The following is a 72,089-nucleotide window of genomic DNA, read 5'->3' as shown; positions in this document are numbered from 1 at the left end:
CTTAATAACCATCAAGGAAGAATGAAGTGGATTCTTGATCTTAGATGGTAACATTCATATAATTGAATTACTCATTTAGAATTTATCTTCTTGTCACCTATATATATTATATATAAGTATTTTTATTTTATAAAAAGATTGAAAATCAACCTCAAATGACTAAACCTTCCGATTAAAGTAAAACGAAGATTCATTATTAGAAACATTTGTGTCCATGGATCGATACTTGGTTCTTACCAATACTATTCTACATATACGATAGGTACACTTGCCTATTTTGTGTGTTTAGTTTTAGTAGAAATTACTTTTATAAACTTAAAACACGATCTTGTGCAAAAGCTAAATCCCCATCCATAATATATTTTATAAGCACTCACGCAGCACACATCAGGCAATCGTTCTACCTAAAACTTGAGAAATGTAGCGATTCGAGTTTGAACGAAGCAATGAGTGCTTCTTCCATCTAATAAAACCTGAACCGGCTTGCCTTGTACCATGCCCACGAAGCGCAACGTAGAGGAAGAGCAACCACCTGACAATGCATTGTAAGAAATAGCTAATTGAGTTTGAACTTCCTCTAATTGGAGTTTATCAGCCAATGATGCGTCTGATTGGTTGGCGAAAGGAGATAGTAGTTGTCATCAGATTTAGAAGAATCATCTTGAACAAGAGTAATTGAGAGGAATTTTTTCACTTGTGTTCCCATGTATATTTCTCATTGCAACGAAAACATAGCCCTTGCGATCGTTTAATGGCTATTTCGATCGGGGTGAGGCGACGAAAACCTATTTTTCCATCAGAGTTCGAATTTGTTGCAGGTTTAGGGGAAAACACTGGGTTGAAACCTATTGTTGGTGTAGGGTTATGAGTGGGTAGTAAGTAATGGTTTACTAGAGCCCAATTGGACGCGGCCTAAACCCTTTTCGAGCAGGATTCGTTGTTCGTGCATCTTGGCCAGAGTCATAGCCTCGTCCAAGGTAGATGGTTTGTGGATAATTACAGATTGCTTGATATCCAAACGAAGGCCGGAGATGAAGCATTGAACTAGGAATCGTTCCAGAAGGAGAGTTGAACGATTAGAAATGGCCTCAAAGCGGGTGCGATAGTCGGCGACGCCGGTAGTTTGCTGTAATTTGGCCTATAACTCTTCAGGTTCTTCTAGATCTTGAGGATAGAAACGGGAAATTATAGCTTGAGTAAAATTAGGCCAATCAGATAACAGTGACCGTTGCATTCAATCATACCAATCGACGGCGTCATCATCAAGATAAAACGAAGAAATTATTAACCTGTCCACTGCAGAAATAGAGTAAAACTCGAAGTAGCGAGTGGCTTGGGCGATCGTTCAGGATTCGCACTGGAAAATCAAGCTAAATAGACTGGTGCGGGTTTATGACGAGCCAGTCAACCAACACACTGACTCCATCTTTGACCACACCCGAGCCAGGAGATGAAAATTTGTCGGAATCAACATCTTTCAACGGAAGCTTTGCTAACTAGCGCAACACCTCAACTAGCATGCATAGTCTCATGTTTGGCTTAGGAGGGATCTGATCGGATTGAAGGTTTTTGAAATTGTTATCGAGAAGTTTCAGGCGAGTTCCATCAGCCATCTATGTTTAAGGTCAGTGACAATCAAGAGAAACAATAATAAAGTAAAATAAGGTAGATTTATTATTCAAAATAAGAAAGACTCAATTCATTACAATTTTTATTACCAACTCATATTACCCTACCCACTATAAACTCATGCCCTTACACTGCTGACATGGCATTCTCAGTATAATCTTTCCATGCTTTTGGTGTATTCCGGATTCGACGGGCTCGGGTCTTGATTCACAACATTCCTACTAACCTCGTCCCAAGGCAGGAATTCGGAACACACGGTACGATCTCCCATGTTTTTGGTATTTTTAGATTGAGTTTTAGAAGTAATTATTCAAATCCAACCATGCAAATGGTTATGTAATTGTAGTTGTGGTTGGAACACTTATTAACATTAGAGTTTATTAGTATTTGTAACATTCGTCAAGTTTGGATTTAAAATCCGAGCCATTTTAAATTCGATTTTTTTATTCTTTTAGATCTTCGCTGTTTAATTAAAAGGAACGAACTATTATTTTGTTTACGAGTTTTGTCTTTATTTCATCTACGCGTCACTCAAATTCGTTTACTACTAGAATTAGTTATAATCACTTTCAATCATGTGCATAAACCACTCCATAACTATGCTATGTCCTAACTTGGCTAACTAAGCAAACACCAGGGACCATTTTGTAATTAAATATAAAGAAAAGAAAAGAAACATTTTCCCTCTCTCCCTCTCTTCCCGTCGGCGTCCAAGACCCCCCCCCCCATTGCTTGTTCCTCAATCTTCGACGAAATTGATCTTTCCAAATCCTTTGCTAACCCAAAACGCGTTGTACCGACACACTAATCATGGTATATGATAGCGATTTGATAGCTAATGTGTTTCATAACAAACTGCGGACAAACTTGATCTTATAACACAATAAATACACTATTCTAGTTCAACCAAGCTCGTCCACACCATCCCTATAACCAGCCGACCCTAAACCCTAACTTAATTTCTCCATTCTTTGCTGTAAGATCAAGAATCGGGATCAAGCCAAAGCCGAAACCCTAGCTCCACGTTCTCTGCTTTTCCATCCTCTAATTCGGAACTTCCGTCGACATATCCCGAGGGCTCTTCCTAACTTCTTATCGCCGTCTCATCTTCGATAATTCACTCGTTAAGGTAAGTTTACATATCCCTATTTTTCGTCTTTTAAATTTTGGGGGTGACATGTATACCCTATTTAAATTATTCATTTTTATTTCCACGTCTATTCAAAAAACAATTCAATATATGTTTATGTGTGATTATTGCATGCTTTATGATAGTGCTCTATGTGCTTAATTGTTTATTTTATGTTTGGTGGTTGGTATCTCAACCTCATTTATCCTCATCTAGTATGATCATACATTTACCCAATTACTTTGATTTCGTATCAATAAGAACGGGTCCACATCTATATAGTTGTTTACATTTTCATAAGAATTGTAATATTCATCATTGACATATGAATTGTGATTTATCTATCTATCTATATATATATATATTACTAAAACTTATGTATTCTCACCAACATTCATGTTGACAACCTCTATTTTCATACATGTTACAGGTACAAGTAGTTGATATTATTCAAGATTGAAGACAATAGTTTGACCTTAGGATATCTATTCATATTACACAAAAGAACAATTTATTTGATTTAATTATTGTAATTGTGTACTTGATTCAATGTTAATGAACTTAAATAATAATTGTCACGTTAGTTAGTGTCTTTTGAGCTACTGTCCAATCAGTACATTACACCCCGGCATGTTCCGCCGCCTTTGATCGGGATGTGACGGTATTGATCCCATGAGCCCAATTGACATCTCTGCATATTGTAATCCCCTATTGAATGAAATGCAATTAGGTCGGTCTTAATCTTACAAGTTCTTGTACATGATATAATTCACAACTAGTAATCGTACTCGCGCGTTGCGGCGGGCCACGTAAATGTCGTGTTGTGAGTATTAGACACGTCACGAGGGAGCGAGTTAAAGGCCATACATGTTCGAATGCACATAAGGTCAAGATGACAAAGTTTTGAATGAAAACATAAAAAGGTGGCAAACATCAATCCAATAGTGCCACCAGCATACCTCCATTCGACTCATTGCATATGGAATTCATACCTACAATTGTTTTTTATTACCATAAGCTCGAATTAGTTGGCATAATTAAAAGCAAAATGTGTTTCATGTCAAACGAACTATATGTATAACTATAAACACTAACCTGTCTAAAAAGTTGCAACGTTTACCCAACTCTTCATATAATCACTAAAAGACATGGGACTGATTTACCCTGCTGCTGAACCGGATGTACCTGCAAAGACACATGGAAATTAATATGGTTATTGCTTATAATTAATTAACTTACAAACACACAAAAAAGGCAAGATAAAGGAACCATTGTAGTTAGGTTGCTATAATTTGCATATTCGAACTGAAATAAGAAGTGCAATTTGGTTAAGTTATCATAAATTCTATTCCAAATAAAATTCAAAATGAGATTATATGAAACTGAACAGACCTTGATAGGTGCAATTCATAATAACATAGGAGTTTCCATTGAGCTTAAGGCGGTATATTATTCAAAAAGTTGTATCCAGATCACATTCAACCAAGAAACAGTGTTTATTGAAAACACCTGCAAATTATAAAACACAAAACACACTTAACATATCCTGATTTTAAAATTAACCTACCATAAAGCGTAACGCAGAGCTAGATCAAAAATCCGAGAGGCCCAACCAAAACTGCAAATCGAAAAGTTAAGACAAATGCAACAATTAGGGAAATGTAAGACCTAATCTGAAACATAAAACAAAATCGATACATAATCTGAAACATAGAGCAGATACCGAGTACATGCCTAGAGCAAACGGAGAACGCACAAATGAAGACATGGGCTATTTGATTTCATAAAAAAGTGAACAACCGGTAGACACGTGCAGCTTCAAAAATGTACCAGCCTATCAATATTCATGGCAGCATATGGATTTAAATATGGGTAAACTAAGCTTATAAATGAGTACCAACAAACATGCATAACCAATAAGTACTAACGGCTTGGTTGGTGTTTTGTGTTCATATTTGTTTTCGTTACAACAGATTTACCTCATATAGTAAATATGTGTTTTAAGCTAACCAAAACACTATGGGAAGTGTCAAGACCTAATAAACATCAAATTACCATTCCATTAACTTAAATTTAGCTCAGTTGGTTCTGATTATACAGTACCCTTCATAGACGCATGCAATTAGAAGATTAATAAGCTAAAAAAGAAAAAAAGAAAAAACTGTGATCGAAGGATAAGGAACAATAACTTAAATAATCGGATAGGTAGGAGGAAGATATAAGGTTTCCGGTGATGATTGAAATTAGCTACTCCTGCTAAATCACAAACTTGGCCAAATTAGGAGTGTCTTTGTTGTACCTGGATTTGGGAAGAAAAGAGTGTAGTATTGAACGTCGATGGCGGTGGCGATTCTTTCTCTCACCATTTCATTCTTTTCCCCTGCTTCTCTTCTTTACCGACAAAAAGATCTTTTTTCTCTCTTATGCGTTTCTTTCAACTTCAAATACATAGCACACGGTTACGAAAAACATCAACACAAACACCAATTTTAACCCACTGGTAATTATATACATGTTAAAAAATGGGAGTTGGTATGCCTTTTTTAATATATGGAGTTAGTATATACTATTAATTTGTTAATATTTTAATAAAAACAGATGTCAGAGTTGTGAAGCATCTGCAACCATCTTTGATTACACAATTCACACTATCAAACAAAGCGACGTACTACAAAGAAAATATAACAAAATCCAAGGGAGAAGATGTTGGCGTGGGGTATGACTGATCACCAACAAACAAACATACAGTCGCAACCTTACCTAGGAGTGTGAATTTCCTACACGACATGGAAGAAATCACAATAAACGGGTTCATGTTAGTTTGAGGTCGAACCTGCGGGTGATGTTTGGGTTTAGCAATAAATGGGTTCACGTTTAACTAAATACGTCGGATTCGGGTGAACATGTTGGATTCATGGGTTGACCGATTTAACAAAATAGGTTGCATTTGGGTCAAATCGTGACAAGCGGGTCGTATTTGGGTTCATGTGTTCACCACGAATTTCTGGTATGGGTCGTGTTGAAAATTTGGGTCATGTCTGTCACACCCTCATCTTGAGGCCTAGGCGTGTGACCCATTAGTTGGTACCATATTTGTATAAATCAGAGTTACGTTTGATTAGCGGAAGTCTTATAAAATATAAGGATCAAAGTTGTAAATATTTACATAAACAAAAGTCGGGATTAAAAACATTTTCCGATCTAAGTTCAAAAGATTACTTTTTTATAGTTTACGAAACCATCATTTATATATTCAAGTTTATTACAAAGGAAAATCCGAGCCATTGGATAAAAATAGCACTTCGACACTCCAAGTGTTAATCTTGTTCACCTGCAAAATGTAAATAAAATACGTCAGCAACGAATGCTGGTGAACACGCTGACGCAAAAATATTTTCTTTTACTTTATTACCCCTCGAGACTACGCCTGCCTCGGCGCAACGTGGCTTAGGAATAACAAAGTTAAATAACACATTTATAAATTCGAGTCTCTACTCTAGGACACCTCAGCAAACACCGCAGCGTTCGACTTAGTTAAGTACCCGTAAATATACACAAAGATCGTACTTCCCGCGGGAAAGCGTCCTGCGATCAGGGTGGTGCGATGTGCCCATCGCGTAGTACCACCTATGAAAGGATCCAGACACACGTATACCACAGCCTGAGGGCTAGGTTTATACTCTTATTTATAACGGTTTTAGGAACACATTGTTCCTTGTAAACAATTTTCATATAACATGTTTGACTCATTTTAAAATAAGTTAATAAAAGTTTGGGGGCGTATTCACCTTTTCTCTTTGGGATCGGCTTCACTCACCGTCCAAGGGTCTTTCCCTTTTTATCTCGCACCTATAGTACGAATATAAACATTTGTTAGTCGGATATACAATCCGGCTTAAGACCTTTAGTCTTATTTTATATCTCTACCTCGATGAACCTTTAGTTCATATATTTCTTTCACTTGAAAACCTTTAGTTTAAAAGTAAATTATAAACCTTTAGTTTATATAAAAACCCGACGTTTCTTCTTCTCAAAGAAACGTATTCTTTTTCTTTTATTATTTAACAATACTCATTATTACTTAAATATTAATTTCATAACAAAGAATATAATCATATATACTTACACACATATATATTTGTCAATTCATATTCTTAATTCCTTTCTTTGTTATGTTTGTATTTCTTTTATCGAGGTATCGAGTATAACCTCGACTTAAGGCTTAAGCCTTTAATATAATATTATATTATATTCATTTGTCGTTACGCCTAACCTTTTTTGGCGTTTTGGAAACCCTAGGAACTCAAGCAGCACTTCGACGCCGCTTCAATTTCTCGATCAACTTGGACACACCAATGACAATACCAATCTTTGACAATTGCCGACATGCCTTTCGAGAACAAACACCTTCCTTGGTCATAGGTGGGTGGAGGGTGGCACGCACTTCGAGGAAACATCGATACACAAACGAGGGAATCGGGCACGCTTATCGAGGTGGATTGAATATATGATTCTTGGGATTTAGAGAGAGGCTATAGAGAGAAAAAGAGACTGAATTTGTGTGTGAAAATATGAAGACTCGAGGCTGCTATTTATATGCAAAATCTGGTGTCCCATCGCGGTACGCGATGGGCTCCTGAACACCCGTTGTGTAGCGCGACGTCGGTCTGCGCAGCCACCATATAGGCCTGCCACGTGTCGCCATGTGGCAAACGGTATGCCACGTGTCGGGACACGTGGCGACCGGTGTGCCACGTGTGGACACGTGGTGAAAATGTGTCAGACGCGTCAGGCCACGTCATCGTGGTACGCGATGACGTAGGCTCAACAGCGATCGCGTATCGCTGTTGACTTCATCCAGAAGCTTTGACCAAGCCCCTCGCGATGGGCTCGTCTTTTGACCTGTCGCATAGCGCGATAGGACAAGAAACCAGAATTTTCATTTTAAACCCTAAGGTTTGGAATTTGGCCAATTTAGTCCCTCTACTTTGGAAAGCTGACATTTTGAACTCAAAATTTTCACGATGTTACAATGTCCAAGATCATGACGGATTAGGCCCACCAACCCGCAAAGAAGGTCCGTTTAACGACAAAGCTAAATTCGTAGGTAGTAAAAGAATACAGACATAAAGCCATCTAAACTATAATCAACATTATACTACAATAAGTTTATAAAGTTGTGATTACTAAGGTACCAATAGCCCAGCCCGTCGCAAAAGCACCTTACCGTCTAGCGCCGTCTAAGATGAAAGAATTGATGTCCCAACTACAAGAACTCCTCGAAAAAGGTTTCATAAGACCAAGTGTTTCTCCTTGGGGCGCGCCAGTGTTGTTCATGAAGAAGAAGGATGGAAGTATGAGAATGTGCATAGACTATCGCGAGTTAAACAAGCTTACGGTAAAGAATAGATATCCTTTGCCAAGGATTGACGATCTGTTTGACCAACTGCAAGGGTTAAGTTGGTTCTCATGAATAGATCTCAGATCAGGCTATCATCAGCTGAAGGTGAAAGAGGCAGACATCCCAAAGACAGCGTTCCGAACGCGGTATGGACACTACGAGTTTCTCGTGATGTCATTCGGTCTAACAAATGCTCCTGCAGCATTTATGGATATGATGAATAGGGTGTTTCGGCCGATGTTGGATAAGTCAGTTATCGTCTTCATCGATGATATACTAATCTATTCAAAGAGAGAATCTGATCATGCCGAGCATCTGAGAGAAGTGTTGGAGACTCTGAAGAAAGAGAAGTTGTATGCTAAGTTTTCGAAGTGCGCATTTTGGTTGCGAGAAGTGCAATTCCTAGGTCACGTGATCAATCCTGAAGGGATTACCATGGACCCAGCTAAGATTGAAGCTATAACGAATTGGAAGACTCCACAGAATCCGACTGATATACGAAGCTTCTTAGGGTTAGCTGGCTACTATAGGAGATTCATCGAAGGTTTCTCCAAGATAGCCACACCGTTGACCGGTATGACCCGAAGGTCGATAGTTTTCAGTTGGGGTAAGTTTCAAGAAAAAGCTTTTCAGGAGTTAAAGAAGAGACTCAAGCAAGCTCCAATCCTTTCTTTGCCCAATGGTGACCAGGATTTGGTTGTTTGTACTGATGCTTCGCATCGTGGGTTAGGTTGCGTGTTGATGCAATAAGGAAAGGTGATAGCTTACGCATCTAGACAGTTGAAAGTCCATGAGAGTACTTATCCGACACATGATTTGGAGCTAGCAGCAGTAGTGCACGCTCTCAAGATATGGAGGCATTATCTGTATGGTACTAAGTGCACCATTTACATGGATCATAAGAGTTTAAAGTACTTCTTCGAGCAGAAGGAATTGAACATGAAGCAGAGAAGATGGTTAAAATTGATAAAGGATTACGACAGCGATACTAAGTACTACCCTGGTAAAGCTAACGTGGTCGCTGATGCACTAAGCCGTAAGAATGAAGAAGTCATTGCAACAGTAAAGTCATATCAGCTAATTATGAGCTCAAGCTTATTTGAAGAAATCATCAAGGTGCAGTCTGAAGTGCAGGTAGATGAAGGGCTAGTAAAGAAAGAAAGGATTTTCGGTCAACAAGACGAGTTGATGGAAAACACGCATGGTGTTAAGACTAGGTTTGACCGTATGTGGATTCCACGCCATGGAGATCTCAGAGGTCGAATCTCAGATGAAGCTCATAAGTCGAGGTATTCGATTCATCCAGGAGATACGAAGATGTACCAAGATTTGAAAAGAGATTATTGGTGGCCGGGAATGAAGAATGATATAGTAGATTATGTCAGTAAGTGCTTAACTTGTTTACAAGTTAAAGCCGAACATCAGAAGCCTTATGGAAAGATGCAACCCTTGGAGATACCTGAATGGAAATGGGAACACATCACCATGGATTTCATAACTAAGCTACCTCGTACAGCTAAGCATCATGATACCATCTGGTTGATTGTGGACCGTTTGACCAAGAGTGCTCACTTTCTGCCTATACGAGAGGCTATCTCATCAGAGACGTTAGCAAGCATGTTCATTAAAGAGGTTGTATCTAAGCATGGAGTGTCGTTATCGATCGTGTCTGATAGAGATACTCGGTTTACTTCGAGGTTTTAGAAGAAGTTCCATGAAGCTATGGGAACAAGATTGAACATCAGTACGGCGTATCATCCTCAAACAGATGGACAGTCTGAAAGGATGATCCAAACCCTTGAGGATATGCTACGTGCTTGTGTTTTAGACTTTGGAGGGAGTTGGGACGATCATCTGCATCTAGCAGAATTCTCCTACAACAACAGCTACCATTTAAGTATTGGTATGCCACCATTCGAGATGTTGTATGGAAGACGTTGTAAAACTCCAGTATGTTGGGGGGAGATTGGTCAGAAGGAGATGGGAAGCCTAGAATTTGGGCAAGAAACCTCTTCAAAGTTCGACCAGATCAAAGCGAGAATGAAAGCTACTCAAGACAGACATAAGTCGTATGCTGATAAGCGGCGATGACCGATTGAGTTTAAAGTTGGTGACAATGTGATGCTCAAGGTCTCGCCTTGGAAAGGAATTATCCGTTTCAGGAAGAGACGGAAGTTAAGTCCGAGGTACATTGGACCGTTTAAGATTATTGATCGTGTAGGTGAAGTGGCCTACCAACTGGAGTTGCCCGAAGAGCTAGAAGGAATTCACCCAACCTTCCAGGTTTCTCATCTGAGAAAATGTATGGTTGATGACACGTCGCACGTGTCATTAATGGACATTGAGGTTGATGAACAGTTGAACTACATTGAACAACCAATCGAGATAGTTGACCGCAAGGAAAAGCAACTACGACACAAGGTTATACCCTTAGTGAAAGTGATATGGAAGCACCGCAAAGGATCTGATGCTACATGGGAAGTTGAAGAAGAGATGCGCAAATTTTATCCAAATTTTTTTATGTAATAGTTAGGTTTCGGGAACGAAACCTCTTTAAGGAGGGAAGACTTGTAACATCCTACTTTTGGTTATAATAATAAAATAATTTCGTCTATTTTATAGTGTGTCGTTATCGGTTTAGATAACTAGAATATGAGTTGGGCTAGTGTTGGATTAAATGGATATGGGATTATGGACTTGGGTATGAAAGAAAGGAGGAAAGACCATGGGCTAAGCTCATGATCCATAAATATATAAACCTTTAATCACCCATTAATCATTTATTTACACATATTCCATACACCACCAAAACACACACTTAGCACTCTCTCATCTTGCTCTCTCTCTCTCTCTCTAGCCGAAAAATAGAAGAGAAAACCGATCCCGACCCAAGGTATGATAGTATTAGGTTGTATGAGCTTAAACCCGTTAGATATGGTCACGAAACGACGAGCCGACATCGTTAGACCGCTTAAGTCACGAGATCCGGGTGGAATCGGGTATAAACCGAACCTAAGATGAGCTTAGGGGTCACCCTAGCTCAGATCTGGATCGAACGGGACGAAAAACGAGTTAAAACTCATTTTTCCGGTGAATCCGCGGTTTTCCGGCGGCAGCGCCGGAAAAGTTAATACGAGGAATGAATGTCAGGGAATGTTCTGCCATTCCCTGACCTAACCCTAGTTCGCTAAGGGGTAACTAACGAATTAGAAGTAATTCGCTAGCTGATTCGTCTAAGGAAATATAACGAACTAGCTTCAGTTCGTTAAGGGAAAAGATAGCGAATTACCCCTGATTCGCTATAGTTAAAAGATAACGAATTGGAAGGTCCAATTCGTTACATAGACTGGTTCGTTATGGACTGATTCGTTAAGGGTCCAATTCGTTAGAGGGTTCAATTCGTTATAAGAACCAGTTCGTCATGACAAGTCAATACGTTAAGCATAAGTGACGAACTAGAAGTTTAACCAAAATACAGAATGGTCCCTGGACTTAAAGAAGAATGATTTAATTACAAATAAGCCCTTGAACTTTTTAGTAGCAAATTAATTAATGATTTAAAATGTTAATGGAAAATGTGTTAAGACAGTTAATGGAAATAAAAATTTTCCAAGCTGACCTGGCAGCTCGACCCCAGCCAGGGGCTCTGCCCCTTGGACCCTGCTAGGGGCCGCCGCCCCTAGACCCCGCTGCCAGGGGCGCTGCCCCCATACCCCCGTCCGTTGAGGGTGATAATTAGACTAGAAACGCGAGATGAATAGTGATAGCTAATTGATGCATGTAATTATTATACAGTTAGCCGTGTCCAACTGAAGAAAGGAATAACTATTAACGCTAAACGTAACCGACTTCAGGTGAGTTTCTAGCCCCACTCCCTTTTTATGTTTTCGGGGCTGTGTGCATACTCGATGTGATAGTTAATACACTTACCTTAAGTGGTAAGTGTAGGCCTTGTATGATTTATGTATGATGATTGCTTGACGATGCGTGAACGATCTTCGGATATTGCATGTACCGTCAGGTGGTAGCTAAAGATGTGATTGATATGTACGAAGTAAGATAAGATGTATGTATGACTATATATGATGTATGCATAATGTATGTATGATATGTTGATGGTACGTGAACGCTTTTCGGAGATTGCACGTATTGTCAAGAAAAGTATGTAAGAACAGGTATGGTATGAAGGTATGGAAGAAAGGGAGACCGGACCCTAATAATATCCGAAGATGAAGGGAGACCGGACCCTAATAATATCCGAGGATGGAGGGTACCGGACCCTAATAATATCCGAGGTATGTAGGGTGAAATGCCCTTTAAACGTAAGGTTAGCTATAAATGTGTATGGATGAATAAAGTACAGGTTATGTATGTAATGCATACCTTCGGGAACGTATATGTGTGTGTAAAGTAAGTTATGTGATTAACTAGAAATCACTCAGCGTAGCTGACTTTTAGTATGCACACAGACAAATAGGTTGAGGCAGCTCGCGTGATTGAAGACACATGGCATGGAATCGAAGATACTGGCGTCTCGAAGAAATGTTGTGATGTTTTAAAGACTATGTTTTGCTTTAAATGACTATGAATATTTTATAAGACAAGATTTGATGGTTATGTAAAATGTTATGGTTGAAGTTTTATTATTCCGCGAAAGTTTTAATTAACTCTGATATTTAAAATTGCGTTTATGAGTAAATTCAACACTAAAGTTAGGCTACCGGTAACGGGGCCTTACAATTAACAAATATCGTCGGAGGATAAGAAACTTTGCTTCAGTTCGTATTAGAGAGGAAGATAAGAAATTGAGATATGTGAAGACCAAGGGGGACACGTATGAGGGAGTTGATTGGTGCCATATGTGTGTGGCTGGTACATATGGCATGTGGGTATGACAGCTTTATGTGTGTAATGTATGTATGTATTGATTGTATGTATGGGTGTGTATTCAAAGTAAGTACTTAGAGCATTCTAAGTTGTACATTGAATGAACAGTGGCAATTGTGAGAGGAGTTGTGAATGTTTTTTAAATATATATAAAATAAGAGTTAGGTTTTGTTGATGTGTAGGTTCTCATAGATGGAAATGAGCATTTGTAGCAGCGCAAATGATCCATCGTGAAGTGATCTTTGTGGCAATAGATCAACTTACTACAGCTTCCTAACTTGATATGTAGATGTAAACAACAAAACGAATAAGAGGTCCAGTGGTTGTTAGTTGCACCACCACCATTGACTGTGGCTGTAGGCGGTGATGGCGGGACAATGGCAGTGTCCAGGTCGGCAGCGGTGTTCATGTTGGCGATGGTACAATGGGTTGGGGGTAGAGGTGCACAAATCGGTTTTTTTTAAAAAACCGGTTCGGTTATTAACCGAATAACCGAACCGGTTTTTTTTTGTCCGGAAAAAAAACCGGTTCGGTTAATAACCGGACCGGTTAATAACCGGTTTTTGTATGTCAAAACCCTAACCGGTCTAACCGGTTAGGACCGGTTTAGAAACCGGTTAGAACCGGTTAATAAACCGGTTTTTTTATTAACCGGTTTTTTAATAACCGGTTTTTTGGTTAACCGGTTTTTTTTTTTTTTTTTTTTTAAATAACCATTATTTTTTCACAGTATAAACAAACCGGTAACTACAAGGCAAACCGGTAACTACAAGGCAAAACGGACTGACCGAAGCCATTCTTTGCTTTCGTTGTTAGGGTTCTTTGCTTGGAAGATTAAAAACACATAACTTTCATTTATAGTTTTTACATTAAAAATACAAACATTAAATCGTTATCGCATATTCGTAACTCAAAAATACAAACATTAAAGAATGCTTAGACACGATTACATGAACAACTTGCTGTTTCTTACTCATTATTTGCCTCTATGTTTGCTGTTTCTTTAACTAATTTTCTTCGCTACCCGATCCCGAGCTATTCCTTAGGTAATCGTCGTACGCGGCTTCTTCATCGGTCATTGGTTGAGTGTGTCCTTGATTGACCTCGTCTTCATACAAGCCCGCCTCATACTCCATTTCCCCCTCGAGTGAGCGTTGATGTTGTGCCCTATCTAAAGAGTCCAAGTAATCCTTGTAGCAAATCGACATCTCTATAGCTGGTGGAGTGAGTCGAGTCCTCCTAATCGATATAACCCTGCCAGAAACAGAAAAAGCAGACTCCGAAGCTACCGTGGAAGCTTGGACCGTTAGTAAATCTTTGGCCATGGCGGCGAGGATCGGAAACTCATCGTCCTTACCTCTCCACCAAGCCAGCAAATCAAGACTTCTAAATTCATCGGGAGTCATGTGTTTAACAAAGTTGGTACCACCATACCTTCCAAGTTCACTGCTTGGGGTGTTTACCTTTTGACGTTTACCGGCGTCTTCCCAAATCATGTAGTACATCCCCATTTCAAGGTCGGTTTGAGATTGGGATTGGGCAACAGCTCTTAACGAGTCATGAATTTGGGAAGACGACCCGTATTTTGTAAGGTAAACATCATATATGTTTGACAAGGTGGTGTTGAAAGCATTCTTTAAAGTTTGGCAATAATAGGGGTTTTGATCGTCGTTTAACTCTAGCTCATCACAAATTTTTTCTATTAAAGCTTCAACACCACCAACATTGATGCAAGGGTTTAACGCAGCAGCACATGTCAAAACAGCTGGTAGTTCTTGAAAATATTTTCTAAATTTTTCTTTTATTTTTACACCCATATCAAAATAAGGTGCACCCCTACAATGAAGTTCACTCAACTTTGTGCACATGACAGCAATTTTTGGTAAAGCAATGGGGCTAGTTGGAGTTGTATAATCGAGTGTGATGTAACCAATACCCAACCTAAACTATATATAGATGTTTGTGGGGGTAAAATGGTAAAAAAAAAAAAAGGTCAAAAAAAAAACAGCTATATAGCCGTTATACAACGGTCTAAACCGGTTTTTAACCGGTTAACCGGTTATAAAGAAACCGGTTAACCGGTTTTTTTCCAACGGTAAAAAACCGGTTTTTTTATAAACCGGTTAACCGGTTTATAAAAACCGGTTTTTTCATTAACCGGTTTGAAAACCGGTTTTGGATCTAAAAGTAGTAACCGAAGTACAAACCGCCGGTTTGTAAACCGGTCAAACCGGTTTTTAAAAAACCGGTTTTTGTAAAAACCGGTTTCCGGTTTAAACCGGCAAATCGGTTCCCGAACCGGTTTTTTTGACCACCTCTAGTTGGGGGCACCAATGAGGTGGTAGGGTGGCGACATCGGTGATGGATGCGACAACAATGAGTGGTAAAAAAAATTCCACTTTGATTGAATTCCAACACATTTTTGGAAGGATTATGGAAGTTCGTTGCATTAAGGAGTTTGAGGGAGTTAAAATTTCAATTCATTTTACAATCAACGCATTAAGAATGAAAGTGTGATTTCAATTTAAACAAATTCTGCTAACCAAATACAATAAAAAATTTATTTCAGATTCCAACTTTATTGCATTATGCAAACTAGACAAAGAATAGGGAGATCATGGTGAAATAATGCATTCAAGAATCAACAAGCCCTTTTAGCATTAATTATGGGAAAATTTATAACTTCACGATGTGAGTTGATCATGCTCTAATGTCACACTTAAAAAAAATATGTGGAGTTTTATGTAGTGGATGGAGCCCTTATGAGTGAGTTTTGCGTCATGTGGTGTCACGTAATATAGAAGTTTTTTTTTTTTTTTTTGCTAAAAGGGTGTAATTGATGGAGCATCTTCCAATCATTACCTCTTTGTTTTTATTTTTTTAATAAATAAAAAAAATTAAATTCCATTAAATAAAATAAAATAAATTAAAAAATTGCATTAAAATTAAAACCGAACATGGACATGTTGAGTCGGTTGTGTAGTGTTTGGTTGGGTGGTGTTCGTGCGTTGGTTGGTTGCAAATTGTTCAAAACCGAACATGTAACGGTTGAATAGATTCATGGTGGGTAGAAAATGAAAGTTTTTTTTATTGTGATTTGATAGAGAATGAAAGAATGTGTTTTGGTGTTTTAAAAAATTAGATATGTTTGATTCATAGCGGATGAAGTTAATAAATAAATTGTTTTTTTTTTATTTTATTTCTATCCGTTGTAACGTGTATGTTGACCAAACAACACAACTCACCGGCGTTTTGTGGGAATCCCCTCCCTCCCCAACCCAAAGCACTCCCGGAAGGGGGGGGGGGGGGTACTGGCTCTTTATGGGCGTCGTGTGGATGGGAAACGCCCCACTATGCATGGCCTTATTCAAGGTCGATCCAAATTTAATGACCCTAAGTCTTAACATTCAATTTCAAGTATTCAGTTAATCTAATATCAAGCCTTAAAGCTCAACTTCAAATGCTTGAATTGTAAAACCTTTTTTTTTTTCCTTTGAACGGCTAACAAACACGTACACCCTTCTAATCCTAAATCTAATATTACACCATTGCCCACCATAGGACTTGAACTCTCAAAATCCTCGTAATGATGGAAATCATTTTACAAAACTTAACACCAGCCGCTAGTCCCATACTGTTGGTATTTTACTCATTCAACATATACATTAAATATGTATTTACATATTTTTAAAAGTTGGGCAAGCCAAATTTTGTTATTTAGTATAACAAACCTCTAAACATATAAAAACAAATTGTCCTTCGGGCCTGTCCGTCACTAAAACAAATAACATCTATGTGTTTTAGACTACAACTTGGCATAACACGCATCATTTTGATCAAATATCAATTTGTTTATAAACTTTCATTTTTGAAGAAACGATTTATAATTCATGTGTTCAGATATTCTTGAATATTGGGTGTGAATTTTGTTTTGATATTAAAATTTTTAAACACAAACCACCAACACGACATGTTCCACGACACACATTACATGAATACAAACACGTGTGTATACATAGGTTCACCAAACCCCTTACACAATGATAACTTGATAAACTTGTTCATTAAAGCATTTACCTATAAAACGATGATTGCAAAATTTGCTTATTCATTGTGGTGGCTTTGACTACAGACGTGACACACCTCACCACTCTAAAGCCTAGGGTAAATGGGGACACCAGTTAACGTGAGGCCCGACTCGACAATGTATACATTACCACTTATGTACTTGGACAAGTCATGAATCAGATACCTGACTAGTCGGGTCAAGGCAGGATCTGTTGTACCAAATGTCCGTAATGGAACAGATTTTTCTGCCACTACATTGAGCCAATCCGCTTGTAATAGTTTTTCTGTGATCTCTGACTTGAAAAGCCCGGGACAAATGCAATTCACCTTAATGTTGTATGCACCCACTTCCATAGCCATTATCTATGTATTCAAATCATTTGAGCTTAGAAAGAAGAAAGTAGCATAAATTGCATAACATATATCTTGAACTGATAGGGGAAAATTACCTTAGTCAAAGTAACAACACCCGCCTTTCCAGCGGCATAACCAACACCTCCAGGAACTTCTCCACGAGCAAGACCAGCAATAGATGAGATATTGATGACGGATCCTTCTTGTTTAGCGTTGCGCATAAGGATACAAACGTGCTTTGACACCAACCATGTTCCGGTCAAATTTGTTCTATTAGTGCTTTCCCATTCTTCTTCAGACAAATCCAACGGTGACCGCAAATTACCTTGAAACAAACACATCATAAAAACTTAAATTAGAAGAGAGAGATTTAAGCATGCGACAAGACATGCTTTTTTTTAATGAAACATGATAACAATAATGTCATTTGGTATCTTGTATATATGTTACTTAAGTATTATTATGACAATAATAGCCTATTTGTCGTTTTCTTTTAACAACTATTCAAGTCAAACTACATCAAACCACTTCTAAATCTTACAGTCTCAAGATCAAGATCTTGATCTAAATCATAAACCAATACGAGAATCGTAACAAATCTATAATTTTAAGTTTTAACCACATGAACAAGAACAAATCACATACTTAAGAGCATATAGTATCTGAAAATATTACCTCTAACCCCGGCGTTATTAATCAAAACATCAATACGTCCAAACGCATCCCACGCCTTTTTAACCGAGGCCTCAATGACCGGACCCTTAGCACTGACATCAAGCTCCACAGCCTTAGCTCGAACACCATCGTTGGCTCGGAGTGCGTTGATCTCATCACAGAGAGACTCGAGACGATCTACTCGCCGTGCTGCTGCAACGATTTTACAGCCAGCTTTAGCCAGATCAATACAAAAGTCTCGGCCAATACCGGACGATGCTCCAGTCACCAACACGACCTTCTCGCTAAGCTCATACCATGGTTCGAATACGGAAGATACAGTGTGATCGGCCATGGAGTTTTAGCAGTGATTTAGATTTAACTCTTGTTATGGATATCTAGTGATGAAACATAAGACGGGGAAAGTGGGAATACGATTATATAAATATAGGATTCAACCCTGAGACCGAGACTGATTCTAAGTCTAGTTTGTACAACGATCGATCTAGTATTCACACAAAAGTCAACTAAAGCAACGTTGTAGCCACCCTCAACTTGATATTTTAAAATGTTGTTAATGATAAATAATAATTTAAGTTAAAAATGTTGCGATTCAAAAGGGGATAGCGGCGCAGCTTGTTGCTCGCTTACCCATTATCCAGATGTAGTTCGGTTTGTGTTATATATAAAAGGATCAATATTTTCTCATTTAAAAAGAAAAAAAAAGTTAATTACTCAATGGTTAAGTTTGACCATAAATAATTGAGTTAATTATAACAGATTTGGAACCTAACACTTAACGTCGTTAACTTTGCTATTAACTTAATGCGAAAATACTTTTTTTAATTCTGGTAGGCTAGCTTTTTGTGGTTGGATTTTCGTAAAAAAATGGATCTTTTGGGAAAAGCTAGGATTAAATGGGATATGGATATGGATGGTGATGAAAATAACAAATACTTAATTTTGTGGCTTTATAACAGGATTTGAAAAACTCTTGTATTAACGTTTATAAAACTTTGAGGCATGCATTTGAGTTGTGTAGCCATTAAATTCAGCGAAACTATACATATGAGACTTTGATTATCTAGTAGTCGTTTTACTCATCTTTCCTCGGTTGATAGTGATCAGCTTTTGATGAGTGGAAATAAAGACTAAAGAAACTTGCAACTTAAACCTGGGAAAAATTATTTTCCTTGTTTTCTTATGATAATTGGAAGTTGTTTCGGAACGCAAAGTTGTCAAAGGTTGTTTGAAATTTGATCATCAGTGCTGCTTATATATACTCTGATCATTTATCAAAATGCTCTTCAATACTGAATGAAGGTTTGTAGTAGTTTGGTCTTCGGTATTGACTGAAGCAGCACTATCAAAACTAATGTGACTGTTGTGGTTGAACCTCTATATAACGATTAATCATTTGGTTTGATTTCATATAACAAACGTTATGCATTTGAATTTCACATATTAGAATCTCTTAGTCCTCTGACTTCCTATCTTATTGATTTCGTAATAGGCGAAATACATTATCTGACAAAGTACGTGATTCTGAAAGATATCAAGCACTATGGTTTCCATCTTTTCCTTCTTTCAAATTCTTAGACTAATCCTTTCTTTTCATAAAAAAAAACTTAGGAACACCCCCACCTCTATCTTTCCATCCATTTCCTTTCCTTTCTCCCCTTAAGTTGAACTCGGGAACACACCGTAAGTGAACTGAAGAGTAAACTGTTATTTTTGTCATTCTGGTTTGGTATGTGTTTACGTATAAAAAGTTTTTTATACAGGTTAGTTGTGACTTGTGATCTGTTAACTATATACATAACATAATTATGTTTTATATACGTATATAATGATTATTTATTAAATTAACAAATGGTTTATTCATTTAAAAGCGTAAAAAGACTATCAATAAACGGTAAGAATGGATGATGTTTGGTGTCAGAATGGATGATGTTAGGTGAGTTGGACAGAAGCCACAACTTTTGGAAACCATGATAACAAAATTGTTAGAAAGAACTTTTTGGATTAAAATAGCAAAATGACAAAAGAAAAAAAAAACTAATAGTTTACTCTTGGTGGGATAGATTATAGTTGTTGTTAGCATGTGGGTGTAGACCCTTTTATGACATTTTTTTGTCGAGACATTTACAATTCTCAATCTTCAAAGAATTGCTTATTATTCTTTTGTTCCAAAAGGCCATTTTAAAGCATTTGGACATTTAGAACTTCCTAATGACGGATTTCCCACATTAATGTTAGGAAAAGAATATTTTTTAAATTTTCCTTTTTCATTGAAGATTTTTGCGTGCTGTTCTAGCTTTTGAGGTTTATCATCCTCTATTTTATCAATTCTCACTATAAAAGAACCTAAAACTAAAAAAAAGACCGCTTCAGAACCTATGACTGAAGATGAAATTCTTCTACTGAAGAAACTCCTAATTATAATAGTAGAACAAATCGGGCGAGTACTAGTTATGCTAGCAACAAAAAGAAAAATACAGAATTTTCTATGCCATATCACAAAGGCATACCAAATCCTAATAATGGTAGTTCAACTGCAATTGACACCATAAAAATTGACTGTATCTTCGATTTTGAAAAAAGAAAAGAAGTTACTGATAAATGGAATACTGAGATTAGCCTCATTATCTAGTCAAACCCAGAAGAGTTCTCTAATGCTAAGGCATTATTATAATTGATAGAACACAAATCTTCAGGAATTATTCAAGACTTCATTAAAGGCACTGCTTGGAATGAAAATTTACATGGTGAAGATCTTTTTGTACAAATTATTAATGCCATATATATGATGTTTTTAGGTCTTGATTTCATCACAAACAAAGACTTAGAAAATCAAAAATTGCTTGAAAAGACAAGACAAAATCTTACAAAAGCGCAATTATGTGATATATGCCTTTTAGACGATTTTACCTGCCTATTTGAGCAAAACTTTTATAAGTTAAGTACGGGTGAATATCATTCCTGGATAGAAGTCTACTTAATGAAAATCCCCATTGTTGGAGAAAAAGCCAAAGAAAGATGGGATAAAGAGAAAAATACTTTAACTATGCATTCTCTCAGATTTGCTACAAAGATAGTTAAAGAAGAAATTACCGTTTATTGCGATTTCTCCAATAAACAAAAACAGTTAAAAAGATTTAACAAAAAATGTTGCAGTACTTTAACAGAAACACCTCAATTATTCTTTGGATGTCATTCACCCAAAGATAAAAGTTACTTCAAAAAGAAATACAAAAGAAAATATAAAACTAGAAGAAGGTTTTGAAAAACCAAGAAAAGAAAATTTACACCATGTAAATACTTTTCAAAAGAAAAACCTAAAATTTGCCCACAGGGAAAGAAAAAATGTAGATGTTGGATATGTTCTAAAGAGGGACATTATGCTAACGAATATCCTAACCGGCAAAAATTCCCAAAAAAACAAAGTGTAGAGGGTTTGACTGGATTTATTTTATAATTTTTACATTCAAAAGTAAGTGTGGGGTTGTGATAGCGGTGGTGACAACGTGTTTGGATGTGTGAAGCCTTTGGGCTTTGGGTTATTATAGATCACATGGAGGAGCTACTGGGTTCGTTATTAGGATATGTATAATAGAGGGGTTATAAAATAAGATGACTTGCGATATATGATTATCAGTCACTAAAGTGTGAACTTTTATTTTAGGGGTGTAATGGTGTTGTAGTCCCTCCTTTGTCACGTCACCTTTTTTATTATTTTTTTACTAATTTAATTAAACAAATTAAAAAACACATTAATTTATAAAAATTTATTAAATTAATTAAATGAAAGAAAAATAAATTAAAATAAATATAAAAACACACCAAAAAATATAAACAAATACATATAAAAATACTAATTTATTAGTCGTCTTCGTCCTCCTCACTCTTTCTCGTCCTCGCCTTCGTATTCGACTTCAACAGGACGATTTTCTCAAATGTATTGAACTAATTCCGTCTTAAGTTTGTTATGTATCCCATTTGATGTGAGCTCGTAAATGTTTCATGTTCGTTGTTCTTTGGTTGGTTCAAGGAATTGTTCTGGAACACTCCCTGGTATATAGTGTTGGCATATTGCTCTGTCCTAGTCTTCTAAAATCATATTTTGCAATACGATAGACGTATACACGGCATCGCTCATTTTCGCCATTGACCAGACACGACATGGGTTTTTCACATAATGACAACGGTTTTTTAAAACCACGAAACACCTCTTGAGTTGGTATATGAGATGATAAAAATGGTTGGGTATTTATATTAAGTTTTTAATTTTTTTTTACCGTTCAACGATCATATATTATAATAATATGATTTACTTTCAAACCCAGTGACAAATAACCCCCCCCCCCCCCCTATTGCCCCTATTATCGTCTAAAGGGCGGTGTTCCACCAATTTGTAGCCCTCGTCATCCTCATTTGCTATCCCATTACGCACTATCTTATTAAGTTATAATCAGACACATATTTATGTTTCTTTGTGACAAAGCTAGAAACTCCCATCCTAGTCTATTTACATCCCTCGATTGTAATATTTGCGCCTAGATAATGAAATAGCATGGTTGTAGCTCGTACAAATCCCTGTTGGGGCCTAACCACGTAAAATTCTTGTGTAGTTTATCATTGTACGTATGTGTTTGATTACTGGTTGTGCATGCTTGTGTATTGTCGTTTCCGCATTACAGCCTAGCACGATGGTAGGGTGGTGAGGGCAACAACAATGGAGAGGAAGCGGTATGACAACGGTGTAGTTGGACCTTTTCATTTATCAAAGCCCAAATTGAAAATATGAATCCAGATATTGGCTTGACCAAAATAAAATATAAAAAAGAGAAAATTTCCAAAATAGCCCTCTTTTAGAGAGAGAAACTAAAAAATAGCCCACATTTTAACATATTCTCAAAATAGCCCATTAAATTTGGACTGAGGAGACGAGATCTGAAAAAATCCTCCGGCCAATAAAATTTCAAGTGTCAAAATCCGACGAGTTTTTTAAAAATATTGGGGACCAGTCCATATTTTCTATTCAATTCTTGAAATTAAAGACTCTTTTTAGACGGTTTTTTAATGTTTCCTAACGGGTCCCCACAACTTCCAAAAACATGGGAAAATGTGTGTTCAAATTCAGTCTTTCAAGACGCATTTAGGGTGAATTTGTACCAAGAAGACCATAAATTTATAAATATTAAGGGACCCGTCCATATTTTTGAACTAAAACTTATTTTCCAAAGCTTTCTTGCCAGATGGATTATTTAAGTTTCTTATCTAATCCTACAAATTTTAAAGACATGGAAAAATGTGCCATTTCATTTTGTCTTTCAAGACACTTATTTGAAAAGTTTGAACTAAGGGGATCATATTTTGAAAATATTGAGGTACCCATCCATATTCTTCACAAAATCTTAATATTAAAAATTGTCTTGTCAGACGGGATATTTAAGTTTCTTATCTCAACCCTATATATTTTGAACTCATGGAAAAATGTGCCATTAAAATTTGCTTTCAAGACACTTACTTAAAAACTTTAAACTAAGGGGATCATATTTTTGAAAATATTGAGGTACCCGTCCATATTCTTCACAAAATCTTAATATTAAAAAGTTGTCTTTCCAGACGGGTTATTTAAGTTTCTTATCTCGACCCTATATATTTTGAACTCATGGAAAAATGTGCCATTAAACTTTGTCTTTCAATACACTTACTAGAAAAATTTGAACTAAAGTGATCATATTTTTGAAAATATTTAGGTCCCCGTTCATATTCTTCACAAAATCTTAATATTAAAAGTGTCTTGACAGACGGGTTATTTAAGTTTCTTATCTCGACCTTATATATTTTGAACTCATGGAAAAATGTGCATTAAAAATTTGTCTTTCAAGACACGAATCTTTAAAATATGTACGAAGGAGACGAGTATGTAGTATATTCTTACTTGTTCGTCCATATTTACATTATATCTATCATCTTCATCAATCCTCATTCATTCACATATTTTCATCAAATTCTAACTCTTGAATCAAATCAATTAGCTTGGAATGGTTGATGTTTGAAGCAAGATTAACACCTCCCCGTTTACAGTTTATTGGAACATAATCATACCTTCCTTTACCGGTTTGCCAATGACCACCATAACAAACAACAACATTATCAAATTCCATGGAAGATAAGGTTTAGAGTGGTATGAGAGGAGTTTAGGGTGGTATGAAGTGGAAGATGATGATATGTATATTCTTTGGATGATCATGTCGGAAAAGACGGAATTTCATACTATATTATTGGTATAGACGGAATATAAATAAATTTTGAAGGTCTAGACTAAATTTAAACACATAAGAAATAAACTACAAACTCGTCTTCTTGGTACAAATTCACCCTAAATGCGTCTTGAAATACTGAATTTAAAGGCACATTTTCCCATGTTTTTGGAAGTTATGGGGACCCGTTAAAAAACATTAAAAGACCGTCGGAAAAGACTATTTATTTTCAAGAACTTTTAATAGGAAGTATGGACAGGTCCCCCAATATTTTTTAAAAAACCCGTCAGATTTTGACACTTGTCTATATTTTATTGACTGGAGGATTTTTTCAGATCTCGTCTCCTCAGTCCAAATTTAATGGGCTATTTTGGGAATATGTTAAAATTTAGGGCTATTTTTTAGTTTCTCTCTTCTAAAAGGGCCATTTTGAGAACTTTCCCTATTAAAAATACCAACTTGATGGTTAAAGGTACAATATATTAAAACAATATTCATTTGAAAACCATTATTCTAGAATCAAAACGTCACGATTTTGACCCGACTTAGTAGGCCATATATTATATACACGAACTTTTCTTCAATTCAATTTCATAACCATCACATGTCCATATCTTTTGAGCTTTAGATAAAATAAATAAAACTCCATGTCCAAATCTTTTGAGCTTGGGAGTTAGGGGAAGTAAAACTCCAGGGAATGACGTAATATATATCCAATGGCTCCAATTTCGAAGATAAATGTGGTCAATGACGATTTTAGGAAAAAAAGTTGATGGAAACGCAAGCTAAAAAAATTTTGTTTATAGGTAGTCGATGCATAAACCGAAGAAGGAAAAAAAGTTGCATAGGAAATGTCTTCACCAAAAAAGTTGAGGGGTAACGCGAGCTACACCTCAATCTATACTAGATCCGTCCTGCATGTGATCGCAAGTTTATAACTAATTATGATTCATATTGATCCCGATCCGGACAATCAGACCATTTATTTATTTAAATTTAATTTTTTTAATAACAAATTTGTTTTAATTTTTGTCGTTTATGAATAACTTTCTCTTCTCAAACATAGGTGTTTTATACCTTTACCAGTGAATCACCATCCCGTATTTAAATACAAAAACTTTCATATGATATGGCAACGATCATCGAATAGGATTCGCAATATACAAGACGTAGAAAAGCTTATATATAAAATCAAGTAACAATTACAGAACAATTATAGAAGTAACACAGACTTTGACAACTTCTAGTCGCATGCCATTCACATTTCAAAATATAGTGGCTAAAATTATACTAAAAGAATACAACCATCTCACCACCTTCCACTAAAATAATAAAATAACCTCTTTTTTGTTTTTCGAATGACCAACTAAGTAACGTCGGGTAGTCTGTACACGGCCTTTATTAGCTAAAGGTAGCCTGAGCGGGCCACGAGTCCGGACGGACAGAGCCCCTAGCGGTTCACCTATTGAGGGATTCCCCAGATAAAACCCGACCCCCGAAGAGCCGGTAAAACCGGGTGAGATCAGGAATCGAACTCTTGCAAGTCAGGATCATCTCTCATATCTCCCATATAAATTGGTGATAGTGAAGTTTGAACTCTCTACCTCTCACTAGTAAAGTGAGTGTTCTACCATTGAGCTACAATTTAATAAAATAACCTTTTAATAATATATATTCCTACGTAGTCTTCACTCTTTTTTAGGTTTTTAGACAACTTCTAATAAACATTGTATCCATTATGTCCCTTTATATGATATGAACTCTCGACCTTTTAGATAAGATTGAAGATAGTTTACTACCAATCCACCAATGTTCCTGAGACCAACTAACAAGTAATTAAGAGTATCCATATCAAGCTGCACCTCCAAGGTCTAGGTGATGTGACAATGAAGACAAACTTGAGGTGCCAAGAATCCACCACCATTGTGGTGTACAAGTCCAAGAAGTTTGTCCTTGGTTGCAAACTTGCAGCAAACATGTAGTGTGGGTCCTCCTCTCTTTCATACGCACACATACAATATATACATAATAAGGTTTGTGTAGGTTTGTTGTTGTGAGAAAAAGTAAGTGTTTTTAAGAAAAGTTTGGGATCTAATGTGGCATTGATGTGGCGGTTTGTATGAGTTTATTGTTATGGTTGCTCTAACTATCATTTTACATTGGGTAACCTCGTTAATTCTTGATTATCGAATATAATGCTAAAAAATATGTTTAATTCATTGTATGTTGGTGTTTAGATCTCTTTGCAATAAAACTTTTGTCCAGACTATTCATTGAATCGTTCAAGAGATGGAGATGAAGATATATATCATGTTCACATGAGGCATTCAAGAACACTACCAAGCCTTTTTTGGCATTATGTAAATTTTTTCTACCTTCAAGATATGAGTTGGTGTTGGGATAAAAGATCCTAAGTACTTATAAATTATAATACATATCAATTTCAACTAAGGTATGGTCATGATGGTTTTTGTTGGTAAGTTTGTATGTAAAGTTCAGACTGAAATGAAAGTTCTACATCAAGTTTTACCTACTTGATATTTTCACTGAAGCTTTGCGAAGTTTTTACAACTGAAGTTGGTGAATAGGAAAGAGTTACAAATGGGTGGAAGTTGCAACTAATGTGCGAGAAGTTACATTTGATACGGATAAAAATACTTGCAACTGATACAAGTTACAACTATTACTGAACGTTACAATTGTGCCAAGAAGATCGACAACTAGTCAAGACTTTTGCCACTAATGATTAACAAACAACTTGTTACTGCTCTGGCAAGTTCTCAATTTAACGTTGGTAAGTAGTAATAAAATAATTTGTCTTAGATCAGTGGCAATTTTGTAACACAATAATTTATTGCTTAGAACAAAGTATTTTATTTGTTTTGATTTATCTTGTACTTGGTACTTGATACACAAATTGAATATGATTGTTGTAATCAGTGCTGACGAATGATAATTAGGTGAAAAGTTTTGTTAATTTTTGTGTTAAGTAATTCTTCTCCTCAATCATCAGCGCAAAACTTATATGAATCACCACTTCTACTCCCAATCATCATTTTGATTTAAGGTTTTGGACTTGTCCGAACCTTAGAATTGGTCTTACTCTAACTATTGTAATGTCACACTAGAAAAGGTTAAACCAAATGTTCTTCAAGTTCAAATGTTCAACCCTAGGCAAACATTCAATTTAAGCATTAAAAATTCAATTCCATAAATATCTTTTGCATTTGGTTCTATTAAACCATCATCAAGAATTCTAGATCCATCTCCTTTGTCCTAACAGAAAGGTCCAAAATATAACTTTCTTAGACCAAGAATAGTGGTACAATCTCCATTGGTTGGTTTCATTCCTTAACCCACCATTTTCTCCACACAATGGGAGACTTTATGAACATCAAAACGCTTGAAAACTCTGGGCAAGGGGATGCTCAACAGTGTTTTGGGCCAAAACGTTCTCCACAACGTTGCCACTACGCTTGGCAGGGGCGGAGATAGTAACAAAGCAGGGGTGTCCCCCGTCCCTTGTGAAAAAAAAATTTTTAGTGTTAATATACCAAAAAATTCCCGACCGGCCCCTGTAAAATTTTGACCCCGACCCTGTGAAATTTTGAAGCCGAACCCTGTATAATTTGAAGACAACCCTCATGAGATTTTGAGACTAACCGTATTAAAAGATACAATGAAAAGTTTATAAATATAATTATATAAACGTTATACAAACAATTTTTCCTATTAATATCAATAAGCCCATTAGTCTAATATCCAATCCAATTTTAAGCTCAAGACCCAACTCAAACCCTACTCAATTTTTAGCCTAATACCCAATCCTATTCTAAACTAATATTTTCTTTTAGTTTACCCATCAGTTTACTGCCTCTGCTCTCATCATCTGATCAGCCAAACAAGTGAACAACTGAACACGAACAAACATAATCAGTCACACCCTCTGGCCTCTGATCGGCCTCTCTCTACCTCCCTCCCTGGTCCGTTCGTCTCTGCGCCTTCACCAGAATTGAAACTCGGCCTCCCTCTGCCTGCGGCTCTGCCTCCTCTGACTCAATTTCCAACATCCATCCTTGTGATAAGGTATAACATAAATACATAATACATTTAATTTATGTCTAATTTAGTTAGGCTTTAAGATTTTTAGGTTAATGATGTTTAGATTATGTTAAAACATAATCCATCGTTTATTAAAGTTAGCTCCCGTATTACCCGTCACAACCGCAACCGTTGAAAGATCATTTTCGGCGATGAAGTATGTGAAGTCTGATTTGCGTAATCGAATGGGTGATGAAAAATTAAGCGATAGTTGTATTTGTTACATTGAGAAAGACTTGCTTATCAATGTTAAAGTAGATGATGTAATGGTTAGATTTCAAAAAATGAAAACTCGTAGAGAACAACTTTGATGTATATGTTATCTTTAATATTTTGTTTGGTAATCCTTATATATATATATATATATGATTCGGCCCGACCCGATTCGGCCCGACCCGATTCGACCCGACAGTTGTATTAGTACCGACCATAAAAATTCCCGACCCCTGTGAGAAAATTTACTGGATCCGCCACTGACGCTTGGCATTACTTTTATATGTTTTCGAGTTACCCATGGCTCCCAATGATAAGACTTACTGCTTATGGGCCAACAGGCCAAGCAATTAACGTTTATAAGCCCAATGATAAGATTTTAAGGGCCTAAAGAAGCGATGTAATTTCAATAATAAAAATTTATAAAAGGAGACAAACATGTGTGTATATATGTGTGAATATGGGTGTCCAATAAATTCGTTACAGTGATAACATAAAAAACGTGTTTATTAAAGCATTTGCCTATAAAACAATCATTGCTAAATATGCTTAGTCAAACTCTAAAGCTTAGAGGAAAGTGGGACATTAATTGGGATACTGCCTAAGGTGGCACCCGAGTCGACAATGAACACACTGCCACTTACGTACTTGGACGATTCATGAATCAGATACCTGACCAGTCGGGTCAGGGCAGGATCCGTTGTGCCAAATGACCGTAACGGAATGGAACTTTTAACCATTTTATCGAACCACTTCAATTCTAATAGCTTTTCTGTGATCTCAGACTTGAAAATCCCGGGACAAATGCAGTTCACCCTGATGTTAAACTTACCCATTTCCATAGCCATAACCTGATTAAATCACTTGAGCTTAAGAGAAAAAAAAAAGCTACATAAATTATTAAATGGGATGGCATATATCTTGTGTTTAGTGGTGAAAGATTACCTTACTCAGTGTGACAACACCTGCCTTTGAAGCTGAGTAAGCAACACCTCCGGGAAGTTCTTGACGAGGAAGACCAGAAATAGATGAGATATTGATGACGGATCCTTCTTGACTAGCATCACACATACGGGTACAAACGTACTTTGACACCAACCATGTTCCGGTCAAATTTGTTCTCATTGTGTTATCCCATTCTTCTTCAGACAAATTCAATGGTGACCGCACGTTACCTTAAAACAAACACATCATAATAGCTTAAATTAAAAAAAAGACAGATTTTGACATGGCACAAAATAGAATAAACATGAAAATATTAGGATCCGAAAATATTATAAGGTCGTTCGTTAGGTGTCGGAAACTCTAATTTTGATCCTAAGATCGCAGCTCCCCCTTGCGATGTTACTTTTCACCTAAATATTAAGTTATATGGCTTTCGTAAGCTAATAATTTAGATGCATGTAAGAATCTGTGTGTTTATTTGATAAGTCAAAAGATCGCAAACCCCCCCTTGCGAGTATAAAGCTTTCGTCAGATTCCGTATAAGATCGTTGGCCCCCATTGCGAGTTTAAGAATGCATCTGAAAGCTCGCAACCCCCTATTGGCAAGTTACCTACTTTGAGAATCTTTTAAACAAACCACCTAGAAACACAAATGATTTTCCTAAACCACCTAGAAATACAAAAAATTCAATAACATATCAAGTTCAGAAACTAAACAGTAAATTTATTCCGGGCGATTCAAGCCAGATCTCATCATTTATGCAACCTTTATTTTCTTGATTTAGCAATCCTGTAACTTGACTATAGTTTTAATGTTATCTAGATTCCTTTTGACAAAATTAATTAATAATATATATTTGGAGAAAAGTAGTGTTTATATCGAGGCAAACGAGCTACTCATTTTTGAATTGCAAAACCAAATCATTTAAAATCAAGATTTAAATCATACATATAGTATTTGAAAGAGTGAATTGATGTTTTCGTCTCCGTGGTTTGTCAAACTCTACGGTTTTAATATAATAGTTTCAAATTTGCGATTCTCATCCATGTAGTTTCATTACACTTGCAATTAAACCCGACCTCACTAACCCTGTAAGTCTGGTCGTTAAACCCATAAACGTGTCCCTCACGTGAGGGGCAGTTTTGTCCCTTTTTTCTCCAACCTCACGTGAGAGGGCTTGCGAATTAGAGACGATGTTTATTTGGGTGGGGGGGGGGACAAAACTGGCCCTCATGTAAGGTGCACGCTGATGGGTTTAATGACCAGACTTAACGGGGTTAGTGGGGCCGGGTTAAATTGCAATTAAAATAAAACCATATGAACGAAAATCGTAAATTTGAAACTATTTGACTAAAAACACAGATTTAGACAAACCATGATAACGAAAACCGCATTTTACTCTATCTTAAAATAATTACCTCTAACCCCGGCATTATTAATCAAAACATCAATACGTCCAAACGCATCCCACGCCTTTTTAACCGAGGCCTCAATGACCGGACCCTTAGCACTGACATCAAGCTCCACAGCCTTAGCTCGAACACCATCGTTGGCTCGGAGTGCGTTGATCTCATCACAGAGAGACTCGAGACGATCTACTCGCCGTGCTGCTGCAACGATTTTACAGCCAGCTTTAGCCAGATCAATACAAAAGTCTCGGCCAATACCGGACGATGCTCCAGTCACCAACACGACCTTCTCGCTAAGCTCATACCATGGTTCGAACACGGAAGATACAGTATTATCGGTCATTGAATGAATGGGCTACCTGTGGGGATGTATCTTGTGATGAAATATAAAAAGACTATTTATTATCTGAAAAGGAATATTTTGAAAAGTTTCATCTGACGTACCATCACACAAGTCAAAGTCAAAGAAAGGCTAACAATTTTTATCTTTTTGTTTTTTTCTTTTCTTGAAAGGTTAAAAACCTCGAATAGTTTACATTCTTGCGTTAGTTAGAATTAAATTCAGTGGTCCTACGGTGACGGCGGTCTCCGAGAGTTATTAAAATTTTTGGGTTAAAAATGGGAAAATAAAAGTTGGCCTTAACTAAAAAGAGTTTTTTTTATTTAAATAATTTAATTTTTAAATTAGCTTAATTGGTTATGATTTAGGTTCTATAAAAACTTATTTTATAAAAATAGGCTTAAGCATGTCTCAAGTGAGTCACACAACCTTTTGATTGGGAGTAGAGGTGCACAAATCGGGTTTTTCAAATACCTGGTTTTTGTATTGGCAATAGCCGGGTCGGGTATTCTAAAAATCATACCCTATGTATCGGGTTAGGGTCATGTATAGAACCGGGTATTCTAAAATTGGTATTTTACTACCCCATTTTGGGGTATTGAAAAACCCTATTTTCGGGGTTTTTTCGAGCTTTTCTCCGGGTATTTTTTTGGTATATATTAAATTTTTTAAGGGTTACACTTTTTAGGGGTATTTTTAGGTTTTTTTCGGGTATAAATCGGGTATTTGGAAAATCAGGTTTTGATATTCATGTATTACCGGATCAAATCGGGTCCGGATTGGGTACAAGTTTTGGTACTAAAATACATACCCTATCCGTACCTTACGGGTAGGGTCGGGTACGAGTTCGGGTATAAAAAAACCGGTTTCGGGTTTTTTTTTCGGTTCCGGGTTCGTGTTTGTTGTGCACCTCTTATTGGGAGTAACACACATTTGTCACTAGACCAAGTTAGTGGTTGTGTAATTGAATTTAAATATTAAATATACATATTGTTTTTCATAAAAAGTATATCTAATTTTTTTTATATAAAAAAACATTCGGGTCTATCGGGGTGTTAGGCCGGAGTCTGTTGACTACCCTGCCCTTCTTGAGAGTTGGCCCTTGTTAAGACTTTAGGTTTTATGGTTGCATGTTAAGAATCTGACTTAAGTGGTTTTCTCACAATGATGGTTTTCTCTTTGATGGTGTTCCCAGATGAGTCCGATCTATAACATTAAAATTAGTATAAACGGGATGACATCTAGTTTCTAGTCTCAGGAAAACTTACTTAGGTATCAGGATAGTTTCAAATGTTATTTAAATAAATACTGGAACTAAACATAGAATATTTGACTAAAATTAGACAAAAAGTATTTTTTATATGAGCTAGCTTTACCTTGACAACTTAACGATTATTTAGAGTTACTTTGAGCCTCGAAAATTTAGTGCTTCCCTGAATTTTAACACACGCACATGTGTGTGTATTATTTGGTGCAAAATCTTCGTATCCCTCCTTTTTTTCCATAATCTCGTAGCCTACTAAATATACTGCCTTACTATGAAGTATGAACTATCCGGTTGTATGCTTAGCCATCTGTTGGAGCCCATGCATATTTGAAAATTGAAACCCACTTAATTAACTTTGCAGCCAGCCCATAATTGTTCTTTACCTTTTCCTCTTCTCTTAGGGTGGACAGGGTTGTGAACTCGGCCCAACCGAGTAAATGGCCGAGTAGTCCGGGTACTTTGAGTACACCACCCCCGGGTCAAGTGAGTAGTTTGGCGAGTAGTTGAGATCAAATTGTAGTACTCGAGTGGAGAATAGAGGAGCGATTAATATATAACATATTCTTTTGACTGTTTGGTTAATCTATTAAATCGTTAACTTTTGTGTTTTTTATTAATGTCATCGCAACAAATTATAAAACACAGATAATCATATGGATCTTTATGATTAAGATTTAACTGTACTGTACCGGTAATATTTTCTTAGTTATTAAATAGTTTTGTTTGTTAGTTTGAAATATGAAATCTGAAATTGAACCACCAAATTAACATCTGCAATTGAAGACGAATACGAAACTTTAAGAACCATATCGCTTGGTTCTCATTGATTGTAAACGTGAATTCACTATGATGGGCACTTCCATTTTTAAGTTTTTCACGTTGGATTTTTTTTTTCTTCTTATTTTGTTTGTTAGTATTATTTTTTTTAAAGTGTTGTACTCTTTTTTATTTTACTTAATGAAATTATGTTTTTTTTTTGAACGACCATGAAATTATGTTTTTAATTTATATAGTTTAATAGAAAATTTTAAAAAATTGTGTTAAAGTGAGTGGTTAGATAGTCATAAACCATCCCCTAAATGGAGTTGGAGTGGTTGTAATTAGTTTGGGGTTATCTTGAAATGACATTACTCTATTGATTAGTTGAGTAGCTCATCCAAAACAAATAGATTTCTTTACTTTATAGCGTCATCGCGAGCGGGGCGCTAAAACCAACTAGAGATGTACACACTGGCTTTTTAACCTAAACTGGATTCAGGTTGAACCAAATATGTTTTCGGTCAAAGCAGTCAAAACCGGTTTTGTCCTAACCGGTTAGAAGCTATGGAAACTCGAAACTGGTGTAATCGGTTGGGTTCGGTTCCAAACCGGGTTAACATGAACCGGTTTGCAGGTTTGAATTAAAAAAATGTAGACTTGTTATGCAACATTAAATTGGTTATATAGTTGTATATTTAATGTGTAAACAGATTTCCATATGTGTAAATGTGTAATAATAGTCCCTCTGACCGTTTGAAAGTTGAAAATTTAGACCAATTTACCACTAATTGATGAGCCTTAAATGGCTCAATGGACCAAGACTTAAATGAAAGTTGAAAATCTGTCTATTAATTGGATGTAGTTAAATGGAATTTTAAGGCAACTGATGAGCCTTAAATGGATTCCGTCACTGTGCTAAGACTGGTCGCTATGGTGGGGGGCTTCGAAGCCCCTCCACCGTGCCACGTCAGCGCCACGTAAACACCGAGGGCATCGAAGCCCCACCCAAAGATGCCCCGCTATGGTTTAATGCCCCAAAGGCGCCCCTATTATACATATATATGTATATGTATGTATGTGTGTGAGAGAGAGAGATGGAGAGAGCTGCTGAAAGGGGGGCCACCCAATTCATCAACCGCGCCGGCCGTTGGAACGGCCATTTCTTCGTCGTCCATGATTCTTTGGCTCCCCATGGCGGTGTTCGGCGCCCTAGTCGCCCAAAAAGGCGCCCCAAGGGCGCCCCATAGCGACCAGTCTAATAGTAATGCAAAGGTAAACCAGTTTTTAGACGGGTTACAGATTTTTTTCAAACCAGTTCCAAACAGTCATTTTCAAATTGGTTAAAGCTAAAAAAACTCCAAAACAGCTCTAACCCGATGGGTTACAGCTGCTTAAAACCCGTTTCTATAAAATCGGGTTTAAAACGGTTTGATTACGGTTAAGTTTTTGGGTCAGTTTGGTTAACCGGTCAAATAAATTTACATGTTATAATAAAATATTGCTCATCACCATCAACTCATTACAAAATCACAAATCATCGAATAGTGAGGGATGTACATGAGAATAAACGATGCAACATATATAAGTGTTAAATTTTTACTTCTATTGTTATTTTGCTATCTTGCACAAACGTGTTTGTGTTTTCCTCTTCGAAATGTAGTTTTATTTTGATATTTGAACAAAAGCGTTATCCAAGACAAAATTGGTAGACAAACCAAACCTATGTTTTACCTCTACATCTTTCATTTAATTTCTTAAAGAAAATATCCAAGACGAAATTGGTAGACAAGCCAAACCTATGTTTTACCTCTACATCTTTAATTTATAATTTATTTAAGAAGATATCCAAGACAAAATTGTTAAGACAAGCCAAACTTAAGCTTTGCCTCCACATCTATTATTTAATATTTTTTTAAGAAAATATCAATTAGATGATGATTGAATTGTAAGAAAAAAACTTGATGTTTCATATGACTTAGGTTCGATGCTCCTTATTAATTATTTAGTTTCAGCAGCACTTGGTGATGATGAAAGACTAGGCGAGTAAGTGACGTTCACTAATATTGGATCCTTGAACTGAACGAGTTTTATCTCACTGCACTGTCGTGACTTAGGGCGAGTGTTCACGAGAGTTGGCATTAGATGAGACTTTTCGCAGAATTGAAAGACGAGTATATCATGATGTGATGAATTTAGTAAGTAGCTCGTATGAATGACGTGTTAGCCATTCAAAAAAGAATTATTTTAAGAAAAGCTTTTTATTTTCTTGAGTGCTTTAAATTTGAATTTACATTTTTCTTTATTAATGATTAATTAAAACTTATTAGTTGGATCTACATTTACTTTTACTCAGTTATAAAGTAACGAATTTAATACTCGTTTAATGATAGTGTATTTTACGAAATTAGATGTGTTTTGACTGTGTAGTGATGGACGGTACCCAAATATTGTTATGCTATAGGCAATAATTGTTCCAACTTTCACATTTAATAGCATATTAGCATGTGTATTAGTCGTGTGAAATATGATGAGGGTGACAAAAGGCTAAAAGAAGAAATTGTGAGGTATAGTTAAATGAGTGGTTAATTTATTAATTAATAGTTAAATAATTTGTGAGCCTCACGCATGTTGACTACACCAAAACCAAGCCCACAAACCTCATATCGGCATATCAAACCCGGGGACGGTGTTCCACCCTCTCATGAGTAGGGCTGTCCAAATCGCTCGTCACTCAAACTCGCTCGCAGTTCGTTCGGAATTTGTTTGGTAAATGCTCGTTCGTTTTTTCGCTTGATTGTAAACAAGCCGCTCCGCTCAGTTTGGTTTGTAAACGAGCCAAGCAACAAGCATATGTCTGAACGGTTCGTTCGGCTCGAATACTTTTAATTCATTTTATATATATTTATATACTCATAAATATATATTTTGTTTTAATAATTATCTTGAATATTTAAATATTAAATATAAGGGTCAAGTTATTTTACAAAGGGTAAAAAAGTGATAAGTGTAAGAAGCCATAAATAATTGACATGTGTCAAGTGGGGACCAAAAAAAAATGTATAGAGGTAATTGTACATATTTTTTTTCTACACATGCAAATCACATGTTAATACCCCCATCATTTTAGAACGTCTATAACTTTTTCGTATGATATTTAAAAAAAATCATCATAATAACAAGCGTTTTTTTATCTTTAATATGAGTATGATTTTTGCTATATAAAATTTAAAACAAAAATTACGTCATTGTGTCTTTTCGCACACCATTGTGTCTTTTCGCTTATCATTGTGTCTTTTTTCGTCATTGTGTCATTTCGCACACCATTGTGTCTTTTCGCTTATCATGATGTCTTTTTTGTCATTGTGTCTTTTCGCACACCATTGTGTCATTTCGCTTATCATTGTGTTTTTTCGTCATTGTGTTTGTTTGTCATTGTGTATTTTAACTCATCATTATGTTTTTTTAAATACTAATAACACCGTTGTGTAATTATAATATGTAAAAATAATGATAAAATAACAACAAATTATCTAATACATAAAACACAATGGTTAATACATGTTACACAATAACTTGAAACGTAAAACACAATGGTGAATACGTATAACACAATGACATAAAACGTAAGACACAATGGTGAATACGTAGAACACAATGACCTAAAATGTAAGACACAATGGTGAATATATATAATACAATGACTTGAAACGTAAAACACATTAGAAACAACATGTTACACAATGACTTGAATGTAATATACAATGAACGCAATACTATTTTTCTCAAATTAAATGAATTTGTCATACGTCAATCCGAATAAAAGACAATGAACGTTTTACACAATGACTAAAAGTTAATAACGAACAAAACGACACAATGACGTAATCTTTGTTTTAATTTTTGTCTTTAATATGAATACCAATTGAAAAATATAATGATCAAAATCTATAATACAATTCATATAAAAACTCAACTAAAAGACACAATGAACAAAAAAAAAATACAATTAAAAAACCCATTAATTTTTTTATATATAACAATATGATACTCATATTAAAGATAAAAAAAGGCTTATTATTATGGTATTTTTTTTAAAAAAATAATGTCGTATGAAAAAATTATGGACATTTTAAAATGATTGGGGAATTGACATTTGCCTTGCATGTGGATAGAAAAAGTCAACAAAGGTGGGTTATTACCTTCGCCCTTTCCATCGGTTTTTATTTATTAAATTAATCTCAATCATTCAAATCTAAGATCAATGGACTGGATTCCTTCTCACACTTTTCATTTTTATTGTCTTTTATATTTTAACTTTACCATTAAATATAATATCTTTTATTATAGAATATTTTCAAGTACTTTATATATACAAATAATAATTAAAATAGTAATATATTTGTGGATATATATTCATATGAATAGTTATATTTTAATTATTAATTATTTTATTACATTATATTCAACTTCAAACTTCAATTATATCAAAACATACAAGCTACTACTAGTTTTTTTAAAAGGCAAATTGGATTAAAATAATCTTACATTTTATGTGTTGGCCAATAATAATCCCGCCTGAGTTATTTTTCTCTAGCGGTCCCACATTTTTCATGTTTTTTTGGTTTATGATCCCTCGTTAAAAATAGTTAACGGGGTTTTTTCTGATGTGGTTTGATGAGTTGGCAATAAAAATCCTAACTGACTTTTTTTTTTTCTTTCAAGCCAAATTACATGGAATCCCTCACCCCATTTAACCACAAATGATAATTGTGACATTCATCATTTTTGAAACTCAAAAACCCGACCCATTTTAAAATTTCGACACCTTTCCGATCTTTATTTATTAATAAAATGGTGAATTATTTATGTATTTATGTTCATGATGTTGTTCATGTTTTTTTATGTTATTTTGTTATTTATGATGTTACAAATTTTATCTTAAGTATTATATCATTTTTTTTTCCATAAATTGAGTCAAAGACATTTAATTGGTCATAAAGGACATTCAACTAGTCAAATCCATGTTTCAAGCCTTATGACTAGCCTCTTGACTAGTCATCAAATTAACTCACTTGGACCTTGTTATTAACAATTTTGAGCCTATATAAAGCTCACCCATTCTCTAGAATTTCTTGGCACAACCAATTTACACTCAAAATCATTTAAACTTGTCAATTTCTTTCAAGTCAAAAGTTTAAACTTCAAAAGACAACTTCTTAAGAAGTATTATTTTCTTCTTCTTTTGTGATACAATCCCCGGGTAATGTTTATTTATTGTCATTACGCATAAAGATTGTTTCCATGATGACAACCCAAACAACATTCATGGAGACATATCATCCTTCGTAATCGGCTAGATTATGTTCGGCTTATGATATTTATGTTTAAAAGTCAACTTTTATTTTTACAAACTAATAATAAGAACAAACATTTTTTAACATACTACTTCATATTTTTCAAATTATGTTACTCACAAACCCGACTCAATAACCGGGTTCGTGTCTGACCAAAAAAACGAACCACTCGTTAAACTAGTTTTCTTAATTAATTGTTCGGTTGGAACAAACCGGACTCATCTAAATTAATTAATATTTATTATAATTCATTTGTTGTTCTAAGGCTAAAATATATTAACTTAATAAATCAAATAACCAAAATCCTTTTTTTAATAAACCCAAAATATATATATTTTCTTTATAAATTGCTTTGTCATAAACCGAACGTGCTTGCCAAATTACTTTATTTTCACAAATTCTTTTAAAGCCTAGCTATTTATTTATGTAGGGTCGTTTGTCGAACCGAACTTTGTCGGTTCACTTTCTTAAAGGCATTTTTGGCTCTCGACTCCCTTAGTTAACAGGTGAGTTTTTCATAACCCATTTTTAACTCTTTTAATATTTTTGGGGTGTAGCATGTCACAAGTCTATTTTTTATTTCGTTAGTTATGCGCTTATTTACAAAACGATTCACATTTATCGTACATGTTAATATTATTCTTGCATATTGTTTATGTTTATACGTGAACCTGCTTGCAACGTGTTTACTGTTTTTATAGTGGAAGTTACGCAAACGCATACACATAGTGGGAGGGTCCGACCGGACGTACCCGCGCCGTTTAACGTTATGACTTCGGTTGTTTACGTAAGGTGGTTCTCATTTCCCCGACTTCTGCGGCTGAAGCCTAAATGAACGGGAGGACGACACTATTTGATTTCATTTATATTATGTTTGAATGTTTATTCTATGACGATCGTTGAATTACACATTTTATATATATTTATATACGCAAAAACTTGTGAAAACTCACCAACATGTGTTGTTGACCAAATATATTATTTTAAACGTGCTGCATGTTGATACGATGAAGTGACAGGACAAGAAAACTAGTTATACCTTATTATTTCAATGAATATTATTTTCTTCATTTAGATATGATGTTCTTTTTGTCTCATTATCAAACTATTTGTGTACTTGCGAAATTATGAAATAAAATAAATATATTGTCACTATTAATAGTGTTACGAGCTTATGAGTGATCTGTACGTTGCACCCGGGCGTATTCCGCTTAAAGCCGGGGTGTTACAATAATTATTTGTCCTAACTTCTCCGCCCCTCCGTCCAATCATCTTCGTTTTGCCGGATAAGGACCAACCATACCTGAAACCCAAATCTTGTTGCAATCGGACCCTAATCGGGTTGCGATCGAAAATGCATGGTGGCGACGGAGGTGGCGGGTAGAGAGAACGGGATTTGGGGAGCCTAATCTTGTTTAATCGGAAACACATGGTGGTGCCACAGGTTTCCCAATTGTTGCACCCTGGTCGATCAATTGGAAAAAAGTTCCCAAAGGGTTCTCAAGAATGGGTGCGGTGGTGGTGGGTGATTGTAGTATTAGTGATGGGGTGAGAATAACCAAGGAGAGAGGATGATGAGGAATGCTACAGTGAGACAGTGTTGTCGGGGATGAGAATAACTAGGGTATCCTGCCCATACTACACATGGGGACAAATCATAACTTTCTCATCGATTAAGTATTGTGGGTTAATAAAATCAGAAAGAAATAAAATAAGCAAAGTCAAAGCCATGTAGGATTTTTATTGTCAACTCATCAAGCTGCATCAGCAAAAAATTAACCCCGTTAACTATTTTTAAAGGGGGATCATAAACCAAAAAACATGGAAAAAGTGGGACTGTCATAGAAAAATAACTTAGATGAGATTTTTATTGGTTAACACATAAACGGTGAGACTATTTTAATACAATTTGCTTTTTAAAAACTACTAATTTATTTTCATGCACGTCATATTCAACTTCAAACTTCTTTCTTATAAAAGAATTTAAAGGGAAAAAAAGTTAAAAAAAAAAAGCAATGCTCCGAACTCACTTGATACCGCTCGAAAAATACTCGGTTTGATTTTGGCTTGGTTCGATATTGGCTTAGTTCGATTTTGTGTCGCTCGGCTCTATTCGATTTGAAACGAACAAGCAACAAGCAAGCCCTCGCCCGGTTCAGCTCGGATCGTGAACAACCCTACTCATGGGTGATACCGGCGGAGGGCAACACACCTACAATCACTAGGGTTAGGCAACTACAAGGAAAGTTAATACTCGGGTTAGGCAAATAAATCTTCAATCGGGCTTGGGTGAATATCTATGGATCAATAGCAAGTGATGACGATTAATCGATTTTTTATTTTAATGTTTTTTTAAAAGATTATGTTTTTGAGTTGTGACAACATAGGTGATGGTAGTTACGTGTAGATTCAAAGTCGGCTTCAATCCCAAAATGTAACAACTAACAACCTAGTGGCCTGGTCTTAAATACCATACCATACCATACCATACCATACCATATATCAGTCTATGCACGTGCTTATCATCACCCACTTTTCACTTCTATTTCTATCAAAATCCTCCAACCCAATTGCACGCACATACCCCACTTCAATTCAATTTCACCCATACACAATTCACAAACCATGTCCAGTCAAACCAACTTAGAGCCATGGCACGACCTGACAGGCAAGATTGTCATGGTCACCGGAGCCTCAGCCGGTCTAGGCCGAGACTTCTGTCTCGACTTAGCCAAAGCCGGTTGCAGAATCGTTGCTGCGGCTCGTCGGGTCGACCGCCTCGTGTCTCTCTGCGATGAGATCAACCGCGAGTCATCTGTTCGAGCGGTAGCGGTGGAGCTTGATGTCACTGCCAAGGCTCCCCTTATTGAAGCCTCTGTTAAAAGAGCGTGGGACGCCTTTGGACGAATTGACGCCTTGATTAATAATGCTGGAGTTAGAGGTAATTAATATAATTCCGGATTTGAACAAAAATTTTACGTACTGATCATGTGACTTAAGACAATTATGGTATGTGATGTGTAACATTTGTAGCCGTTGGATTTTAGGTAATGTGCTAAGTCCTTTGGAATTGGATGAACAAGAATGAGACAGTACCATGAAAACTAATTTGACCGGAACGTGGTTGGTGTCAAAGTACATGTGTATACGTATGCGTGACGCGAAACAGGGTGGTTCGATTATTAATATTTCGTCTATAGCGGGTCTTGAACGCGGTCAGCTACCGGGAGCGCTTGCTTATGCTACATCAAAGACGGGTGTTAATACATTAACCAAGGTAGTTTTGAACATACTTTCTGGTTATTAGTTAAGTTTATTTTTTTTGTTTTATGGGATTTAATGATTTTATGCTTTGAGTAGGTAATGGCTATGGAATTGGGTATGTACAAGATCAGGGTGAACTCGATAAATCCGGGACTTTTTAGGTCTAAAATAACGCAAGGTTTTTGGAAAAAAATTGGCTTGACAAAGTGGCTCAGAAAACGGTTCCTATTGGAACATTTGGCACAGCTGATCCAGCTTTGACCGGGCTAGCCAGGTATCTGATTCATGACTCGTCTGAGTATGTCAGTGGCAATGTGTTCATTGCCGATGCGGGTGCAACCCTACCGGGTGTGCCTCTTTTCTCTTCGCTTTAGATACCAAATTCAATTGAAGTTAATATATAATATATGTTGTCATATGAGAGATTTGAGTCTGATAGGGACATATGGTTCTATGGAATGTAACTTTTAGTATTTTACATCAAACATTTGTTGTTGTAGACTTTTCGTGCGGCGATGAAGGGGTCAAATCTCAGAATATACCTTTTGACATGGTATGTGGACAACTCAAGTGAATAACAAAGTAATAATATAAAAGTGTATTAAAATTAACTAATAAAGATTAATATAAATTAATGGATAGAATTATATCAGAAACTAGTTTGAGACCCGCGTATTACACAGGTAATTGATAATTTTTTTAAAATTTAACAATTATGTGAAAACAGTCAACAACATGATTATATATATTGTTAATGCAATGTTAATACAATTACAATTTACATTAAAATTATAGAAATTACATAACTAAGATTACACAAATATGTTAAAAATAAGTAAAATCTCTCTTGTGCACTACATTTGTAACTGTATTGGTTGATATACATTGTTTATCGAAAATCAAAATTTTAATACATGTCTGCTTGTAACTCTTGATAATGTAACATACAGGTTTGCTTATAACTCTTTCGTGTGACAAGTAAGGTTCTTCAAGTACATACCAACCCTAAATAAATGACAATGTGTCATACCCCGACTTACGGCCTAGGCGTGTGACCAACGGTTGGTACCGGTTTTGTAAATGTATCAGAGTTTAGCGGAAGTCTTTTAAAAGTATTAATATTTTGAAATATTAATTTACTTATAAAGCTTTATTTATAATAAAATATTAATATTTCTTTTGAAACATTTTATTAATAAATCTTTATTTTGTAATAATATTTAATTTATTTGAAAAGCTTTTCGGATAATAAATATCCGAGCGTTTTATTTATAAACCTCGTTTGATTTTACAAATCATATTGTTTATAATCTTTTAAATAATTAAAACAATGAGCCATCTCTACCTTGCGAACATCCACTTTATGAATGACTCCAATTCTTGATACTTTAATCACCTGAAATGTTAGAAAATACGTCAGCGATGTGCTGGTGAATACGCTGACGCTAAAAATATTTTTCTTTTACTTTGTTACCCCTCAAGGGTTACGCAAGCCTCGACCCATCTTGGCTTAGGAATAACAAAGTTAAAACAACATCATTATAAACTCGAGTCTCTACACTAGGTCACCCCAGCAAAACACCGCAGCGTTTCGACGTACTTAGGTACAATAAATATACACAAGGTCATTCTCACTCGAACATACTTTGGTTCGGCCCATCGTGGCTGGAGGTCGTGACCAGGCGTAGTGCGCTGTGCCCACCGCATTCCACATATGTAAGGTTCCAGACAAACGTATACTACAGCCTGAGGCCTAGGCTTTTACTCTTATTTACAATGTTTTTAGAGATACTCAGTCTCATGTAAAGTTTTACACATAACACATTTGTTTGTTTGAAAACAAGTTTATAAAAGTGGGGCGTATTCACCTTTTCGCTTTGGGATTGGCTTCAACACAGTTCGAGGGTCTTTCCCTTGCTATCTCGCACCTATAGTACGAGTATAGCCTTCTCTTTTGGATCAGTTTCAATACACTGTCCGAGAGTCTTTCCCTCTTCTTTGTTATCTCGTACCTATAGTACGAGTATAACTTTTTGTTAGTCGGATATACAATCCGGCTTAAGACCTCTAGTCTCTTTTGTAAAATCTTTACCTTGATTTTAAATTTCTTTATGAACCTTTAGTTCAAAACATCTTTTCTTTATTTTAAACCTTTAGTTTAAAATATTATTTCTTTCTTTTCTTTTTCAAGTTAAAATTCTTTCTTTTAACTTATTTACTTTTCTTTTTTTTCACAAGATAAACCTCTAGTTTAACTTATTGTCTTTTTCTAGGTTTCTTCTTCATTAAGAAACGTATCTTTTTATTTTCTTATTATTTAAGGATAATAACTTAAATAATATTATCAACTATAACTCTTTTCTACTTCCATCTTTTCCTTTTTTTTATAGTATGTTTGAACCTATAGTTTAACTCATATATCTTTTATTTTCACATTCGGACCTTTAGTCCGTCATATTTTCTTTTCTAAAATCTACGTTTACCAAAACGTATACATAATATATATTCATTATTTAGTTTATATGAACCATATAAACAATATATATTCATATTCTTTTACTTGTTATTCAAAATGCTTTCAAATAATATTTCTATCTTTATTTATTAATAAAGATCATTTCATTTTCTTTTCTTTTATTTCTTTTCTTTTATTATTATCTAAAATCATTTAAATAATAATTTTGCTTTATCTATAACCAATAGTTATATTTATATATTTCTCTTTATATAATTTCTTTGCTTTTCTTTTCTTTATTTTTCGAGGTATTGACTATACCCTTAACTAGGGTCTAAGCCTTTATTATTTTATTAATATTTTATTCGGGCATTATGCATTACCTTGTTCGGTTTATTGTTTTATAAACTCACGGGCAACACTTCGACGCTTGCACGTATATCGAGAATCTGGATCAACACCTCCTTGGCGCACAAATAGAGACACACCGGTCTTCAAATCTCGTCGGCACGCACTTCGGGGCGGGTCATCTCAGGTTGGCACGTACTTCGAGGCGGAATGTCGGGTCGTCTTGGGTCGGCGCGTACTTCGAGGCGGGTCGTCGGTTCGTTTCGGGTCGGCACGTACTTCGAGGTGAAATGTCGGGTCGTACCGGGTTGGCATGTACTTTGAGGCGGGTCGTCGGTTAGTTTCGGGTCGGCACGTACTTTGAGGTTAAATGTCGGGTCGTATCGGGTTGGCACGTACTTCGAGGTGGAACGTCAGGTCGTACCGGGTCGGCACTTACTTCAAGATATTGCCGCCGGTACTTTGGGGTATCGTCGGTTTATGGCACGGATTACGAGATATAATGTCGGGGTTTTTGGCACGGAAAACGAGGAGGTCGGTGGCACGTTTTACGAGGAAATTTCTAGAGAGAGAAATTTATTTAGAGAGAGAAAGTTGTGTGTGAGATTGGTGTGAAAAGTGAGATGCCATATCTTGCTATTTACAGAGTTTTCTGGAGACCCGTCGCGGTACGCGAGGGGCCTAGACATAGCCGTCGCGTATCGCGACGTAGCTATGGTGAGTCGCATGTAGGTTTGCCGCGTGGCGCCACGTGGCGGACACGGCGCCACGTGGTGACACGTGGCGAGCTTTATGCCACGTTGTGACACGTGGCAGGACACGTGTCACAGTGTCATGGCTTTATGCCACGTGGTGACACGTGTCAGCTGGTGTGCCACGTGTTGACACGTGACATGACACGTTTCTGGCTGTCAGACATCGCCATCGCGATACGCGATGGCGTTGCGCCCAACCACGTCGCGTATCGCGTTCGGTCACGAATTCAGAAATTTTCATTTTTGATCCTAGGACTTTTTGAACTTTGATATTTTTGACCCGATATTTTCGTGATGTTACACAATGTATTCATGAAACTAACAAAAAAATATCCATACACACAAAATATCATACATTTTAATCAATTAATATGATGTCATTTGAAATCATATGTTTATGTTTATCCAAAAATCATATCCCAGAACTTGATTACCTATATTACCTGAACTTTGATTAGATAATTATCCTTAGAATTTTTATAATTTAAAATTGGTTGATCATGATAAATTTGTTATCATTGATATTCTATGTATGACAACTTTTTAATATATTTCATATTTTACAACTAACAATTGTATAATCAAGCAACTTATAGAACCAAAAATAAAAATATAACAAAATGGTTTGTTTCAATTCATATGAATGTAATTGCCAGAAAAATGACAAAGACATACTAACATTAAGTATGTTTAAATAATAGTGATTATTCCGAGTTAACAGGATATTAGAAGATTTAAATTCATATAAAGTGAATGTAGTGATTCTTATTTACAATACTTGAAAGTATCAGATTAGGAATGTTTAAGTTTTGAATACTAATCCCGTGTTCTTAGTTAATATTATGAGAAGTTGTTGAAATATTTAACTAATTGATATATATATATATATATATATATATATATATTAACTTATAGAAAAAAAAACAAAAATTTCGGATTTTATGGAAGCATGGTAAATAGCTGACTTTTAACCGGGTTAACGATTTACCATAATCTATATGTAATGAGATTGAAACAAATTTTTTGGTTTAACGTTTTGAATTCTTTTAGTTAAGCAATTTATCTTATAAGCTAGGCATATGAAATTAAATACATTTAAATGTATAAAAATAGTAAAAATTAAACCATAAAATATATATTTATGAAGTATTTTGGTCTGAGTTTTAAAAGAAAATATTGATAACTAAATAGTGATCTTCTTATTGCTAAAACTCTTTATACTACACAAAAAAATCATATAAATAAAATAGCAAATAGTTTATATATTAAATCATTATACATATGGATTATAATTATAATATTCAAGATATATATAATAACTATTCTCCATGTTTGCAATATTTATACAAAATGTTTAGAGAAAATTAAGAAAAATACACATTAATCCTGAGTTCAAATGCATATGAGAAAATTTTAATCCAAATCTGAAACCAATCTTATATAAAAAAAATTACTCACTGCTGCTCGAATCTTAATTTAAAAACAATTTGTAGTTTCCATGCAAATCCAAATTATTCGACAATGTCGTACCTTTATTTTTTTTAAATTGTAATTACCTATGACTTTAAAATTTAATTATAACATGCTTACAACTTCAATTTTATTATTTCCTTATTTCACAATTAATGTTAACGAATGAATCAGTTAGGATTTACATTTAATAAAAATTGAGTTCATATATTGAAATTGTTTAAAAGATAAGGACCATATATTAAAATTATTTGAAAAAAAAGTGAGGATGACTAAGAGAATGACAAGTGGCAATATTGAGTAGTCTTTTATTAGAATAGAAAGATTTGATTTTAGGACTACAGTATCGATACCGAATTTCTTAAACATTAGTACCGGAATCGAAAATACTTGGTTCTGTGCCGGTAAAGCGACACCGTAGGTAAAAACTCAGTAAATACTGATACTGTACCGATCCCGAAACATCTAATAGTTGGAACCAAATCAATACCGACAATACTCATTTCGATACCGGTACAGTTTTATAATCTCAAGTTTGTTATAGGTTGGTCAATTTTTCTTAATGATTCTCACATTCAAGAAAACTCATGTGTTTTTTTTCCGTTGAAAGCTTAAAAACTTACGTGTTTAGGCTAACACGTATACTTTTTTTCCTCTTAATCACCACGTCTGCGTCACCTCAATACCTACTCAGTTTTTCCTCTATCATTCAACCGTGTTATGATTCATTCCCCTTATTCTCCACCATTGTATTATTTAATAATATAAAGAATTGAAAAGATATAAAACAAAAAAAAATTGATTGGCTCTCTCCCCTTACCAATCGAAATGAGGGGCATGACTATGGTAAGGGAGCTCATTTCACTAGTGAAATGATGATGACAGGATGGTGTTCAAAGAATGTCATGGAGTGATCAGGGGGCCACATAGGACCCCTTACTAACCCAAACGCAACCATACCCCTTAGCGTTAGTGTACATTATGAGTTTCGACCCCTAAGATAAAATAAAACTTCAAAAATAGCCTATAGGTTTCTTTGCCATCTGCCAGATGAAATCAACCTTATGATAAAATCATACATATACACCTCTAAACAGATTGTTCATTGGACTATTTACAAACTTATCAATGAAAAATTTGTCTATGTTATTATTTATTAAGTGATTCAACATGAATAATTTCTTTCATTTGTTTAAATAAGTAAAAGAACACTGACATGTGATTTGCTTGTTCATTTACGTTTATAATTGGTCTATTTTGTTCTTTTATATCTGTTCCTTTTTGCAACCAATATTAAATAAAAATAAGAATTTAAATACAAATGACCTACAATTAAACACATACTTCTTATTCGTAATTAGGGTTAACTCAAATGTATAACATAAATCTTATTTATAATTTATAACTAGGGTTAACTCCACATTTAAAACGCAGAGTGACCTACAATTAAACATATACTTCTTACTTATAATTAGGGTTAACTATAATATCCAAATATGTAACATAGTTACAAATCGCTAATCTGTTTGAGTCGTTTAGATAAACGAATTACACGAATTGTTTTCATATTGCACGATTTGAAGTGTATCTGGGTTAGAGACCTAGAGTTAATATTTTTTATACAAAGAGTGTATCCAAGTTTAGCGATTCAATCTGGTTAACCATAAATCTATCATCCCAACATGACTCAGATCAAAGGATGGCATCAAATTATGCTTCTTTCTCTTTATATTTTTTTTCTTATTATTAGTAAGAATGTGTTGGTAAGGTCAATCAAAGTCAACACGAAAATGAGGGTTGCTACCTATGAGTATGCGTAGCAATGGTCTATTAGTAATAAAGTGGTTCAACAGAAACTAACAAGTATTGATGATCATGAGAAACATTGTCGTCTATTTGTAATAGACACCACCAATCACCCATGTATTTATGGTATTGTAATTAGTCTTTATAATATTGTAATTAGCCTTTATTGTATGATCATCACCAAAAATAGGAGATCTCTTGTATCATTATATATTAATTACCATGAATGAAAGAAGGCAAGGAATCATAATCATTCTATATGGTATCACCCTCACGATCTTCCTAATCTCTGCCAAAACCTTCATCCCACCTTCTTCTTCTTCAATGGCCGACCAAACACTCCATCCCGTCGTCACCGTCTCCAACATCCGAACCTTCGTCCCTGTCACCTTAGACAATGAAGCCGCCGACTACAACACATGGTCGGAACTATTTCGAGTTCATTGCACGACGTTTCTTGTGGCCAACCATCTTGAGCCTCGTCCCTCACACGCTGCTACCTCGTCCACAGACAAGGACACGCAATCGGCTTCCCCACCAGCCGACTCGTGGGAACGCCTTGATGCCATCGTCCTCCCATGGATCTATGTCACAATCTCTACCGGTCTCCTAAAAACCGTGATGAAAAAACGCACCACTGCTTATGATGCTTGGAAAGCCATCGAGAACCTCTTTCAAGACAACAAAGCCACACGAGCTCTCTTTCTCAAACAAAAATTCGCAAACACACGTCTTTTAAACTTTTCTTCTAAGCATGAATATTGTCAAGAGATCAAAGTTTTGGCCGATCAACTAAATTATGTTGATGCACCAGTTGACAAAAACGATATTGTCTTGCAAACCTTAAACGGTCTCACCGAACAATACGAAACCGTTGCCACCGTACTACAAAACACCAAACCTTTGCCCTCATTATTTGAAGTTCGTTCCCAATTATGCATGAATGAAACCACTATAGCAAACCAATCCCTCAACTCCTCCCAACAAGCCGCAACCGCGCTTCACGTCCAAAGCCAAACTCACTCTTCCACCGCCCCCATACCACATCCGATCTACCCGTGGCCGAGGCGTTCATGTGGACGCGATCGTGGTCGTTCCTCGTCCTCACAGCCAAACTGCTCCAGGGGCAGATCCACCATCCAACTCAAAACCAACACCCATACATTATTTTTCCCAACAACTGGGCCTCCAACCAATGGGCTAACTACAGTCCACAATCCAACCAAAAACCACCCTGCCCTTACCCATCAACTCCTCCGCAGACCGGTTCACATGGAATTCTGGGCCCACGGCTCGCACAGGCCCACATGGCTACTTACAGCACGACGCCAATCGACATTGCACTGGCGCTCTATACTCTGTCTATGAGTCAACCGTCCGATCCCATCGGCCACATGGACACCGGCGCATCTGGCCACATGGAACACCCCGGTATGAATTCCCCGTCAATTTTTAATACTTGCACTAATAAGAGAATAATTGTTAGCAACGGAACAATCATTCCCGTTATTGGACAAGGTAACATACCACCCCCTTTCCCCCCACTAAAACTGAACAACATTCTTTATGCTCCCAACCTAATTAAAAACCTTATCTCGGTCAGTCGCCTAACGACAGACAATTTACTTTCAATTGAATTTGACATGTTTGGTATTCTTGTGAAGGATCTCAAGAACAAGGAACCTATCCTACGATGCAATAGCTCGGGAGATCTCTACCCTCTCACCACCAACTTCATCAAGCCTCGCACCAACCCTACTGCTTTAGTTGGTATTACTCAAGACCATTGGCGTCAACGCCTTGGGCACCCCCTGGGCATCACTTTATTGCATTCGTTAAAGTCTAGTTCCTTTATTAATTTTAGTAAACCAAACAATACGCTTTGTCAATCATGTGTTTTTAGCAAAAGTGTTAAACTTTCGATTTATGATTCTATGAATAAAACTCATTTACCTTTTGACATCATTCATAGTGATTTGTGGACCTCCCCGGTTGTAAGCACTGGTGGTCACCGCTATTATATATTATTTCTTGATGACTTAATGGATTTTTTATAGACTTATCCCCTTACCAATAAGTCTCAAGTTTACAACACCTTTACCAACTTCCATAACCACATTCATACACAGTTTGAACGTAAAATTAAACAATTCCAATGTGATAACAGCACCGAATACACCAACAATAATTTTAAACAGTTTTGTCACATAAATGGAATGCAATTTCGTTTCTCTTGTCCCCACACCTCCTCCCAGAATGGCAAGCCGAGAGAAATACGAACCATGAACAGTATGATTCGTACCCTCTTATCTTAAGCTTATCTACCTCCCTCATTTTGGCATCATGCACTTGAAACCGCCACCTACCTCCTAAACATTCTTCCTAAGAAAACCCACAAATTCTTATCACCCACTACCTCTCTATACAATGTCCTCCCAAGCTATACACACCTTCGCGTATTTGGTTGCCTATGCTACCCCATCACCCCCTCCACCACCATAAATAAACTCACAAACCGCTCCAAACCTTGTGTCTTTCTCGGCTACCCTTCAAACCATCGCGGATATAAATGTTTTGACATCTCCAATAATTAGATTATTATATCCAGTCATGTCCTGTTTAAAGAATCCACCGATCCCTTCTCCATACAACACTCCAATACCACCCTAGACTACACTTTTCTTTCTCCTCCCCTCAACCAACTGTTGTGGGATAATATCCACCCATTCAACCCCACTGCCACACCCAACTCTCCCATCGGCCCAACTCCAACCAGCCCACACAGCTCCCCACAGTCCACCCCCATCAGCCCAACTCCAACCGGCCCACCTACAACTTCCCCTGGCCCAACTACCACACCTTTAGCCCGCCCTTCGGACTTGCCCATGGCCGCTCAAACATCACCTCAACCCACCCCTCCCCTCTCGATTTCCCAACAACCTGGCCGTACCATGCGTAGAGCTATGGATGGTATCACCAAACCCAAACACCCATTCAACCTGAATAGTATTTCCATCGTTCCAATCCCAAAAACTCCCCACCTTGCCTTGTCCACATCTGAATGGTTCGATGCCACGCAAAAAGAATTTAGTGCACTTATTAAAAATTACACTTGGGAACTAGTACCACGTTGTTCGGACATGAATATTATACGTAGTATGTGGCTTTTTAAGCACAAATTTTGTTCTAATGGCTCTTTAGAACACTAAAAAGCAAGGTTGGTATGTGACGAACGTAGTCAACAGGTTCGGGTTGACTGTGGTGACACTTTCAGCCCGGTGGTAAAACCAACCACTATACGGACGTTCCTCACTTTGGCTATCTCAAAATCATGGCCCATACACCAGTTGGATGTTACAAATGATTTTTTACACGGTCATTTTCAGGAAACCATATTCATGCACCAACCAATGGGATTTCGCCACCGGGACTATCCTGATCATGTTTGCCGCCTCAGGAAGTCTCTCTATGGTCTTAAACAGGCGCCCAGAGCCTTGTACCAACGGTTCACTGATTTTGTCCTTCAGCATGGATTTACTCAATGCAAGACCGATAATTCCTTATTTATTTATCACCACGGTCATGATGTGTCATATCTTTTAATCTATGTGGACGATATCATATTCACCACCTCCTCTGATCAACTCCGCCAACAACTCATGCGTATTCTGGCCGGTGAATTTTCTATGAAGGATTTGGGGCCCTTATCCTATTTTTTGGGTATCTTGGTTACTAGAAAGGGTGACACACTTTTTCTGTCACAACATGCATATGTCAAAGACATCATTCATCGCGCATGTATGGACTCGTGCAAACCTGCAGCAACGCTAGTAGACACTTAGAGTAAATTGGCTAGTGAACCGGATTCTTTATTTGATGACCCCACTACCTACAGAAACCTTGCGGGTGCTTTGCAGTACCTAACATTCACAAGACCCGACATAGCATATGCTGTTCAGCAAATATGTATGCACATGCACTATCCTTGCATGGCTCACTGGAACGCTCTTAAGCGTATAATCAGGTACTTACAAGGCACTGCTAACTATGGCCTTCATCTCCGAGCTTCTGACGCACTCTCAATTCGAGCCTACACAGATGCCGATTGGGTAGGTTGCCCTGACACTCGTCGCTCTACATCCGGGTACTGTGTCTATCTTGGTGACAACCTGATTTCATGGTCCTCTAAGAGACAATCCACCATCTCCCGCTCTAGTGTAGAGGCCGATTACCGTGGAGTTTCCAACGTAGTTGTGGAAATATGTTGGCTGTGAAGTCTTCTTCTTGAGCTACATCACCCTTTGACCAAAGCTTCCTTAGTCTACTGCGACAATGTCGGTGCCATTTACTTATCAGGCAACCCAGTTCTACATCAACGAACCAAGCACATCGAACTCGACATTCATTTCGGCAGGGAGCATGTTCAAAAAGGCCTGGTTCGCGTACTCCACATGCCTTCCCGCTTTCAGATAGCCGACATAGTCACCAAGGGTCTTCCTCGGGTTCTCTTCGACGATTTTCGATCCAGTCTAAGCATCCGTATGCCTCCCGCTTCGACTGCGGGGGTGTAATAGGCACCACCAATCACGCATGTATTTATGGTATTGTAATTAGTCTTTATAGTATTATAATTAGCCTTTATTGTATGATTCATCTCCAAAAATAGGAGATCTCTTGTATCATTATATATTGATTACCATGAATGAAAGAAGACAAAGAATCATAATCATTCTATAATTTGTTACAATTAAAACATCTTAGTATTTATTTTTCGGTAATGTTAATTTACGGGTCTCATAATACTCTATTAATAAGCAATAAGGACAGATAAGAATTTTTTATAAAGGGGTATAAACGGTTAAAGAAAAACAATAAATAATGAGAGAATAATATTAAAACACTAAATATAACAAAAATAACATATTTCATTGCATATAACCGATTTTTATTATAGAGTTTACGAAAACAATATTCTAGGATGTTTATTAAGTAAAAAACCAAATTTAACTTTATAAGACCACTCTCATTAATGATCAAATTCTTTGGCCGGTTAGTGAAAATTATAAAAAATAAACAAAAATGGAATATAGGCCACCAAACGGGTTGCTCCAGCAAACAAACATCAGTCATTTTTGTATTATTTCGTTTGATAAAGTTGAACACTTGTCAATGTATCATTGACTTTGATTTCTTTTACTTTTTAGATTTTTTCATGCCCCAAACCACGGTCTAGGCGTGTGACCCACATTTGATACCAGTTTTATAAATAAATCAGAGTTACGGTTTAAATGCAGAAATTTAGCGTGGATATAATGTTAACATATTTATATATTAAAACACGAGATTATAAAAATACCCGATTAATGTTTACAAAAGATTGTTTGTTAAAACCACCATTAATATTTAACATTCACAAAATTCATCTGAGTCATCAGATCTCCTAATGGCTATTTCTTCCCCAATCATTTAATCTTCATTATCTGTAAAACAGTTTAAAATATACGTCAACAACACATGTTGGTGAATAAACTGACGCAAAAATATTTTATTTACTTAATTACCCCCCGAGACATAACTTGGGTATTGCCCCATCGTGGCTTAGAAATAACCAAGTTAAAAACTAAATCATAGTTATAAACTTAAGCTCAACCTGAAACAGCTCAGTATACACATGATTACACTTTCTCGGACATAACTTAGGTCCGACCCGTCATGGCAGAGGCATAACCAGGTGTGGTGCGGTGTGCCCACCGTCTAGCCACATATGAAAGGATCCAGACAAACGTACACGACAGCCTGAGGGCCAGCGACTACTTTTGTTCATAATATTTTAGAGATACGTAATCTCATGTAATCAATTTAATTGAATCGATTAAACTAGTTATAAAAGTTTGGGGCTTATTCACCTTTTGAATGATCATCTTCACTTCACTGATCGAGTTTGTCTTTTCTTGTTATCTCAGACCTGTAATACGAGTATAACCATTTGTTATTACTAGATTAACAATCTAGCTTTAGACCTTTAGTCCTTTTTGTATAATCTTTACATCAATTATATTTTCTTTTCGAACCTTTAGTTCAAAACATCTTTTCTTTATTAAATATGTTCGAACCTCTAGTTCGATCATTTATATTTTCAAAACACTACGTTTCTTCTTCTCGAAGAAACGTATACTTTATTTCTTTATTTATTATTTAAGAAATATTAATAACAAAGAATTACTTTTATTTTGATATCTTTTATATATATTTTCTTTATTTATATTTTCGAGGTATCGAGTATACCTTAAACTAAGGTCTAAGCCTATTTAATATTATAATAATATTTTACTTAGGCATAACCCCTACCTTGAATAGCTTATAAACACCTGGTACTTTTGGCAACACTTTCGCTCACACATGCTTTTCGAGTTTTGTTGGTCAACACTTCTTGGCACACAAATTGAGGTGACGCTCGATGGTCTTCGGGTTACACGACTAGCCTTGTCGTGCCATAAATAGGTTTGCCACGTGGCCGGACACATGGGGACACGTGGCAGGGCACGTGTCACTTCCTGTCAGACCACGTCATTGTGATACGTGATGACGTAGTAACTTTGGTTGATCGCGTATCGCGACACCGCTCATCATGGGGTTCTGTGACATACCCATCGCGATACGCGATGGGTTGTCTCCTGATCCATCACGTATCGTGATGGGCTAAGAAAATCAGAATTTCCATTTTTGGTCTTTTACTTTTAATACTTGGCATTTCTTGGTCTCGCTTCCATTTTCTAAAAACATTAAGGTGGCTGGCGGTGATGCGAGCGTGCGAAGTGCAAATGGCGCCATCAAAGCTCCACATTGCACCCATCTCCCTCACCTGTGCCCATGTGCGTCGGGTGCTTCCCACCCTGTTCTAGGACCATTGGTGCATGCATGACATAAAAGAATATTACTATGGAAACTCTTCTTCTTATAAAGAGCTTCCAAAAGTTTCATACTTTCCATGTGGGATGGACATTATTTTCCTTATTTATACCCATGTGAAGGAGTTTCATTTCCTTCATTCTTTCCGTATGGGATGGATTCCATTCCCTCATTTCTTACTCATGGGATTCTTCCAACTATATATATATATATAATTCCTTTACCATATTTAAAATACTTTTGGGTCCTTCTATTTTAAAAGTTGACATTTTTAACCCAAAATAAATATAATATTTTTCAAGATGTTTCATCCTCTCCACCTTGGAATAAATCTCGTCCTCAAGATTCATTAAAATAGGTGCGGGTTGATGTACATATAAATATACATCTTTTCGGCATCAAATAAATTCTAAAAACTGCAATTTCTATCCAAAAACATAGTATAAAAGGCTACTTAATCATGTATTTGTTATTATCAATCATCTTAATGTTCATCATTATGCTCATTATGAGCTAAACTCCTTTTACCATCTAAAATCTATGAAGAAGCTTTGTTTTACTTGATAATTAATCAAGACATGTGATCTAGTCTAGTAAAGTACATGGTTATATTACAATTATCTTTTGATGAGAAATGTTTCACCATATTAAATCACTAAATCAAAGTTGGTGGTTGTCAATATCTTTGGCAATCGTTCATGATCGATTCATGTTCTTGAAAGATAGAAATACTTTGATACATTATCGAAACATGGATCCTTATATTGTACTTAGAAATGATGAGATATAAGTTATGGTGTATTTTTCTAAACCTTGGTAATCCGAAAATGGCTTTGCTTAGGATATCAAATTAGTTAAAGAAACCATATGTTAACGGAATGTGTAATTATAACCTACATAAATCAAACAAGGGGAGGTTGTGTGATGAACTAAACCACCCGAAGTTGTTAGAATTGGTATTTGAGAAATCGAAGTCAATCCTAATCTTTCTACTTTACGAAACTACATGTCAACTCAAATCGACATCATTGAGATGGTATGACATTAGGAAAGGGTGGACTTTAAAATACGCATACCATATCCTTAGTGCCGAAGATGCTCACTTAAGGTTTAAGGAGCTATCTATCATATATCGCTACGGCAAGTTTATCACATGTCTACATATTAATTATCAATGCTAATATGGAGTGGATTCTTGATCTTAGATGGTAACCTTCGCATAATTGAACAACTCGTTTAGAATCTCTTTTCTCGGTCACCTATATATTATAAATATAAGTATTTATATTTAATAAAAAGTTTAAAAATCAACCCCAAAATGATTAAAATCTTCGATTGAAGTAAAACAACGATTTATTATTAGAAACCTGTGTGTCCACGGATCGATACTTGGTTCTTACCATTACTATTCTACATATACGATAGGTACACTTGCGTATTTTGTGTGTGTTTAGCCATTGTAGAAATCACTTTTATAAATTTAAAACACGATTTTGTGCAAAAGCAAATCATCCAACCTTTCATAATATTACTACCACACGCACAACAACAATCAAGTTTTTGGCGCCGTTGCGGGGGATACACGGTACGTTTCTAAGAACTATCCAAGTTTTAATTTAATCATTGTCTATAATTGTACAAATTTTTAACTTCTATTTTATTTTATCTTTAATTTTTACTAAATATTAAAGTATATAATTTTACGGCTAGCCTACTTTTTACCTTTAGTTACCTTACTTTACTTTAGTTTTACTAACTTAGACATTAGTATAGTTTAAAATAGCTTAGTTTAACTTAGACTAACCTTTAGATTAACTTTAGCTAACTTTTACTTTAGTATAATTTTGATTTAGCCTCATGTATGTCCTCTACTTTTGAGCGTGAGCTTGTTTCTCCAATTTCTGAACCGGAACGACTCTTTCTTCGACGAACTCGTAAACGGACTACAGAAACCGCAGAAGCAATCAAAGACGAATCAGTAGACATCACGGCATCAGGAGAAAATCACACCGAAGAAATGATGGCGGCCCAGAACAATGAGCCGAACATGAGCCAGTATGCCAAGCCAATTCTTGAAGGCTATGGCAATGGAGTGGCTCCACCCGAAATTACCAAAAATTTCGAAATCAAATATAGCACCATTCATATGGTGGAAAATTCAGTTCAATTTCATGGTCTCCTTGACGAAGACCCTCTTTCTCACATATCTCGATTTCTACGAATCTGTGGAACCTTTAAAATTCAAAACTGTTCAGACGATCAAATCAAACTTAAACTCTTTCCTTTCTCTCTAAGGGGCCAAGCCTTAGAATGGATAGAATCTATTTCCTCTGGTTCCATTACCACTTGGGACCAAATGGTTGAACAGTTTCTCCTCAAATATTTTCCGCCTAATAAAACTGCCAAATACAGAGCCAGCATTACCGGATTCCAGACCGATGATGATGAATCGCTACACGCAGCATGGGAAAGATACAAAAGTCTTCTGAGAAGGTGCCCACATCATGGACTAAGCGTGTGGTTACAAGTCCAAACTTTCTTTGACTCACAATCCAGTCAAAACAAACAGGCCATCGACCAGATATCTGGTGGAGACCTGGGATCCAAATCACCCAACGAAGCATTTGAAATCCTGGAGAAAGCCGCAAAGAAGAGTTTCGCTTACAACCCACCAAGATCTACACCTACCCATAAAGGAATACACCACGTAGACTCCAACACTCTTGTCACAGCACAGCTTGAAGCTCTTTCTAAAAAATTCGAACAACTTCAAGCCGAACTATCAAAAACCAGACTCACCTGTGACACTTGTGGAGGAAGTCATAAGACGAGTGACTGTAAACAAGTCATTATGACCATGGAAGAAGTCGATTTCATCGCTCGACAGAACAACGCTTTCAGTAATAACTACAATCCAGGATGGAGAAACCACCTGAATTTTAGCTGGAAAGACGGAGGTAACACTCAACCTTTATCTGGATTCGAAAAGAGAACTATGAATCAACCCTTCCAGCCTAAACCTCAATTTCAAGATCAAAGTTCTGGTAGCCATCAAATCCCAAGCTACTCAAAGATCGAAGAAATGATAATTCAATTGATGACCAAAACAAATGAAGCAGAAAAAGAAGCCGACTCAAGAGCTGTTGATATCAGCGGAGTATTATTAAAACATGAAGCCGATCTCAAAAGTTAACAAGCATCGCTTCAGAACCTAGAAACCCAAATTGGATAAATTTCCCGACAATTATCCGAAAGACCACTTGGCACTCTTCCAAGCAATACAATCACCAACCCAAATGCGACAGCTAATGCCGTCACATTCAGGAGTGGTACAACCACTGTTGTTCCACCAACTTTGGAGAAAAAAGTCTCCTGATGAAACACAGGAAAGACTGACCCCAACAAGCACAGTACAACCTAAGGAACCAGTCCGAACCTATGTTCCGCCTATTCCATACCCTGGAAGACTGAAACAGGAGCGATTGGAAGCCCAATACGGGAAGTTTCTAGAACTTTTTAAGCAACTCCGTATCAACATCCCTTTTGTCGAAGCTATCGCTCAAATGCCAAAATACACCAAGTTTCTCAAAGAAGTGCTGACTAACAAAAGGAAGCTGGAGGAACTCTCGCATGCCACCCTAATTGAAGAATGTTTAGCTGTCCTCCAAAGCAAGCTACCGACAAAGATGACCGATCCAGGGAGCTTTACTATCCCTTGTCTCATAGGAAATTTATCGGTTAGCAATGTCCTGGCTGACCTAGGAGCTAGTATTAATTTAATGCCTTATGCGGTTTTTGCAAAACTAGGGATAGGAGAACCAAAGCCTACCCGCATGAGCATTCAGTTAGCTGACCGATCCGTTAAATACCCCCGGGGCATTGTTGAAAACATGCTTGTCAAAATTGACAAGTTCGTTTTCCCAATAGATTTTGTGATTCTATACATGGAGGAAGACAAAAGTGTACCTCTAATTTTAGGAAGACCCTTTTTAGCCACTGCAAAGGCTATCATTGATGTTTGCACCGGCAAACTCACTCTTAGGGTCAATGTAGAGGCAATCACTTTTGACATAGGAAAATCTATGCAATATCCGCAACAACACGATGACACCTTATACTGTGTTGATATCATAGACTCCATCGTAAGTTGCTATATGCGAGATTCCTCCATCAATACTCCCCTAGAAACACAAGTCATAGACAAAACACTAAACAAACCAATTTTAGAAAATGAAAATTTCAATAACAACTACCACGAAGAATCAGAAACGATATACAAAATCATTGAAAACAATGAAAAATCAAAACCATCAATCGAAGAACCACCAGCCTTAGATTTAAAAGAACTGCCAAAACATCTCGAATACGCCTTTCTAGAGAAAGATTCTCAACTCCCAGTAATTATTTCATCTCACCTTTCTAAAGAAGAGAAAGACGAACTTCTTAAGGTTCTCAAAACCCATAAGAAGGCTATCGCATGGAAGATTATGGATATCAAGGGCATCAGTCCTTCGTTTTGTACCACAATATCCTCATGGAGGAAGAATACAAACCCGTGGTCCAACATCAAAGATATCTCAACCCCAACATGCAAGATGTGGTGAAGAAGGAAGTAATCTAACTTCTTGACGCTGGATTAATCTACCCGATCTCGGATTCACCTTGGGTAAGTCCCGTTCAGGTAGTACCCAAGAAGGGAGGAATGACAGTCGTAATGAACGAGAAGGACGAACTAATACCAATGAGGACCATCACAGGCTAGCGAGTTTGCATCGATTATCGGAAGCTTAATGATGCCACAAGAAAAGATCATTTTCCACTTCCTTTCATAGATCAAATGCTCGAACGATTATCTGGAAGAATGTTCTACTGTTTTCTTGATGGATTTTCCAGATACTTTCAGATCCCCATTGCTCCTGAAGATCAGGAGAAAACCACTTTTACATGTCCATACGGAACCTTCGCTTACCGAAGAATGCCATTTGGATTATGTAATGCTCCAGCCACCTTCCAACGCTGCATGGTGGACATCTTTCATGAAATGATTTTAAACTCTATGGAAGTTTTCATGGATGACTTTTCAGTCTTTGGAGATTCCTTCAATCATTATCTGAAAAACCTAGACAAAATGCTAGCTAGGTGTGAATAAGTAAATCTAGTGCTCAACTGAGAAAAATGCTACTTTATGGTAAAGGAAGGCATTGTTCTAGGTCATAAGATTTCTCAAAACGGACTAGAAGTTGATAGGGCCAAAATAGAAACCATATCCAAACTCCCACCACCAACTTCAGTCAAAGCCATTAGAAGTTTTCTAGGTCAAGCCGGTTTCTACCGCCGCTTCATAAAAGACTTCTCAAAAATCTCAAGACATATGACCAAACTTCTAGAGAAAGACGCACCATTCGTCTTCTCTGAGGAATGTGTTGAGTCATTCAATACACTGAAAGACAAACTTGTCAACGCACCAATCATGACTACACCCGATTGGACCCTTCCATTCGAGATCATGTGCGATGCAAGTGACTTTGCAGTTGGAGCCGTACTCGGACAACGCAAGGAAAAACACTTTCACCCAATTTACTATGCTAGTAAGACTCTTAATGATGCACAAGAAAACTACACCACAACAGAAAAAGAGTTACTGGCAGTAGTATTTGCCTTTGAAAAATTTAGATCATACCTCGTTCTTTCCAAAACCATAGTTTACACCGATCATGCCGCAATACGATACCTATTCAACAAACAAGATGCCAAACCTAGACTCATCCGATGGATCCTACTACTCCAAGAATTTGACATCGAAGTTAAAGAAAAGAAGGGAGCAGAAAAAGTAGCCGCATACCATCTTTCACGATTAGAATGTCCAACTCCCGAAGAGCTTCAACAAGAAATTATCAACGATAATTTCCCACATGAGTTTCTCATACACATTCAAGGAGTGATAGAAGAAAAGGACGAAAGTCCCTGGTATGCCGACTTCGCCAATTACTTAGCTTGTAGGATCCTCAGAAAAGGACTTACTCATCAACAGCGGAAGAAGTTCTTCTCCGATCTTAAGTTTTACTTCTGGGAAGATCCATACGTGTTTAGGATAGGTGCGGATCAAATCATTCGTAGGTGCGTAGCAGGAAAAGACGCCTTAGATATTCTCAAACACTGCCATGAAGGACCAACAGGTGGACACCACGGTACCGCCACCACAGTCAGAAAAGTGTTTGATGCAGGATTTTTCTGGCCCACTATATACAAAGATACACATACTTTGATCCAAGCATGCGATGCTTGTCAAAGAGCCGGGAACATCTCATCGAAAAATGAGATGGCTCAAAAGGGCATTCAAATTTGTGAAATCTTTGATGTATGGGGGATAGATTTCATGGGGCCATTTCCTAACTCATTCGGAAATAAATACATCCTTGTAGCAGTCGATTACGTGTCTAAATGGGTAGAAGCACAAGCTCTTCCCACCAACGATGCCCGAGTAGTTGTACGATTTCTGAAAAAGTTATTCTCAAGATTCGGTACTCCAAAAGCCCTCATCAGCGACAGAGGTACTCACTTCTGTAACACCCTGATGGACAAGGTCTTAGCACAATATGGGGTTAACCACCGACTGGCAACACCATATCACCCTCAGACCAGTGGGCAAGTAGAGGTCTCGAATCGAGGAATTAAAAGGATTTTATAAAGGACTATAGGAATGAATCGCAAAAATTGGGCAGAAAAGTTAGATGACGCATTGTGGGCCCTCAGGACGGCCTACAAAACTCCCATAGGAACGACACCCTTCAAGCTCGTTTACGGGAAGGCATGTCATCTACCAGTGGAATTAAAACACAAAGCTTATTGGGCTCTCAGAGCAGTGAACTTTGATCTTACGTCCGCTGGAGCAAACCGGGAAGATCAAATTCGTGAGCTTGAGGAGCTGAGAACAATGGCCTAAGAAAATTCCTGGTCCTACAAGGAGAAGACTAAACGCATACACGACGCTCAGTTAAAGGAAACAAAAAATTTCAAGTTGGCGATCGTGTACTGTTATACAACGCTCGTTTACGTCTTTTTCCAGAAAAACTGAAATCCCGATGGACAGGTCCATACATAGTTGAAACGGTTTTTGACTATGGAACCATCGAAATTTCAAGTTCAAACGGTCAAAAGTTCAAGGTCACTGGACATCGATTAAAACCATACATCGACGGTCCACTTAAAGAAGTTTGGGAGGTACTAACCCTCCAAACTTTTTAAATAAGACTTTAAGGAAACAAGGTCTAGCCAAGACCTTCACAAAAATAGGCCTTGTAAATATTGTTTTACTTAAAAAAAATGATAAAAAATTTTCAAAAAAACCACGGGGGTGTGCTCCTTAAAGCACGGTCCCGTGCCTAAAAATGTGGGCCGGCATCTACGCTGCAAAAATCTCAGTCAGACTGGTTTGTAACAGAATTGTCAGAGTTAAAACACGGGGGCATGCTTCCATAAGCACGGTGCCGTGCTCGGTTTCCTGTTTGGTTATAAAAGGCACCTTGTGTCATTGCATTCCTTGCACAAACCAAAACCAAAACCAAAAACCTCTGATAATTCAGCATGCCAACTGAGATGAATGAAGCAATTCCCGTTTCCCGACATCCGAGAAACGATGCCCGCCATGTTTCCAAAACCGAGCTTCTCTTGAAACTTCAAGAACTCGTGAGAGAACTCACCGAAATGAATGTCCTCTCGGAAATGCAACTCACCGAATCGGTGGAGAACATGAAAATGGAACTCCGAGACATCAACGAACAACTCCGGTTTCAAGTTCTCGGTTTCACGTATTTTCCACCACCGGGACCGTTCGGAGGGGGAGCGCCTTTCAGAGAGCTCTAGGGAACTTAATTTTATGTTTTTATATGTTAAAAAAGTTCATTAAGCACAATGTGTTAGGACTTCGGGCTTAACCCGATTATTTTCTTTTCTTAGGAAACCTTGGCTTATCCCGTAACTGTTCTAGGATCTTTATTCAATGAAAAGTAATCTTTAGATGACCAAAATTCCAAATTATTACAATAAACGTCATTCTAAATTCCGGATCGTGAATCATGTTGAAAACTAAAAAAGAAATACACTGTGACAAAAGGCACGGGCCGTGCTTTCCTAAGCACGAGGCCGTGGTCACCCAGAATCTTCAGCATAATACGCGCTGACTCCGTACAATTATCTGACTCAGAAACATTTATTCTTCTAGCAGCACGGGGCCGTGCTCCAGTAAACACGGTGCCGTGTTCAACTTTCCAGTCTCTATATAATGCATGCATAAATTCACTATTCCATTCACACCAAACAAAAACTATCTAAATGGATGGAAAACGGGTTGAATGGAAACCAGTGAAGAAGGGGAAACAACATGAATCTTCCTTCCTTGAGGAACAAATCATGAGACTCCAATGCATCGTAAGAGACCAAGTTGAGAGCAACATGCAAACCGAGGCTCGAGTAGTCGAGTTGATCAACAAATTCGACCTGCTTAGGTTCGAGAACTTCCATGTTGTGGATGGCCACCACAAAGATGTGACTTCCAAACTTAACTTTCTCAACCGAGAACTCGTCACGCTCAACAAAAAGCTTGACGAACTTTTGGAAGCCAAACGAGCACCACCACACATCCAGGACTTGTTCGGGGGTGGTGGCCGTTGAAGTTCTGACTTTGTTTTGTGTTTAAGTTGTTTCCGCTAGTACTATGTGTTAGGACCCGAAAATTGTTGTTGTACTTTTCGTTTCATCTATCTTTAAATTGTGTCTTTAATTTTATGAAATTTAGGATTTTTAATTACCATGTTAAAATAATCAGAAAATAAAAACCCAGTAAAAACAGAACCAATCTCGACAAACAAAATAAATAAAACAGTACTGTCTGCATTAAGCAGCACGATACCGTGCTCCAAAAGCACGGGGCCGTGTTTTTGGTATCAGGGCAGTTACGAGTTTTAACTTAATAAAATAACTTTCTCCAACCAACAACCCTATTTTTCACTGTGTTCTGAACCAAGAAACCGCCGACCTTCAATAATTTTGCTAATTTCTTCATCTAATCTTCGATTCTAAACCTAAGATATGTTAATTAACAATTGCATTATTCAAATTCATAATTTTAGGTCTAGATAAACCCTAAATTTGTTCAAATCGACCAAATCGGGTCAAAACCCGAAAAGGGTATGGGTTATTATGCTTGATTATGATGAATAGATTGTTGATGGTTAGGGATTAATTGAAAGAAACAATTCGGGTTTTGGGTGTTAGAATAAATACCCGACAAACCATTAAACCCAATTGATATAACCGGTTAGAAATGAGGGTTCGAGTCTAAGTAAGTTAGAAATCGGTATTAAAAACACGAGCCGTGCACAAAAACAACACGAGTCGTGGTCAACAAAAAGTCAAAATTCAAAGAAAACTGAACCAGAAGCAGCAGCACGGGGCCGTGCTTCTGAAAGCACGCCACCGTGCTTCTGAAAGCACGCCACCGTGCTTTGCTCTTTGTTTCAGCAAATTGGAATTTTTTTATGAGTTTTGACTAATTTAAGTTTAAATTGCAGATGGCCGAGTATGGGGAAGAGTTTCATGCATTCCTAGTCTTCGGAAACCGGAAGGATAAGGACCGATTGGCAAAGGAAAGATTAACCTATCTCAATAACAGATATCCTGAAGCTCACTTCCATGCATGCGGAGAAACCCTCAGACAAGTTAACCAATGGGAGCGCTATCAGAACATCGTCACAGGGCCGTGGAGACGAGTTTTTAACCAGACAGGGGATTCAGTAACTGAACTTACAAAGGAGTTCCTAGCCTCATTCAACATGAAGAAGAAAAGGTTCGACATGTGGGACACCAAGGCAATTGAGTTCCGATGTGGGGGTATTTGGCATACAACCTCTGTCACTCAACTAGGGATTGATTTGGGTATTTACACGGTCGAGGAAACTGACACAGATATCTGGTTCGAGGCCAAAACGACTTTTACAGATGAAGGTGACGATGATGAAGCTGAAGCAGGTGCCATAAGGGACGAAGCTTGGGAACAGTTAAGTTATGGAAAACAAAGTATAGACCAAGAGTTTCAAAAAGCACAGCACTGCGTGACCCGCTCATGAGGTACATCCACCGTTTGCTGAGTCATACCGTCACAGCTCGAGGACAGAGTGAAGGGGTTGTCAACCTAAAGGACCTTTGGGCATTATATTGCATAAAAAACGAAATACCATGCAATATCACTATTCTATTCTGCAAGCTTTTCATGTCAAATGCCACTACCCGAGGAAATACCCCGATCTTTGTTGGTCCCTGGATCTACAACCTCTATAGGGCCTATGGTTCAGACACAGAAGGAACCCCGAGCCCAGACTCGATAGCTCTCAACCTTGATTACTGTGAGAGCATGCAGATGGTACAGCAAATCAGTCAGGGTGTGTGGTGATTTTGTGACAAGTACAATCAGGTTTGGGACCCAGAAGTGATGATACAAGATGTGGATGAGAGACGACAATCACCGCCGAACCTACCATCAGACAGGAGGCCCATCTTCATCAGGGGCCGGCCCCAGTTCATCACATGATAGTCGATACTCTTTGGAGGCTATATATGGACTAATCGATCAATTCTCAACTAACACTACCGCCTCATTTAACAGGATCAACGAGCAAATGGTTGCCTCCGATGCACAGCGAGCAGCCGAGTATGAAGCAACGAGGCGAGAGATTGAACGATTGGGCTATCGCATGGACAGGCAGTGGGGACCGTTTGACCCGGACACGGGTAACTGATGACTGTCGGCACAGGTAGTTGTGCATGGGCATGGGCATGGGTTGGTGTTACTTCATGAACTTATTATTATTTGTGTTTGAACAATTTACTTTTCGTCGTACTTGTTTATTTGTGTTTGTGTTGGTTTGGATACTATTATGGCCATGAGTGCCAAAGACAGTTTATTAGGTACTAATTTAGCCCGATAGGGCAACGGATGGATGATTCCATACCCAATTTTCAGTAGTTATGCTTGGTTGTTTGTGGATGCTTGCAGTTTTATATTATACAGGTACAAAAACAGGAAAACGGACGAAAAACAGGGGACGCTCTGTCGAAATTTCATTAACCCGTAGGGAAGTAACTCTCCATTTTTACCTGTTGTATTGGTGTTGGACAATACACCTTAGTCTCACACTCCTCCAAAACGACATCGTTTTGGTTTTGGTTTTTTATAACCGACTGGCTCTGATAAACAGGGCCACGCCGGAAGCGTGCATGGCCAGTGAGTGTTCGGGTAGGTCGGTCTAGTAATGATATAACACACTTAAACTTGGTGACTGCCATGTCAGCAAAGGCTTCATAATCCGTTGCTGATTGTTGTTGAGACTGCGACTGAGAGAGCAGACGGATGAGCTTTTGGACGCTTTCGAGGCCCGAGGCTGCTTCCTGAACGGCTGCGGTTTCAGCGGAGGCGGTGGTGGTGTTTCTGAAGCCAGTGATAAGATCTACGGCCATGGTTAACCCATAAATTAGAATTTTTATATTTTCATGAATCTTGTCACATTGAGGACAATGTGAGATTCAAGTGTGGGGAGGGGAATTACTTGACCAATTGTTTGTCCAACTAATCATAAAAATTCTCTAAACAAATATTTTTTTTGCAGCAGACAAAGATTATTCTAAACCTAAAATCTAAGAAATTTTTTTGCAAATAACCAATCTTTTAAAAGTGAAAAAGTAAGAAAAGGTTTTGTAATATTGAGAATAAATTTATGCAAAATATGGCGTTAATACCCAATTCCTCCGTTACTGTGAGATAAACCTCATGCCGTATAAATATTTTTTCGGAAGCTTTGAGTGAGTCATATGTTTCATGTGATTTAGAACTTGTCGCAATTATTCATTTCAAGATCGAACGAAGAGTTGTATAAGGAAGAAGGTAATATTTACACCATTCCATCAAACCCGTTACAAAACCCAAAAAACCCGATCACTTTATCCATTTTCACCGGTAAAATACAACACTGGTCTTTTACCGGCAGACCCTAAAGAAATGGAAATGCATTTTTTCGATTTCAATTTCCTTTGCTGCATACATTTCGCAAAACCTAGGTTGCCTCCAGAACTTAGGGAGAGAATCTTTCTCTTTAGCAATGGAGTAAGGAAAAAGTGGCGCCAAGACGAACAAAGGCCACCATTCTGTGGAATTTCCAAAAACGCAATGAAGAGAATAGCAAAAAGATATGAACGATGTTTAGGTTTCGGAAACTGGTCCCACGAAGGAAGATGTAGAAAAAGTCAAACTCAGTCTCAGCATGAATATACCGAACTAATGAGGGTGGGGGCTATTAGGCTCAAAGCCGAACGATCCATTAGAGTTGGAAGTTATATTCAGAACAGGATTGAGGAAGTATTGATCCACATCCTCAATAAAACTGGTCTTGACGATCTGACCTTAAAAGAGTCATTAGATTAAAAAAAAAAAAAAAAAACTCTCGGAGAAAAAGGAGCTAACCATTGAAGACATCTCAAAACTCCCAAACAAGTGGAAGTTGTATTTACCATTAACCCTTGAACAACCACAAAATACCAATTCCGACTCACACTAAACCAAAACCCCTCTTTACCTTCTAAGCTATGCAACCCTTCAAAAAGGTGGAGATTTGAACATGTTACAAGCTTATTTATCACAGGTTGCATTTTGGCTAAGAGTGTTCACATACTTACATCACATGTATGATCAGATATAAAACCGAGTGTGAGTGAACATTGTGAGAACGTGACGTTTTGCATAAACAGAAACTCATAAAAACAAAAATTCTCTCTTTTATCACTAACAAAAAGATTGGTTATTTTGTTTCGTCTTCTTGAAGCTCACTTAAGAGGTAGCTATGATCTAAGTTTGCTGTTTTTAGAGGATATTTATAAGAAGATTGCTTGAGGACAAGCAATGTTCAAGTGTGGGGATGTTTGATGTCATATAAATATACATCTTTTAGGCATCAAATAAACTCTAAAAACTGCAATTTCTATCCAAAAACATAGCATAAAAGGCTACTTATCATAATAAAACATAATTTCAGGTGAAACCAAGCCTCAAACAAAGAAACCAGCAAAAAGACGAAGAAAAACACAAGAAAACAAAGAAACACGCTCCCATGCCTCAAGAAAAACGCCCCAATGCTTCTGAAACAAGAAAAGACAAAATCTGGAAGCAAAAGCACGGGGCCGTGCTCATCGTGCACGGGGCCGTGGACGGGAACACAGAAAAGACAAAGAATAATTTAACACATGTCACTAAAAATCACGGGGCCGTGCCTACCAACCACGGGGCCGTGGCCACGTCACAGAAAAGACAAAACAAATCTGTCACATGCCATAAAAATGCACGGGGCCGTGCTCATCAAGCACGGGGCCATGCTTCACACTCTAGATTGCCTATAAATAGTGGCTCTTGTGCCATTTGAAGGGGGTGCCTTGAAAAGAATTCTCTCCGGTTTTCAGTTATAAAAACACACACTAACACTCACTTTGAAGATCTAGTGAAGAGTTTGAAGGTTTGGAGGTCATCACCACTAATCATCATCATCAACCATCATTGCCATCATTAAGAAGAAGGATTCATCTACATTTGGTTAGATTGTTCTAAGTTTAATCATGTATTTGTTATTATCAATCATCTTAATGTTCATCATTATGCTTATTATGAGCTAAACTCCTTTTATCATCTAAAATCTATGAAGAAGCTTTGTTTTACTTGATAATTAATCAAGACATGTGATGTAGTCTAGTAAAGTACATGGTTATATTACAATTATATTTTGATGAGAAATGTTTCACCATCTTAAATCACTAAATCAAAGTTGGTGGTTGTCAATATCTTTGGCAATCGTTCATGATCGATTCATGTTCTTGAAAGATAGAAATACTTTGATACATTATCGAAACATGGATCCTTATATTGTACTTAGAAATGATGAGATATAAGTTATGGTGTATTTTTCTAAACCTTGGTAATCCGAAAATGGCTTTGCTTAGGATATCAAATTAGTTAAAGAAACCATATGTTAACGGAATGTGTAATTATAACCTACATAAATCAAACAAGGGGAAGTTGTGTGATGAACTACAACCACCCGAAGTTTTTAGAATTGGTATTTGAGAAATCGAAGTCAATCCTAATCTTTCTACTTTACGAAACTACTTGTCAACTCAAATCGACATCATTGAGATGGTATGACATTAGGAAATGGTGGACTTTAAAATGCGCATACCATCTCCTTAGTGCCGAAGATGCTCACTTAAGGTTTAAGGAGCTATCTATCATATATTGCTACGAGAAGTTTATCACATGTCTACATATTAATTATCAATGCTAAAATGGAGTGGATTCTTGATCTTAGATGGTATCCTTCGCATAATTGAACAACTCGTTTAGAATCTCTTTTCTTGGTCACCTATATATTATAAATATAAGTATTTATATTTAATAAAAAGTTTAAAAATCAACCCCAAAATGATTAAAATCTCCGATTGAAGTAAAACAACGATTTATTATTAGAAACCTGTGTGTCCACGGATCGATACTTTGTTCTTACCATTACTATTCTACATATACGATAGGTACACTTGCCTATTTTGTGTGTGTTTAGTCTTTGTAGAAATCATTTTTATAAATTTAAAACACGATTTTGTGCAAAAGCAAATCATCCAACCTTTCATAATATTACTACCACACGCACAACAACAATCACGGGTATTTCCTTCTCATCTCAGATTCCAATTCCCAAGTAACTTCTGGTCCTCGACGGGAATTAGTTTTCGCCTTTAAATGTTCTTAACTTTAAAATCTTCAACTTGTAGAGGTTGTTCTACAAATTTCAGATTTTCTTTGATTTCAACATCTTTTAAAGGCATAGCTAAAGTTTCATCAGCCAGACACTTACGTAGGTTGGAAACATGGAACACGATATGCATTCCTTTCATTTCTTCTGGAAAACGTAAACGATAAGCTACTGTGTCAATGTGCTCAAGCACTTCGAATGGTCCAACAAAACGTGGACTTAACTTTCTTTTCTTACAGAAGCGAACAATACCTTTCCAAGGCGAAACTTTCAATAGGACCTTATCGCCTACTTGAAATTCTAACGGCTTACGACGAACATCAGCATAACTCTTTTGTCAATCTCTAGTCGTCTTAAGTCGCTCACGGATTTGAACCACTTTGTCCGTGGTTTTTTGGACTATTTCGGGTCCAGGAATTTGGTTATAACCTGTTTCAGACCAGCATACCCGCGTTCTACATTTTCTTCCGCATAACGCTTCAAACGGTGCGGCTTGATTACTTGTGTGATAACTATTAAAACAAAAATTCCATTAGGGGAAAATGGTCATCCCAACTTCCACCTAGGTCAATCACACAAGCGCAGAGTATATACTCAAGCGTTTGAATTGTTCATTTGCGCTGCCCATCAGTGTGGGGATGATAAGCAATGCTAAAGTTCAGTCGGGTTGCTAACGCTTTTTGGAAACTGTCCCAAAAATGAGACGTGAATTGACTGTCTCGATCAGACATGATAAATAGAGGCATACCGTGCAATGCAACAATGTTGTTTACATAAATTCGTGCCAATATATCCATCGAATACGTGTTGTTGATAGGTATGAAATGTGCGGATTTGGTTAACCTATCAATGATTACCCGGATCGCATTATGTTTGAAGTTTAGTCTTTGGGATTTTCGTAATGAAATCCATGGTTATCATCTCACACTTCCAAATGGGAAGTTCGGGTTGCTGAAGAAATCCCGAGGGCTTTTGGTGTTCAGATTTGACTTTTAAACAGATCAAAACATTTTTCTACATGCAAAGCTATATCCTTTTTCATTCCATTCCACCAGTAGTTCGGCTTGAGATTTTGTACATTTTATCACTACCCGGGTGCATCATGTACTTGGATTTATGGGTTTCGCTCATTATCTTTTCACTTAACTCTCCAACGATCGGTACCCAAATCCTATTTCCAAGTCTAAGTATACCGCCATCACCTTTGACTAATGAGTCAATGGTACCATTTCGCTTTTCATCGAAAATTTTGTTTTCTTTGATTGCTTGGTGTTGGGCTAATTTGATTTTCTCGAGTATATCTACTTGGAGTTATAGTCGTAGCGCTCGAACTCTTTTAGGTTTCTCATGTTTCTTACAACTTAGGGCGTCAGCCACGACGTTGGCTTTCCCTCGTGATAAACGATTTCACAGTCGTAATCGTTAAACGTTCCATCCATCTCCTTTGACGCATGTTTAGTTC

At 36.9% G+C, this 72,089-nt stretch overlaps 3 protein-coding genes and 1 pseudogene across 4 annotated transcripts; 1 reads left to right on the top strand and 3 right to left on the bottom strand.

Annotated features, from left to right (window-relative positions):
- Window positions 1-17,013: 17,013 nt before the first annotated feature.
- On the bottom strand, window positions 17,014-18,487 carry LOC143597008 (uncharacterized). The gene is made up of 3 exons (XM_077075634.1): window positions 18,144-18,487; window positions 17,564-17,793; window positions 17,014-17,477 (listed from the first exon to the last, which is right to left on the bottom strand). The coding sequence occupies exons 1-3, from the start codon at window positions 18,475-18,477 to the stop codon at window positions 17,199-17,201; spliced, it is 843 nt and encodes a 280-aa protein (XP_076931749.1). The 5' UTR covers window positions 18,478-18,487; the 3' UTR covers window positions 17,014-17,198.
- A 10,639-nt stretch (window positions 18,488-29,126) lies between these two features.
- Window positions 29,127-31,403, bottom strand: LOC143597007 (uncharacterized). Its single transcript, XM_077075633.1, has 3 exons — window positions 31,070-31,403; window positions 29,651-29,880; window positions 29,127-29,556 (listed from the first exon to the last, which is right to left on the bottom strand). Exons 1-3 carry the CDS (start codon window positions 31,401-31,403, stop codon window positions 29,266-29,268), a joined length of 855 nt encoding a protein of 284 aa, XP_076931748.1. The 3' UTR covers window positions 29,127-29,265.
- A 9,990-nt stretch (window positions 31,404-41,393) lies between these two features.
- Window positions 41,394-42,460, top strand: LOC143597006 (uncharacterized; annotated as a pseudogene). The gene is made up of 3 exons (XR_013146817.1): window positions 41,394-41,721; window positions 41,828-42,057; window positions 42,141-42,460. The product of XR_013146817.1 is annotated as an uncharacterized LOC143597006 (transcript).
- Window positions 42,461-54,344: 11,884 nt separating this feature from the next.
- LOC143597009 (putative WRKY transcription factor 15) lies at window positions 54,345-67,298 on the bottom strand. Its single transcript, XM_077075635.1, has 4 exons — window positions 66,939-67,298; window positions 65,577-65,607; window positions 63,488-63,595; window positions 54,345-54,358 (listed from the first exon to the last, which is right to left on the bottom strand). Exons 1-4 carry the CDS (start codon window positions 67,296-67,298, stop codon window positions 54,345-54,347), a joined length of 513 nt encoding a protein of 170 aa, XP_076931750.1.
- Between the last annotated feature and the right edge of the window lie 4,791 nt (window positions 67,299-72,089).

Source organism: Bidens hawaiensis, unplaced genomic scaffold (assembly GCF_021521415.1).
Source record: "Bidens hawaiensis isolate Kalapana, Puna unplaced genomic scaffold, B.hawaiensis_p1.1 tig00047470_1, whole genome shotgun sequence".
NCBI lineage: Eukaryota > Viridiplantae > Streptophyta > Magnoliopsida > Asterales > Asteraceae > Bidens > Bidens hawaiensis.
The sequence above is the reverse complement of the archived record's forward strand: the minus strand, read 5'-3'. Positions and strand labels throughout refer to the sequence as shown.

What these genes read in the sequence shown, in the direction of transcription:
- LOC143597008 (XM_077075634.1), bottom strand. Translation starts at nt 18,477, where the DNA reads ATGGCCGATCACACTGTATCTTCCGTATTCGAACCATGGTATGAGCTT. An exon ending in TAATAACGCCGGGGTTAGAG is followed by an intron (nt 17,794 to 18,143) that starts GTAATATTTTCA and finishes GTTTGTTTCAAG; the next exon opens with GTAATTTGCGGTCACCGTTG. An exon ending in GTGTTGTTACTTTGACTAAG is followed by an intron (nt 17,478 to 17,563) that starts GTAATTTTCCCC and finishes TTGAATACATAG; the next exon opens with ATAATGGCTATGGAAGTGGG.
- LOC143597007 (XM_077075633.1), bottom strand. Translation starts at nt 31,403, where the DNA reads ATGACCGATAATACTGTATCTTCCGTGTTCGAACCATGGTATGAGCTT. An exon ending in TAATAATGCCGGGGTTAGAG is followed by an intron (nt 29,881 to 31,069) that starts GTAATTATTTTA and finishes GTTTGTTTTAAG; the next exon opens with GTAACGTGCGGTCACCATTG. An exon ending in GTGTTGTCACACTGAGTAAG is followed by an intron (nt 29,557 to 29,650) that starts GTAATCTTTCAC and finishes TGATTTAATCAG; the next exon opens with GTTATGGCTATGGAAATGGG.
- LOC143597009 (XM_077075635.1), bottom strand. Translation starts at nt 67,298, where the DNA reads ATGGCCGTAGATCTTATCACTGGCTTCAGAAACACCACCACCGCCTCC. An exon ending in GTCCAACACCAATACAACAG is followed by an intron (nt 65,608 to 66,938) that starts GTAAAAATGGAG and finishes ATGTTGAATGAG; the next exon opens with GCTAGGAACTCCTTTGTAAG. An exon ending in CTTTGTAAGTTCAGTTACTG is followed by an intron (nt 63,596 to 65,576) that starts AATCCCCTGTCT and finishes GGTGGAAAATAC; the next exon opens with GTGAAACCGAGAACTTGAAA.